This window comes from Eurosta solidaginis, chromosome 3 (assembly GCF_040869045.1).
Source record: "Eurosta solidaginis isolate ZX-2024a chromosome 3, ASM4086904v1, whole genome shotgun sequence".
In the NCBI taxonomy this organism is placed as follows: Eukaryota; Metazoa; Arthropoda; class Insecta; order Diptera; family Tephritidae; genus Eurosta; species Eurosta solidaginis.
The window spans coordinates 67,052,165-67,124,253 of NC_090321.1; the positions used below are offsets into that span (position 1 = coordinate 67,052,165).

A 72,089-nucleotide genomic window follows, 5' to 3' on the forward strand; every position below is an offset into this window, starting at 1 on the left:
GACCACTATTCCCCCAAAATGTTTTACATTTTATTTTTACAATAACACTTTTAACAATAAAAACAATACAAATAACACGTGAAAATTATTTCGGTCTCTAATGGTTCACTTTTTATGCACCAAATTTTCAAACTAAAAACAAAATTTTCATGTGTCAGAAAAAAATAAAAAAAAAAAGGCCGAATGTCAAAAAACCTACCGAAATACATATTGGCTCGTTTGTTTTTAATGAACTAGATTGTATTTTCCTTGTATTTTGTTAGTTTTTTGAAATATAGCTTACACACTTAAACCAGTACTGAAGCCTTATTAGGAGGGAGTGTGACGCTAAGTTCTCAGCCAGGCGCGGATCTACGGGGCAAATAGGGGGCATTCCATCTTACAAATTAGCTCCAAATTACAGCTTCAAAAACTTTTAAATTACCTTCTTTTAAAAGAGGGCGGTGCCACGCCCATTGCCCAAAATTTTACTAATTTTCTATTTTGCGTCATAAGTTCAAGTTTCATCGCGTTATCCGTCTTTGGTAATGAATTGTCGCACTTTTTCGGTTTTTCGAAATTTTCGATATCGAAAAAGTGGGCTTGGTTATAGTCCGATTTCGTTCAATTTAAATGGCGATCTTAGATGAGTGCCCAGGAACCTACATACCAAATTTCATCAAGATACCACAAAATTTACTCAAGTTATCGGACGGAAGGGCATGGCTAAATTAATTTCTTTTTTCGCCCAGATCATTTTGATATATAGAAGTCTGTATCTATCTCGATTAGTTTATGCCGTTACGGATTACCGTTATGCGTACAAAATTTATATACTCTGTGAGCTCTTCTCAGCAGAGTATAAAATTGTAAATGTAAGAATAAAATTGAAAACATAAACAAAGACTTGTCAAACTCACTAGTTTTGGGGGAATAATGGGCTCGCTTTTTCATGGTAGAAATTGTTTTTGTATTTTGAAGTTCCGATAAAGTTTCGTAAGTTTTTCTAGTTTGGAATCCAAGACAAAATAAAATAGTGTCATATAGGTAAAAGAATATTTCGCGGTGTAGAGTAGTGCATATCAGCGTGTCCTTAACTTTACACCGATGGCATTGTTCCAACGCGCGTTATCTCAAAGCTTTGTCAAAGGGCGCTACCAAAGCGTTTATGAAAAATCGCCTTCAAATTTCAAACTTCAGAAATTTTCCACGCTAGATGACGCGCTCTGTTTAGCAAAAGCCATTTCCGCATTATGAATGATGTTGGCAACATTGCTTCTTCATATCTTATTCGAGTTTCTACTTTCCTCTATTCTTCGTAAGTTGGTAAAAAAAATTTCTTCGGGTTATATTTGCAAAGTTCTGTAGTTTTTACCAACGTAAAAGTTGCGTTTGTGCGAAAGTTGTTTAACTAAATAGCTATAGTTTGTGCTTGTTTACAAAATTCTTAGTGAGAATAAAAATTTTTCGCGTATTTAAAACCTACATGGTAGGGAAGTCCTTACATGTTTCGTGGATTTGCTTACGCTGCAAGCAAGCCCTGTGTGGTGCTAAAAAATAGTTCTTGACGTCGGAGAAAACTTAGAAAAGTAATTTTTGTGCATATAAAAGTGAACATAATTGATTTTTAGTAATTTCTAATGTGCGTTTGCTGCGTTTTCGCAAATTTTATTGCTCCGCATGACCAATTTTAATCAATTTTGTCGTCCTACCTTGTACAGAGTTGCCAACTAGTGGTTAGCACTTGTGTTAGTGTTGCAGCGAGGCTAATGGATGTGCGTTCGAATTAGTACCCTTACTCGTTTTATTTAAATGATGCGTTTGTTTATTTTGACAGCAATTGAATCATATTTTTAGTAACGTTTGAATGCCGTCTACGTTTGCACATGTCAAATCAATCTACAACCCTTGCATGTTTTGCGCAAACAAACGACAGCTGGCAATCCTAAAATAACCGCCATTTTATTTTAGTTATGTGTTTTTTCGTATGTTCTTGAAGTGCTGTCATGATTCAATGTAAATATGAGTGACTAATAGCGGCGCACTGATAAGCGGTGTTATTTTACCTCATCATAGATTTGTTTTATATTTAACAAAAGAAGAGAAAAATGCTGTAACTACATACAATAAACATTGCGTAAAGTCGGCTTATAATAAAGTGCATGTTATAAATACACAAATTGAACGAGCATTATATGAATGAAAGTGCCGAGTTGTCTCGCGAACAGCCAACGAACGGCAGCTGATGGCTCGCTCACTGCATGAATGAACCAGGAATGCAACGATTATCGACTGGTTTATTTGGTTGATGTGGTGGCACTGCTTGTTGATTGGGTGTGAATATTTTGAGTGCTTTCGTAATACTATAAATATTTGTATATCTCAAAATTATTTGTCATAACTACAGCTTATTTACTGATAATCAGTTCAATCAAACATTTGTTGTTGTGTCTAGTGGTAGGCACTAGTGCTAGAGAAGCAATTTACATGGAAAAACCACTTCCCAATAAAATTGATTTTCCCTAATGTAAGCTGACACTGCAGTCATGAAAACTATCAACGTACTCCCAGTGCAAGCAAATAAAAACCCCTAATATGTCCAAGACTTGGCGCAGACAGTGAAAAGTACATTTACACAACGTGAATTTGATAGCAAATTAAATATGAAACCTGTATGGTAGCTACAAATATAGCTAATAAATAACGTGTAAAATCAATAATAAGTAAAATATACAGTTTCGATTTCGATCGCAGCTTAAATGACTCGCTTTCTATTATGTTTTACATATACAGCAAATTCTATCGTATCCTGTTAGCAATGCAATAATATCATGGACTTGCAAATATGCATAATTATATGAGTGCATATGTACTCATTGTATTTTGCCTGCGCTAATCAAAATGTCAGTTGTGGTGTTTAGCGAAATCTGCTAAATGGTTTCATAGACAAACAAATTTGCTGTACGGTTTAGCGAAATCAACTATCACCATTCATCTTAAAAACAGCATTGAAATATTTGCACATATTGATGTACTTAGGTTAGGGCCACCACCTGGTATGGATTCGCCTTAGGTGGTAGCTGCCCTGATAAGGATAGCTCACTTGGCCAACACGAAAGTGCTTTGTGAAAGTACATACACCAAAAATAACGGTGACTTAGATCTAGCTACTTAGAGAATCGTTGGGTAGCAACTATGAAGCTCCGAATGATACCGATCTCAACTTTGGATAAATCCTCGGGAGATTCAAGTGAATCGCGACCGAAGTACTTTCGCCTAGTGCTGGCAAAAGCTAGGCAATCAAGCATAAAGTGATTTGGTGATTCCACCTCATCACCCTCCATACAGCTCCAACAGGATGGAGTTTCCAGTATATTGAGACGTACCGCATGGATACCCATGGGACAGTGCCCTGTCAAAACCCCAATGACCATTGATAGGTGAGCCTTAGTGAACCCAATTATTTCAACCATCCTGCCATCCACTTTCGGCCAGAAAGATCTTGTTACCCTGCAAGACGTGGTGTCCGCCCAACGCTTGCTGAGCTGACTCGAGGCCCAGCTATGGAGCAGCAATCCACAGGTGATCACTCCCTAAACCTTCGGGGAGCAACCGTATCGCTACAACAACAACAACAACAACAATCCAAAGGTGGCCAGCGGAATCCCGAAATCCCTACAGTCATCTTCATCCGTTTCAGTTTACCGATGCTGGCTAAGATATCCGCTTGACAGTTACCCGGGATATCACTATGGCCCGGTACTTAGATAATCTTAATTGTAAGATAATTCGATGAAATCGCAAGCGAGGTCAGGCATTCCCAGACCACCCTCGACCGCACTGTAGTTGAGCTCAAAGCCTTGATAGCCGCTTGGCTATCAGATTAGATGTTAAAATCCCTAACCCTAGTAGCACTGCATAGCATTTCACCCATCGCATCCTTAATCGCAGCAACTTCCGCTTGGAATACACTGCAGTGATCAGCCAACTTAAACTTGCGGCTTACATTTAGCTCTTGACAAAAGACCCCCCACCAACCTTTCCGTCCAGCTTCGACCCATCCGTGAACAAGTTAACCGGTCCCATGCCGATAAATAAATGTAAGGCGCGATAACCTCCGCAGAGATCTAAGGCCGAGCTTCTCTTCCCATTTGCGTCGTGCTCCTATTTTTTTTCCTGGCGGGATGGGAACTACTTTTTTAATGCCTACTCCGAACTTCCAGTTTTCACTGAGAGCTTTTCATGGCAGAAATACACCTGGAGTGCTTGCCAAACTTTGCCGAGGGGCGTCCCCGCTTAGAAAAATTTTCTTCTAATTGAAAAACTTGTTTCTAAAGTTTTTGATGTTGCTTTTTCCGGGTCGTGAACCCAGGATCTTCGGTGTGGTAGGCGGAGCACGCTACCATCACACCACGGCGGCCACCACGTACAATATAGGAAATATAATTGTGTCCTTAAACTTACAACAAGCGAATTAAACAAGAAAACCTATATTTTAATGTAATGCCGTAAAGCTACACAGTTTTTCCAAACCAATTGACAATCTTTGTGTAGGTGAGTCTCATTATTTGATCCATAAAGTTCGGCATGGTTTTATCAAATCGTTCACGAGATCGTGCTAGTACTTGTAATGCGCGCACTGAACCTATATGGGACAGCTATTAATGAGTCTCTAGTAGTCTTGAAGCCGTAACTAAATTCATCAACGAACCGGACTTCAAGGAAGGTTGTACTCTAGCAACATATGTGCATATATGTATAGTTGACGGTGGCCCATCCGTAAAAGCAGATGTTTCTTATAATGATGTCCTTGAATAGAACTACGGATGGTTTGCAATATAAGATGTTATTGAAAATATTATAACCTTTCAAAGTTGCAAAAGGAGTCACATATAAAGTTAATGAGCCATAAGAAATAATGAAATGACCTATGTAACGACAAGCACATACTTCGCAGTTGCTTTTCTGTCCTCAACTTCTATACCTATATGGCACTATATGGCATACCTTTCAACCAATTCTTTTTCATTAACTATAAGTTAACACGACTTTTTATAGACTGTGCTATAGACCTTCGATCGGCATTCGAAAATAGTGATAGCGTCACATATGTGGCGACTTGGAAACACTAGACAACCGAAATATCTACCCCTCCAACTTGGTCTTATCAAATTGTTCCTTAGATGTCGGGTTAGTAACTTAATTGAACTAGTTTCCGGAACATATTGCAAAGGCCATCAATTGCGATAATACTCCTCAAAATCTTTTTTGAGTGTCTTAAAAGCTAATCAATTTATAAGTATATATATCTACATACATATACATTACACTTCTTCAACAACCAATAAGAGATAACATGTCTAATTCCCTACTTCTCTGATTTATTGATTACTTAGTTTCACGCTATAGAATAATTCTATTCAACCCATTTTCAATTGTTGCTCATTTTGTTTTATATTGAATGTATTATAACATGCGTATCTATATCTACTAGTGTTTTGTTGCTATTAAAATTTTTCTTTGCTATTTTACAGTTCTATATTCAGGCCGCTTACAAAGCCATGAAGACCTAATTTTAAAGCTGATAATTAAATTAGAGAAGAGAGGAAGTCGTGAAGAACGTTGAACAACAAAAAAAGGCAAACGGTAGAACGGGGAGCACGTGCTGTCTCGCAACTAATACACTACTGCTACCGTTGTAGCTGTCGGTGGTGTTTGTACTTGAGCAGAAGAAGGGTGCTGACCTCTTTTCTTATTGGAATTAAATCTTTGTTAACTTGCTGCCAATATTTTTGGATTGACTTTTTGAGAGAAAGAAAAACTGCTTGCTAAAGACAGGAGTTAACAAGCAAACCGCCAAACGTCTGCTAAACACAAAGATTAGGACGTGAAAAATACGAAAATGTACCAGTAAACTTTCTTGTATGTTAAAAACAAAATGTAGAGCTTAAAAGATTGCAAAACTTTTATAATTAATTTTTTATTTCAATTTAAATTAATGTTAACACAACACGTCCCTACCGACATATTTACGTCAACAAAATATTGTTTATTCAGTAAATAAGCTAACAATGTCGTTTATAAATAATTTGAAGAAGGTGTTTCACCTTGGAGGTGGTGAGGCGAAAAAGAAGCGCCTATATAATAATATCAAAATGGATACTGACCCAGCGGAATTTTGGGAAATGGTTGGTGAACTCGGTGATGGCGCTTTTGGTAAAGTATATAAAGCGCAACACAAAGAGCATAAACGTTTTGCTGCAGCAAAATTGTGTACATTAGAAGATGAAGAGAATTTGAGTGATCATATGGTAGAAATTGATATTTTATCAGAGATAAAGCATCCGAATATTGTGGAATTGTATGAAGCCTTTTCAATAGAGGATAAGTTATGGGTGAGTTTTTATTTATTTATGTATTTATTTACAGTCTTGTAGACTTAATTTCTTAAATTTCTAAAATTACATCTATGAGATCTCTTTATGTTATTGCAATTGATTTTTGTGTTTACATCATTAAATTATCTAAAAGGCATTGTTTTGCAGTAGTTGAACAATAATTTCTTAAATTGATTGCTATTTCGACATTGTTTTATATCATTTGGTAGCTCGTTGTATTCTCTTATTCCATCGTAATATATATTCTTTTTGTCGAATTCCGATCTTACAGCTGGCAAATGAAAATTGTTTCTATTTCTCGTTTGATAAGCATGGACCTCATTATTATATAACACGCGGTCGTTCAAATATGTCGGCAGCTTACCTAGTTTGATATTATGTATAAATTTTAAAGTGTAATAAACAGTGAGTTGTTTTACACTCAGCCAATTTAGGCTATTAAGAATGGCATGTATTGGAGTGTCATATCGTTTTTTGAGGATGAACCGCATAGCTTTATTTTGCTTCACCTGTAGTTTTGTAATGCTCGAGTCAGCTAACGTAAATAAAATTGTAGGGCAATATATGAAGTGCGGTTCTACAATAGACCTATAGACCATTATTTTGTAATATTTGCTCACGTGCTTGCACGTTCGGAACATAAATCCATTTTTTTTTTTTGATATTTTTGCCTTTATATATTTCAGATGCCCATCGAACTTGAGTTTCTCATCAATTATTACTCCTAGGTATTTCATTTCATCAACTCTTTGTATAGTACTATTTGCCATTTTTAGGGTAATATTGCCTTCTGTTATTTTTCTGCTCATGATCATCCATTTTGTTTTTTCAATATTTAGTTTTAACTTATTTTGGCACAACCACTTATATATAGCATCCAAATCCGCTTGCATTTTGGACACAGCTTCTATCTCCGTTGGACAGCTTATTGTCAATAATGCATCATCTGCGCAAAGTCGTATGTTGCAATGGCTAAGACAGTTTTTAATATCGTTTATGTAAATAATGAACAAAATTGCTGCAAGTACAGATCCCTGCGGTAGACCTATTTCATCATCAATTTCGGGCGACTGCATTTCTGATTACTGTTTTTTGTTTTCTTCCAGTAAGGTAGCTTTTAAACCAATCAAGAGGCGTTTTTGATAAAAGTTATTTACATAGTTAATGTTTTGCAGTATATTGCAAGTTTGGACTACGCTCAAACTCTATGGCCAAAAATCGCAAAAATTATATGCGCGATAACCTCCGAAGAGATTTTAGGCCTAGCATCTCTTCCAATTTCCGTCGTACTCCTTTTTAATTTTTCCTACAAATTGGCGGGACGGGACCTACTTTTTTATGCCGACTCCGAACGGTATCTGCAAGGCAGATGTGTTTTCACTGAGAGCTTTTGATGGCAGAAATACACTCGGAGGGCTTGCCAAACTCTGCCGAGGGACGACCCTGTTTAGAAAAATTTTATTCTAATTGAAAAAACTTGTTTCTAAAATTTTGATGTTGCTTTCCCCGTGGCGTGAACCCATTATATTCGGTGTGGTATGCGAAGCACGTTACCATCACACCACGGCGGCCACCTTCTGACAATTTACCTTGCTTAATTATGAAGGATTTACCGAAAAACAAATAAAAAGTTACTTGAATATAATGAATCGTGTAGTTTTTTTTTGGATCCCGACTGCTTCTTCGCTAGTTAATATTTTACTTACAAAAAATTGCGTATTTAAAAAAAAAATTTATGCTGAATTCAAGATCAATTTTCAGTCATTCCGAATATAGAAGAATCTTAAAACAACTTCCCTTAAAAGCATCCAACAATACTTTTCACGTTTCTTTATGTCATTCTGTAGCATTTAGGAAAAAATATTGTATGAGTAATTGCGTTAATGCTGAAGCGGAACCTAAATTCATTCGGGATTAGCATGAACAGCCTTTAACGCGCACCTGTATTGGCATGTAAAAAAAAAAAGTTTTGGCGATGAGGCATTAGTCGTAGCCGAAATTTACGAAAATTACACTTTATGTTTTTTGTAATATTTTTTTTTTTCATTTCGTCGATGCATTTTTTAAACTTTTATTTTGTATTTCCAGATGTTAATTGAGTATTGCGATGGCGGTGCTCTAGACAGCATAATGGTTGAACTTGAAAAACCACTAACAGAGCCACAAATAGCATACGTCTGCCGACACATGACTGAGGGTTTAAGCTTTCTACATAAAAGTAAAGTTATACATCGCGATTTGAAAGCTGGAAACGTCCTACTTACTATGGAAGGCGGTGTTAAATTAGGTTTGTTTAATTTTAAATGTTATTTATTTCAGAATTGTGTGGGGCGTCTAATATTTCGTATTGTAACGAATTTAGGGAAATTCCGCTTATTCCAAACCTTCTGCTAACGTTCGAATCGCTAACTGTCAATATTCAATAATGCAAAATGGTCTTTATTAGACTACTTTGAGAGTACTTCACAATAACACTTATACTTCACATCTAATTTAAATGAAACTGAAACTGACTACTCATATTGCGCTGCTTTTATACTCTCCGTTGCCTCATTCGCATATTTCTACTAAAGTCTAGACGTTTCGCCTTCTGCTGTATCTCCTGCTTGGTAATTGAGCTACACATATGCGTGTGTATGTGTGAGTAACAATTTCGGCTGATGATTACATGTGTTTGGGAGTATCTCTTCGTTGCCTTGTATGTATGTGTGTAAATGATGATTTATGTGTTGTTGTCGTTATTGTAGCGATAAGGTTTCCCCCGATGGGGTTTGGGGAGTGTTATCGATGTGATGCTCATTTGCCGGATACAGATCCGGTACGCTCCGGTACCGGTGTTCATGTACACCAGAGTGGCTCGCTTTAATGTTTTTGTTGCATGATAATTTACTAACATCCTAGTGATGTCAACATTCGCCACAGTATGTATTATGAATCATTTGCTGTAACCCATAAATTGTAGACAAAGGCTTTGACGGTTTTTGGTAACACCGCAGTTATGGGTAACATGTTCGCAAATATACTTTAAAATTTTCTGACAACCATTTTTTTTTTAATGTAGATTTCATTTTTATCAATTAAAATTAATGACAGTTTATAATTTTTTGTCATTTCCCCACAGCGGGTTACGGGGAGGTAGGCCTGTCGTAAGGCGACTAAAACACCAAATTGATTCAAGTTGTTGCCAGCGCAAAATATAGCTTCTCCAACCCAATTGTGAACCTCTCCTACCTGTTACTTTAAAAGCCGAAGCTCTGGCGACCCCAAGTTCGTCATGGATCTAGGAGTGGGAGGGCCGTATGGCCTTGAAGGTTTCATGTGGTCATACAACATCGATAACACTCCCAAAGGCCTTCGGGGAGTGTCCTTATCGCTATAACAACAACAGTTTATAATTATGAAACTGATATTATTTGTCTATATAAGCATTTTTACTTTAATATTTACATTGATATTAGAGAAAAATTACAAAGTTAACAAAGTGTACAAACATGTTTCTACCCCCAGCGGGTTAGGGGGTTAGAATATATCCGCGGTAGGTATGCCTGTTTTAAGAGGCGACTAAAATACCAGATTCAAGGGGTTGTGTAGCGCAACCTTTTCAGGTTGCCAGCGCAATATATAGCTTCTCCAAACCCAATTGTCAACCTCACCTTCGAGCGGCGAATCTCGTTTCACTAACAGACGAGGCTCTGGCGACCCCAAGCTCCTCATGGAACTTGGGGTGGGGAGGGAGGGATAGCCTGAAGGTTTAATGTGGCCATATAAATCGTTCCCGAGATGGTCGAGCTAGCCCTTAATGGAGCTGTGTTACCGGAGCGTACGGGATCTGTATCCGGCAAAGGGCCATGACATCGATAACACTCCCCAAAGCCTTCGGGGAGCAACCTTATCGCTACAATAATAACAACAACAACAAGACATGTTTATGAATTTCACTTTTCATCAGCTTCGGAAGCTGAGTATTGAACTCGAAATCTCCATCATTCATACTTTATAATCATGTTAAGGCAGATGCCATTATCCGCTCAGTCAAATGAATGCGCCGCTGCTCGCTTTGCAATTGGTCTCTTAAGTGTTGCCTTTTTGTTGCTTTTCCTTTATTCAACATTTAGGTACATACTTATTCTATATGCTTTTTAATCGTAATTGTGTGGAATAACTATAGGCGCCTTAACTATAGGCCCCCTACAAGCTTTTAATATTTACATATCTTTCTTACTTCCTTTCCAGCTGATTTTGGCGTGTCGGCCAAAAATAAGCATACACTACAAAAGCACGATACATTTATAGGCACACCTTACTGGATGGCACCCGAGTTGGTGCTATGCGAAACATTTCGTGATAATCCTTATGATTTAAAAGTGGATATCTGGTCACTTGGCATAACATTGATTGAGTTAGCGCAAATGGAACCACCAAATAGTGAAATGTCACCGATGCGTGTTTTATTGAAAATACAAAAAAGCGAACCGCCAACATTGGATCAACCATCCAAATGGAGTAAGGAATTCAATGACTTCCTGAAGAAAACTTTAGTCAAAGTGAGTGCATGAATACTAATAACCTCCTTTACTGTATAAATTATAATTGTATACCTATTTCTATCTAGGACCCACAACAACGTCCAACCACAGATATTTTATTGCAACATAGATTTATCAATTGTGAACTAGACGCTAAACCTATAAAAGACTTATTATTAGAATATAAAGCTGAGGTTGTTGAAGAAGTTGTCGACGATGAAGCTGAGGTAAGTTTGAGCGCATTAACGAATTTAATTGTTATATTTGTAGTATGTACATATGTTTTTATGTACAAATACAAACCAAACAAACACCTGCTTATTACATTATTTGATTATTAATAACTATTTAACATACATTTTTTACACGCTGCTAATTACTTCGTGCAAATGCGTTTTAACGTAAACAAACAAAAAAAAAATGCACACTAACATTTGTCTAAAAAAAATATGTACAAACAAAATTGTATGTGTACGTTTCACGAACTTTGTTGTTGTTGCTTTTAGAAGCTCAAACGTCAAGTGAAGCGGCGCTCTCTTTATCAGAGGGTTGGTAAGTCAGTGGTGGACTTTTAAACGACTCTGCTTGTCGATTATTGTTTATCACAACTATTTTGTTGTTTTTTTTTCACCTTGTGTCAGGGTTTAATTAATGACTGCATGCTATATATGTACTACATTTTCGAAATTGCATCACATTAAATTTAATAAATTTTTAGCTTTGGATTTTTATTGGAATCATTCATTTAAAATGCATGTCATCATTTTTTCACTCATATTTTTTTCTTCAATGCAATACCGCAGACAATTTTTTGTTATTTGTGATATGATAAATAAACTAACGCAGCTGTTGTATCAGTCGCTGGTTCGGAGACGTTTTCCAGTTTGATTAAAGTCCTCTCTCAGAATATCGTTCAAGGAGACCACATCTTAGAATTTCGCTCAAAAAAGCACACTTGCTCATGTATAGCTTCAAAAAAGTTTATATAGTAAACTAAGCGTGGGCGTTTTTAAGGCAAATTCTTGGATCAGGCAGTTTTCAAGAATAATTTGGTGAAGTCCATCAGCCCATTCTAAATATTCCCTCGGAATTTTTTTCTCGGATTTTTTTATTCCCCCCGGAAATATTCCTCCAATTCTTTTCTCGTAGGGAGGACAATAATTGGGGAATCGGAATTTCCAATTTTCGAAGTCAGCTGTTTTGTGAATTGAAATTTCGTTGCGCATTTCTTATTTTTTTTTTTAATAGAAAAGTTTAATTATTGTTGCGAATTTGTTTGAATTAAGAAATAAAATATAAACAATGCACTGAAATGAGTAATGAATTGGTGCCACAGCAACATCAACAGAATAGCGTAAGACGAAGAAGACGGCGGGATAACACAAATTCGCAGGAGTTGCCTGATTCCATTCTGCAAAGCAATTTTCTGGCGGCCAAGTCAACTTTCGCCATGTGCCAAAATCTATTTAAGCCATCTTAGAAAAATCCTTGCCAATAAAGAATATTGTGGTAGAATGTAAATACATATTTTAGAACAAATTTGTACAAATAAGTGTTCTTTCTTCTTTTAACTATTTTGATGCACTCCCTTTAATTTAACAAGTGAAAAAACTCCTATGAAATGGCAGAGAAATCTCCCTCACATTCATAATACCTACTTTTCTCCCATAACCAGTTTCCGCTTTTTCTAGCATCGTTCAGAATAGGAGGAAAGAGAGAAGGGAAAAATTCACAATGAATTTTTATTTAGAATGCGAGGAATGTGAGAAGGTAAAAAATTCGCACGGAATTTTTGTTTATAATTGGGCTGCATATGTTGTCGGCGAATAAACAATAGTCGTCTTAACATTGCGTATTCGTAGCCAATAAAATTGCATTACATTTTTTTTTTTTAAATTTTCTCGAACATGATAATGTCAAAATTTGTCTTTAGGTGGAATTGGAATCCAATCTTTTCAGTTGTGCATTATTCAGACACATATTTATTTGTAGTCATTCTTCATTTGTAGTTAGTCATCAGAGTAGTGCCTGGCTTTCACATTTTATATATGAATACAGTTTAGTGTCCAGCTTTTAAAAAACCAAGATACCAGTTAAAACAAAAGGATAAATCCGGCTAAACCGGATACTGGAATATAAAAGTTGAATATCTGCATATCAGAATGTAACGAAGCAAACATCGAAAAATTATTCACAAAATATGTTTGTAGATTATTTAATTAATGTCAAAAATAAAAAAGCTACAATTTTACAAACATCAACAATTTTACAAAGCGTCAATTTAAACTAATAATGAGTGCTAAAATGGCCAGCAAGATTTGGGATCATTTCCAAAGAAGTGAAAATAACAGTGCCATTTGTTTATATTGGGAAAAAACGCTACAAAGCAAAGGATCGACATCAAGTCTATGGATCCACCATCGGTTCAAGAGAATGGAATGGACGCAGCTTTTTTCTAAAAATAAAATAAATAATAAAAATAATGATATATAAATCCGGATATCCGGATAGTTTCACAAACGAATATTAACCGGATATCCATGCCGTCCGGATTTTATCCGTGTCAACGGATATCCGGATATTCGAATATGCGGATAGTCCCTGTCCTAGTACTTACATATTCTAATTATTTGAGAAATTTGAGAAAATGGAAATATTGTCAAAAAATTAGTGTTGGCCACTAAACTTGTATATAATTGTTGTTGTAATAGCAAAATGATTCGAATTTTTATCCAAACAAATACTGTCACGCCAGCTGCTCTTATCATTGCTGATACTTTTACAACAACAATAATTAAAAAATGCAGCGTTAACTGGAGATGAAGAAAAAAGGCCGTAAAGTGAATAGAGAAACCATTATGAATTCATACAAGTGAAAAATCTTTCTATTCCCCCATTGCCATACCTATGTACCTGTCAAATAATAGCTGACAGGGAGAATAGCCATCATCCGGTGGCAAAGATCCTGAGCCAGATAAATAATTTTGCATGCAAATGCAACAACAACAATTTCAGACAGATAAATCCAGATAGAAGTCTGGTTCAATTTGTGAGCCACATACATTGTTAATTACTTGTCTTTAGTTTGGCAACGCTGCCTTTAATAAACCTACTTTTTCAAAAATGGATGTCGCTGCTTAGCCATTTGCCGTATGAGTTAAATGAGAAACAGCGGCGACATCTGCCTATTACATTTCACGTGTGTGAAAATATCACGACCTCTGCTTCTCAAGGCTCTTAATGATCCAGAGCATTCCCGTGAGAATTGAGCGTGATCCGGAGCTGTAAAACTCACTGGATGACGGCTAATAGCTGTCGCGAATCACCAGAGAATGGAAGACAGCTCTGTTTTTTGCTAGCGGTTATTAAATTGAACTGTCATGATTTGCCCATTTGTATCTCAAATAAGCTTTTCTTTTAAATACTAAAAGTTAGACTACATATTAATATTAATTTCTAAAATCTAAGTTAAAAGATAAAATCTGAGCAGAAAGTTAAGAAAACATTTTAAAATATGTAAATAATGCAATAAACTAGTCGTCTACAAAAATGTTTTAAAAACACTGTTGAGCAAATAATTTAAGTAATCGAATATGTGATTGAGCAGGTGATCGAGGCTGTTTACTATTGTGAACTTTTTTTCAGTCATTCGCCACTTGTATGAATTCACAATGAGAGAAACCTACAACCCAAGAATTTAGAATGAAAGGCGATAACAAATTCAAAACCATATTCACTCAAACGAAAAAAAAAACGAAACTGTCAAACTTTATAAATAACACTTTACATCAATATCAATTATTTCTCTACGTTTTGGATTAGAGACTGATCCATAATAAAATGTAATTTCCCTATTTTCGAAGTTAGTCTCCAAAACATAGATATTGGCTTTCGAAGTTCGAAATATTGTATTCAAAAATTAAAAATGTAGGTATGGTCTGCCTTCGTGACTAATTTAACTACACGCAAGGAAATTTTGTACTCGCTTGTATTTTGATGCGCTGAACTCAAGAAACTGAGAACTATGTTATTGTTGTTGTAGCAATGCTTCGTCCCGTTCAATAAGTCCCATCACTTACAAATTGTCATCAATCCCTGCAATGCGATTAGTCTAGGATGAATCCGGGATGAGTCGCAAAGGAATATGCGACTATAGCCAGTTCTGATCTCTTTATATGGGTTGGAGTGATCCCTTTTGTTTGTTTGAGCATGCCCTATGGAGAGATCAATTGTACCTGTTTATGCCTGAACGGGTAGGGTCGGACTGGTCCTTTTTATACCTCTACGGGTACTGTCGGACAGATCCTTTTTGTACTGCTCGACACTTCTTCTTTGTACCCCTGTGGGTACTGTCGGATAGATTCTCTTTGCTCACCTATGGGTACTGTCGCACAAGTCCTCTTTCTACTCGTACGGGAATTCTTAGAGATTTAAAATTTTTTTAAAATTTAATACAATATTCTAAATTTTTTTTTGTATTGTTTTTTTTACAATAATAAAAACAAAAACAATATTACGTTAGTGGAACATATAGTCCTATTATTTTAGGTTCGGTATAGAGCTCCGTATTTTTCTTAAATAATTCTATTCAATCACATTTAATCCTTTTATTTTATTCATTTCGTTGCTGCTTGTTTTTTGTTTTTTTTTCAATTGGCTACATACATTTCAAACTGACTGATGCCAAATATACCCAAAAGGGACTAGAGGGGATCAATTATACCCCAATGTGGACAAAAGAGATCAATCGCAGACCGCTCTCCTTATGGATTAATCGCACGATTTTTTGCAGGGATATTCTCTAACGGTAGTCCGAGGAAATTTTGTGTTTCAACAGGGTTGGACCAAAGAGATAATTAAAAGATGGTTGGCGTCACATTGCAAGCAAGATAAACATTGGGTATGTCGGGGTTGATTCTGGATACAGTATCTCCCTGGGGAGATTGCTTTGCTACTGGGTTCAGGGTATTTGTCTTTGAGAACGGAGCTCACAGGGCAATTGTTGGCATAGTAATCTGACAACTTTTGTGGATGTCTGTGAGGGCTGTTATGTGCTCCTTTTCTTCATTCGACTGACTTCTTGAGTGCTGAATTTATAAGTTCATAAGTTTCTAGGAGTCGTGGCCTCTTTAATGCGATGTCTGTCCAGGTTTCTGTATATTTATTTATTTATTGACAGCCATATGGCCTATTATCCTTTTGATTTTATATAATTCGTATTAAATATATGTTTTACAATAATTATATAATAGGTTTTTAAATTTCTTCAAATTATTGCACGTTTTAATATCTACAGGTAACTCATTAAACATTTTCAAGCCTTTATAGTACAGATCTAGCTTTGCATTTTCTTTGTGGCAACGTGGTAATGTGAAATTGTGTCTATCTCTAGTAGGATAAGTGTGTGTATCACTGCTGTAGCTTAAGTTCTCTCTCAGGTAGTCCGGAAGTGCTCCTGTCTTAATGTTGTATATATATTTCATTGTTTGAAAGGAGATTAGTTGTTTTACGTTCAGCCATTTAAGTGTTCAGCATTGATGAAATACTTGTGTCGTACCGCGCGTTGAGTATATGTCTCATTGCTCTATTTTGCATTTTTTGCAACTTGTTTATTTGTGAGTCCGATGTGATAAACAAAACACTGGCACAATATATATATTATATATTCAGCAGAAACTTTTTGTTCAGAAATGCTGAATAGATAATCATGTTGCTGTTGTTGTTGTTGTTGTAGCGATAAAGACACTGTTGTTGTTGTTGTTGTGGCGATAAGTATACTCCCCGAAGGCCTTGGTGAGTGTTATCGATGTTGATGGTCCTTTGCCAGATGCAGATCCGGTACGTTCCGCTACCAAGCCCGACCATCTCGGGAACGATTTGTTATGACCGCATGCGACCTTCTAGGCCATACCGCCCTCCCATTCCCTAGATCCATGAGGGGCTCGGGGTCGCCAGAGCCTCGGCTGTTAATGAAACAGAATTCGCCATGGATAGGTGAGGTTGACAATTGGGTTTGAAGAAGTTATATATTGCACTGGCAACATGAAAGGGTTGCGCTACACAACCCCTTGAATATATTTGGTATTTTAGTCGCCTTTTACTACAGGCATACCTACCGCGGGTATAATCTAACCCCCTAACCCGCTGGGGGAATAGATAACTATCAATGGCGATTGCGCGTTTTTTGGGATTAGGGGGGAACTGGGACGTGCTAGGCCAACTCTGAAAGCGGATTCGAACTCAGCTCATCAAAATGCATTGGAATAAATATGTCGCATTATAAGCTCCGCCAACTTTTTTCACGTAGATGTGCGGCCTCTTTGGCTTGCGAAGAACATGATACGGGTTCTGAAATGTTTCTCTATTCGATATAATATTATTTTATTAATCTACATTTATCTTCACAATTCTTTGATTTATATAATTAAGTATGCCAAATGAATTTAATTGACCTTCTTATACGTAGGAACCCCGCAACTCGGCGCTCCGGCTCGACCTGGACGATGACTCTGCCTCTTTGAGGAGCCAAGATATTGACAAACGTATGTTTTACATTCAAGCAACAACAACCTTCACATATCCCAATCCCCGTCCTGTGCTATAAACATAGTCATATGATACAATTTATTTAGTTCCAGGTACCCCAACATCAGTATCTATCGACTCTAAAGAACCAAATCAAACAAATAGTATACCACAAAGTAAACTATCACAACAACAACAAGGAGGAGGAGATGCGACAAAAGCTTCTCCCGTTTTGCAAAAAAGTATTGAAAATAATAAATCCTCTTCTAAAGCGACGAAAGAAGATGAAAAAACACCAATATATAGCGTTAATAATGCGCCAAAAGATATTGACACAACAAGTAAGCCACTGCCAACAACTGGAGTGGCCAATAAGAAATCGGCTTTTGCCACCCCTACGATTGGCGAAGCTGCGGATGCTCTTCCTGAAAAAGGCGTTGACGCTGAAAGGAAGGTAAGTAAAATGCATACATACAATTCATGGGAAAAATAAGATTTTTTTTTTAACACCTATAAGCTCCAAACTAGCCCTAACTTATGCCACAGTAATACTTAATAGAGCAAGTCCATTCAGCCTATCTTCTCCGGTTGAATTCCTTATCCAATTTTTCAAACGCCTCAAAGTTGAAAAACTTCGTTCACTGCTGGCAATGGTTACAGCTAACGTGGCTCCAATCTTCAAAAACTTGAAAACGTGTGGAAAAAATTCTTCATTACAAAGATTTAATGCGTCGATGAATGTCTTTGGTCGATCTTCTGCTCCAACCCAACGTTGTCTCTATAGTAGGACTTCATTTTTCACCATAGATACCGCTGTTCCAGCAAGTGCTGGCCACTGATCCATTATTATTTCGACAGTTTCAGAAACGCTTCCAACTACTTTTCTCACCAATTTATCGGGAATGACATTCAATAATGGATAATGTGTTTTTATGCTATTAGACACTGAAGATATGAAGTGATCGATGAAAGGGGTGAATATTGGTTTGCGAAAATATTCTTCTGCTGGGCTGTTTTCGTAGTTTTCTCCGTTTTTTTGACGACTCACAATCCTAGGAACTTCAATGTTCTCTCCGATAGATTGAGTTATTTCTTTAGCATCAAGAAACATTTCTTTGAACTTTGATTTAGCCTTTTCCCTCATTTCTTTCAACAAAACTGCTGCAGTAAGATCAACACGCTTCCCTTGAAGGTAAGAGGTTAATGGTTGAGCCAAAGAAAAAATTGCGTTAATAACAACCATTGCCACAATGAATCCTCCAGTCCTCAAAATGTGTAGATACCTGAAAGTATTTCTAGAACTTTCAGCGTTTCCACAGTCATGCATTTTTTCTAAACTGAAATAAAAGGGAGGAAACATTTCTTTGAAGCAGATCACAGCATCTAGTCTTTCCGTCTATCTTATTACACACAATCGCTTCAAACTTTCTTTGTTTGTTGGACAATTCAAAGTTTCGACGGCATCCTTGAAAATACCTTCGCGTTTTGCTGAAGGTCGTAAAAAACGAGAAACTTAGAACGTCACATTTTAAGAAATTTATATAATTTGATCAATTTAATATAACTTATCTTATGAGATTGAACACAATAGTTAAGGAAGAAACATTATGTTAGAAATTGAAATGTATATCATGTCAAATCAATTTTTTACGAAACTACTAATATTTCGGGAGGGGTTTTGCCCTTTTTAATTCAATTGACTTTCTTCAAAAATGTATAGCATCAAATAATTTTGTATATGCCTTACCTTCTACACAGATTACCAAAAAAGAGAAAGGCAAAGCACCGCCACCTCCGCCATCTGCTGTAATTGCAAAACCACCGGAAGCACCATCTCTGGTAACGAATGCACGAACAGAAACGGCGGAGAAGCACGCCAATGATGAAGTGACACCAAACGTCGCTATGGTCAAACGAGAACTGACCAAAAATTGTGAAATCGATGTGCAAACGCCTGCCATATCACAGTTTGTTAATGAACCGCAAGAGCAGGCACATCCAATACCATCGCCTCCGTCGCCTACCACATCATCAGCAGCGGTATCGGTTAAATCTACTTCATCATCGTCGACAAAGAGCGGCGCTATGTTAAGTACAAGTACTTCACTTATCACCATAAATAGCGAATCATCGCCATCTAGCACGCCAACACGTTCATTTAATAATAATCAGACACAACAACAAAATATTGTACAACCCAATAGCTTGGAAGCTGGTGTTAGCCAAATAAGAGTTGTAACCAGCACGCATCCACCCGTCATAATTGATAACTCACTTGTTCCAACTGCTGCAGCACAACCTCAAAGTGAAGTAATAATTGTTTCAAACGATATGAATAAGAGTACACATGTGCCGGAGTCTTCGACTGATGATGATTTTACTTCGTTCGATGATAGTCTTGGCGATTCACCGTTATCACCTCGGCAGTCATCAATGATTGTGCCAGTATATGAGAAGGGTAGTGAAGAAACAGATAATAAGGGTGAAATTATTGCCGATAGTAATCAATCTATGATCGGTAAAGGACCACGCGCGCGTAAATTAGATGAAAGTGAGGTGCTTATAGTTAGCCCATCTTTCGTAGATGACGATTCGGCATATAATACAGCTACGGGTAGTCATGATCATAGCGAGCATTTAATGGATACAAGTCATGTGTCTGTTGTTGTAGTAGGCGACGAAATAAAAGTTAAAGATAGCAGTAATTTAAGTATTAATCAATATGAAACAACTATAAGCAAAGATAGTAACAATTTAAATAACCGACTACCATATATACAAAATCACCAAAATGGCCAAATAATCACAGATAGCGCACCGATAGAAGATGTAAATATAATTATAAATCGCACCAACAATCAACAGGACTGTGGCGGTAAACGACCTTCACCAGATAGTAGTGTGGGCTCTGTAGATTCACGCACATTAAGCGAAAGTGGTTCACTGCGTTCGAGTGGTGGTGTTGTTCGCCGAGCTGTTGGTTTGAACATAGCAACAATTGATCAAAGTGACGTTGAAAGTGTTGGCACCACAACTAGTCATGATAGCCGTAATGAGGCGGAGGGCCCTATAATGAGCTCTAAAATACCCGAAGATGAAGAAGTTGTTATACGACGTAAACAAGGCGCACTATCACCGAAAATAGTAGCACCACCCAGTCTAACTAAAGAAGAAATAGAACTACGTAATTTACGTAAGAAGACGCGTAAACGTACGCGTAAATTCGAAATTGATGGTGTACAAGTGACGACAACAACGAGTCGTGTAATATATGGTGATGAGGAGACTGGACGGTTATACGATGATCATGTATTTCGCAAGCAGGAATTACGAGAGTTAAAAATGTTACAAAAACAAGAAAAGAAACAGCAAAACGATTTGCAATTAAAGGAACAAATTGCTAGAGAGCAACAGGATCGTCGTTTCGAACAAGAACGTATTTCGTTGGAGAAGACATATGAAGCTGATATGGATACTTTGGCTAGACAACAAAAGCAGTTAATTGAGAAGACAGAACAAGCGCAAGAGCATGAGGTAAGATCGATTTTTTTTGTTTTGTTTTTTTTAAATGTGCCTTGTTTTTAGGGAGGTAGAAGGACTTAAACTCATTATAAAGGAAATGGCTTTGTAAATTTAATGTATGAAATGTATAATACCATAAAGTTAAATTTATTAGATTTAGTAAAAGATTTTCATTGTTGTGCTAAGAAGTGCCTTTGTTGCTATATAATATTCTAAAACCTCCAAACCTATTTGCTTTACATCAACTAGCTACAATCAATATCGAAGTTAGACAGGATCTTTAGATTTTGTGCAAAATGAAATTCATTTACTATGAGCCCGCTAGAGGATTAAATGTTCTAGGGAATCATTGATTTTTGCTAATTTGCTATTAACTTTTTTGAAATACAGGCCCCGCAGACGTTGTTCTTCCCTAACCTTGTCCAATCTGCATATATCTTAAGACGTTTTTACCTCTTACCTCACCCCCACCCAGTTCCTAGTCCCAGTCCCAGTCCCAATCCCAGTTTCAGTGCCAGTCACAATCCCAGTTACAGTTCTAGTTCCAATCTCAATCCCACTCCCAGTCGGTCCCTGGTCAATTTCCTGAAAAAAAAAGTTTCGTAAATACTCATCTAGGCAAAGGTCTACCAATATACCAAACATTTTAGTCAAATCAAACGATTAATAGAATTTGTTTGAACAGATCGGTCCCTGGTCCACTTCCCGAAAAAAAGAATCGTAATTACTAATCTAGGCAAAGGTCTACCTAAACACTAAATTTCGGGCAAATCGAACCGTGAATAGTAGGTATTCGAATGGATCGATCTCTGGCCCACTTCTTGGAAAGAATTTTTCTCTGCGTAAGAATCATACTCCTACTTCAAGGAATATCCTAAAACAAGAAATAGCTAAATCGGTCCAACCGTTCATTTTTATATTATGGACTAACAGACCCGAAAGACTTTGTTCTACCCTAACTTTGATCTACTCGTATCTGCATAACTTTTAGGAAGTTTTTATTCTTACTCTCCTTCCCCCTCTCTCCCCATTTTATCTATCCTTTTATTTACTCCTCTCTCTTCCTTTCTCTATTTCTGGACCTTTATCTCCCCCTCCGCTTTTCCCACCCTTTTTTCTCTTTACCTGCCTCTCCTTACTCCTCCGCTCCATCTATCTCTATCTGTATATCTTCATCTAACTCGATCTCTTTCTCGGTTTATTTTCTTTCCTTTCCATTCTTTTCCTTTCCTCTTCTATATTTCCCTTTCTTTCCTTTCCTTTCAGAAAAGCTCACTGAACACCTTTGCAACTATTTTGGTAAATATACGCGATAATTTTAAACTTTACTTACGAAAAATATTGATCACTTGTAATCATTTCGTTCGGGCTACATATTCATTTTTGTTCAAAAAATAACACTTTTGTTATGATAAAATTAATTCGCTTATGAGCACAGTTTACACAAATTACGAACAAAGTTTAATAAGAAAATTCGTGAAAAAACACATTTAGGGCTGCCATGAAAAAATATAAAAAATTAATATCAGTCATTTTGTCTTCACGATCAGCATAGAAATGGCAAAAAAATATATATTGGAGAATTAAGTCTTCTTAGTGCACAGACATTGGCATATACATAAAAATATACCAAAAAATTTTTTTTATAATTTGTAACGAAAGAGTATTTTTTAATAGATGTATGCCATTGTTATCCATTTATTTTGCATTAACTTGGCAACACGCATAAATATGTACATATATGTGTCAAGCTGATATGAAATGAAAATACATACATACATACCTATAAACATACGCCCGAAGTTAAATAACGCAGAGAATGCTATGTATGTACGTATATGTCGCATCATGCCTCACTCAAAAGCAATTTGCGCATACAGTTGACAGCGAACAACCACACGCACTACATTTTTTGGTAAAAATGTTACTTTTGTTTAAACAATTTTGCTGATATAAGAAAGTAATCATGTATTTTTTTTATGCAAAACGAAGGTAAATATTTCAAAGTTTTATTGCAAAGCAGAAATATTCCAATCGATACATTCGTTTTGAATTTATAGCTGTGTAAACAAAAATTTTATGATTTTTTACTACAAGAGTGTAGTTTTTAGACTTATTTAGGCAATTTTTAGAATTTTTCTCTCCGTAAGAACAATCTTCGTACCACAAGGAATATTCTAAAAAAAAATTAGCGAAATCGGTCCAACCGTTCTCGAGATTCGCGCTAATTTCACAATTCAGCGACTTATTTTTATACTATAGAAGATACCTATCCCGAAAATGCTTTTGTAAATCGCTTTGTCTTAACGGTCATTTCTTTCTCTTCACAGTTGCGAACGTCTTCTAAACGCATACGATCCGAGCAAGAGCAAGAATTGAAAATTTTCCGCGAAAATCTAAAACAAGAAATTCGTTTGCTTAAACAAGAAGTTGATTTACTACCCAAAGATAAACGTAAAGATGAATTTAAGCAACGACGTTCGGCCATGGAGCTCGATCACGAGGAGAAAGAGCGCGCTTTCTTAGATTCACTTAAAGAACGTCATGAATTGCTATTGCGACGATTAAGCGAAAAACATCGTGATCATCTTGCCACAATCAATCGAAATTTCCTACAACAAAAACAAAACGCCATGCGTACACGTGAAGCGCTACTTTGGGAATTGGAAGAGAAGCAATTGCACGAACGCCATCAATTGGCCAAACGCCATGTAAAAGAGTTATGTTTCATGCAACGACATCAAATGATTGTAAGGCATGAAAAGGAATTGGATCAAGTGAAGAGAATGTTGCAGCGCAAAGAGGAGGATATGATTAAGAAGCAGGCATTAGAGAAGCGTGCGCTACCAAAACGTATACGTGCAGAGCGTAAAGCACGCGATCTAATGTTCCGCGAATCATTGCGAATATCAACAAATCTAGATCCGGAGGTTGAAAGAGAACGACTTAAGAAGGTATGATGACATGTTGATATCGCTTCCCAAGGCAGTCGGTTCTATGTACCGGAGCGACTCGGGATTTTTCCCGACCAAGGACTGTCATTTCAGTGTGACCCCATTTAATTTGTTTCGTCCCTCCCACAAATTGTCATCCTCCCAGCAGCTCCTTGCAGCAGGACTGCTACATATTCTCTTACTCCGGGAAGGTATCGAACCCAATCCGGGTCCGTCTCCTCACCCCGGTCCTGAGAAATGGTTTTGCTGCATTTGCCAGAAAAGAATCTTTTTAGGACGGTCATACTCTGTTCAGTGTGTCTCGTGCAAGGGATGGTTGCATCGGACAGGTTGTTCTGGGCTTGATCCCAAAACCCGACGTCCACGTAACTTTTATAAATCTTTTGTGGCTCCTTGCTGCTCACGCCCAAGGGCGTCCCGTAGTCTACGCCTAAGCGTATCCCCACTACCTTCCAGCAGCTTCGCTGCTCAGCAAGCCACAACAAGTACCCGCTGCTGCTCGCGCCCCACGGCGCCAACAACTCAAACAGCTGATACCACTCATAACTACTACCTTCGTAGTAGAGCTGGTAGCAATGCTGAGCATCAGCCCCTGCCCCCGTCTTCTTCTCCTCCCCTCTTTTCTGGCAGCAATCGTGCAGGTCAGGGAAACAGACTCTTAGTCCCTGCCTCCGTTTGCACCGTCTGCCAGCACAGAATATATAGGTTTGCGACATCCGCTCAATGCAGCTCCTGCCTTGGGTGGTGCCACTTTCCTAGATGTTCTGGTCTCCGCGACGGCAACCCCTCGACGGGTTTCATCGCGCCATGTTGTCAGGTCGCAAACCCAAATCATCCGGGTACCCCAATGCTTGCCCAAGGGCGCCCAGTCCCAAGGCCACAACAGCAATTGCGTCCTGGCCTTCCACAACCTATGCGTAGTCACCCCTCACTTACCCCTAGAGTGGCGGCGTCACCCCTCATGCACTTCAGAATTCTGCAGTTCAACTGTAATGGACTAACTGGGAAGATTACGGAGATAGTCGATTTCATGAAGCGGCACAACATCCGCATTGCTGCGATTCAAGAGACTAAACTCACAGCAAGATCTGCATTGCAGACCTGCTCTGGTTATAATGTCCACAGGAAAAACCGCGAGAGCGGAAATGGAGGCGGCCTCGCGTTTATTATACACCACTCTGTGCAATATCATATATTTGATCCTGGCATCGACCGCAGTGACAATGTCTTAGAACGTCAAGGCCTATCTGTCCGGTCAGGCGATGCAAATCTAAAAATCATCAACATCTACATCCCTCCTGTCACCTGTTGCCCCAGTGGATACCGCCCTAATATCGAGGCCTTACTCACTGGCAACAATCGCATTATCTTAGGCGATTTCAATGCCCATCACGACCTATGGCATTCAAACTTGCGGGCGGACAGTAGGGGTGAGATGTTGGCGGATCAAATAGACGAAACGACGTTCTGCACAATTAACGGAGACGCCCCCACACGTATGGTAGGAAGCTGTCATAGCTCGCCAGATATCTCAATCGTGAGCGCAGAACTCGTAAACTGCGTCAACTGGCAGCCGATGGTAACATTGGCATCCGACCACCTGCCCATACTTATTTCGTTCGAGCGTACCGCCGACTTCATCGTCACCGAAAAACGCACTTTCATAAACTTCAAAAAAGGAAAGTGGGAAGAATATAAATCTGCAACAGACAGCAGCTTTGCTGCCCTTCCTATCCCGACTGATGCCCGCCAAGGGGAGCGTGCCTTCCGTAAGGTCATTGAATCCGCCTCGGCTCATTTCATTCCCGCCGGGAGAATACCCGAAATCCGGCCCACTTCCCGGCGTAGGCCGCGAGCTTAGCGAGGGAACGCGACCTTATAAGACAGCTTGATCCAGGCGACCCCCAAATAAGGGATATAAACCAACGCATCAGCGGGCGAAATGGGAAGAGCACCTAAGAGGTTGTAACCTCTCTACCGGTGTAGGTAAACTTTTGTCCACCGTAAAGTCCCTATCGAATCCGACTAAGCACAAAGACAAAGTTTCCATCGCCTTTGGCGATAAGGTGCTGTCGGATGCGGAAAAATGCGCGAGCGCTTTCTGCCGACAATATATAATGCATCCTACGGTCGACAAAGATAGACGGAGAGCCAATAGACACGCACATAAACACAAATTCAGCGCGTCACCAATCACCATCCCCGCCAGAGAGGTTGAGGACGCCATTGGTCGCGCTAAACCATCCAAAGCAGTGGGCCCAGACGGCATAGCCATGCCGATGCTTAAAAACCTAGGGAAAGAGGGTTTCAAATATTTAGCGCATGTCTTCAACCTGTCTCTTTCCACCTTTGTCATACCCGAGAAATGGAAAATGGCCAAGGTGGTCCCGCTACTAAAGCATGGGAAACCAGCTAATGTAGGTGAGTCATATCGTCCGATATCTCTCCTATCGCCAGTGGCAAAGACGCTTGAAGCCATTTTGCTCCCTCATTTCCAAGCACATTTGCAGCTAGCCCCTCATCAGCATGGCTTCAGAAAACTCCATAGCACTACCTCCGCGCTAAATGTCATTAGCACCCAGATAAATTGCGGTTTGAATCAATATCCCCACCATAGAACAGTACTCGTAGCGTTAGACCTATCAAAAGCTTTTGATACGGTCAACCATGGCTCGTTACTGGAAGACCTGGAAGGGTGTACCCTTCCCCCATGTCTTAAAAGGTGGACCGCAAATTATCTGGGTGGTCGGCAGGCATCGGTGCAATTCAGAAACGAAACATCAAAACAAAGGAGAATTAAACAAGGGGTGCCACAGGGTGGTGTCCTATCCCCGCTTTTGTTTAATTTCCACATATCTAAGCTACCTTCACCACCGGAAGGAGTCACAATCGTTTCCTACGCCGATGACTGCACAATAATGGCCACAGGCCCAGGCCCAAAGATCGATGAGCTATGCAATAAAATAAACGGCTATCTCCCTGATCTCTCCAGTTTTTTCGCCTCGCGAAACCTGTCATTGTCACCGACTAAATCTTCCGCGACCTTATTTACAACATGGACGCCCCAAATGTCGACCATATTGAACATCCACGTCGATGGCACTACGCTACCGACTGTCCTACACCCCAAAATCTTGGGTGTGACGTTTGATCAGGATCTACATTTTGGTGCGCACGCAACCGCAATTGTTCCAAGAATTCAGAGCCGTAATAAAATCCTCAAATCCCTTGCTGGCAGTACCTGGGGAAAAGATAAAGAAACGCTCTTGACCACATACAAAGCAATTAGCGAGCCGATTACGTGCTACGCGTCACCCATATGGTCGCCAAGCCTAAAAACCACCCACTGGAAGAAACTACAGGCCTGCCAAAATACTGCTCTCAGAATCGCCACGGGCTGTCTTCTTATGTCCCCAGAACACCATCTGCATAATGAGGCGAGAATACTCGCCATCAGGGAGAGAAATGAGATGCTGACCAAACAGTTTCTGTTGAATACCCAGAAACCTGGGCATCCCAACAGACATCTGATTGACGAACCAGCACCGCCTAGGGGCCTAAGGAGTCATCTCCGTAAGCATTTTGAGGAAATACGGCACCTGAGAACCCAGCCGTATGAAGCGGAAAAACACAAGCAGGTCCTTGGTGAACTCCATAGACAGGCGTCGGACCTTTATGTCGGGAATTGCCCGGTGAATCCAGTACTTGAAGAAAAATATCCAGAACTCGCAGAAGAGGAACGCATACTCCCCAGGGAAACGCGTGTCACTCTTGCTCAACTTCGTTCTGGATACTGTAACAGGTTAAACTCTTACCTATCCAGAATCAACCCCGACATACAAAATGTATGCCCTGCTTGCAATGTGTCCCCACATGACACCAACCATCTCTTTAATTGTAATGTGGAACCAACGCCTCTAACACCCCTTTCCTTATGGTCCACCCCTGTTGAAACGGCAAGTTTCCTTGGACTCCCGTTAGAGGATATTGATGACAATTTGTGATCGGTCGCGGCTATTAGGTGGGGCGAGCATTGCTACAACAACAACAACATGTTGATATCAACAAATATAATCATAATTTTTTTATTCGGCTTTGATTTAAAACTAACAGTTCCAAGAACAAGAGAAGAAACGTTATACACAAGAGGAGCGACGATTTGAAGTTAAACATCAGAAACAGTTGGAAGAGTTGCGCGCAACCCGTGAAGGAGCTATAAGGTGAGCAAAGTGACTTTAATTTTAAAAAGACTTTACTAGATAAGCTGCACCTGGAATGTGGAACAAGATATGAGTGCTCAATATTTGGAATAAACAGATAAATTCTGCCACTTTGAAATTCTTGACTTGCATAACTTAAAAATGCCCTCTGGTGATCTGTACAAAACACTTTAACCCAGAGAAGTTAAAAAGGACTACTCTTTCTTTAAGCCTATACTCGTGGGCCATCTAATAGGGTTTTTGCAGTAAAAAGATCCTTGAGGTCGTATTTGAGCACCACTCAAAAATTCAAAATAGATCACAGCTACATAGGCAGAGAGAAAGCCTACAAAGCCGATATTCTCCCAAAATGTTTATCTAGGAATGCTGCGACAATAATCAGCGCTAGTAGTAAAACTTAAAACATTTTCTTTTCCCCACCATCCTACAGAGAACTTGAACAGCTGCAGAATGAGAAACGCAAAGCTTTGGTCGAGCACGAACAAGCCAAACTTACAGATATCGATGACCGTTTAAAGGCAGAGCTGCGTGATTGGAAGGAACAATTAATACCTAGAAAGCAGGTAAATTTTTGTTTAATTCAATGTTAATATTAATGCAATACGTAAAACAGACTTAGTACTTTTGGTAGAGTTATATATGCAAAGACAGTTAATTGAGTTGAGCGCAAATTTCGTTTTAAAGCATTCATGCTTTAAAATTGGTATAATTGGTTAATGTTGGTTATTTTTGGATTTAAAATACTTTTTTTTGTTAATTACACATTTATCTTTTATTTAATTAGTTAACACAATTTGGTTTTTAGTATAACACACTTAAACACAAATATGTTATGTATTTAAACTGTTTACTCACCTTTAATGAGGCATTGGCATGAATGCGCTACGAAACTGATTTTTTTGTGTATTGGTTTATCTTATTTTTAATTGTATTCAATAATAAAGCGCAACAACATTTTCGGAAGTGGAATAACTCGACATCACAATGAAACATCTCCACAAATACACTCCTTACCAATTTAATTTGCGCTTCACCGTTTAAACGATTTTGGCCGAAATATACGAATATACTCCTATTAGAAGTTCTGAAATTTTTTTTCAGCTACCATAGGACTCAAATGCCCAATTAGTAGCATAATCTAAAGAGTATTAAATGGACCATAAAATCATTGTAACCTTCCAAATATCCAGTATCTTTATTCGAATTAGTTTTCCAACTGATAGCAAGCGCAATTCGAAGCAGAAATGCGCGGCTGGGCTCACCTACTGCAACTACTAAGTTTTTTTTTTAGAAGAACAATACGTAATTTTCTTGGGTTTTCAATTGTGCTTTTCCTGCCTGTATGTGCAGGTGTTGGCCCTTAAAGAAGGCATATAATTATGCCACCGGGACCGGCTTCAAGCTACTAGAACCGACCTACTTCCAGGAAAGGCCCAGAGTCTAAGAGTTGTTGTAACGGTAAAACACCTCGAAGATTTTGATAACACTATCAGAATGATAGTCTGCGCAGTTCCGGTGCTTAGGCCCGACATAGATTCAATCTTACCTCTTCACCCCTGTTATTACTAGGAGTAGCGGTAAATTGAATTATGCGTTTCGGATGGAAATTACCTTGTCCACCATAATATCGCTCCCATTAAATAGTGTAGCTTTTATCAGGCCATGTATATCCCCAGCTCTCGTAAAAGGATTTGGTACTTAAAATAACAAGCTTTGTTTTGCTAGGACTTACATTGTGTCCGTTCTTTCCGATCATGTACTATTTAAAGGATACCCTCCATGATTTCAAAAAAAAAAATTGTTGATGAAAACAGTCGACGACAGTTATGCCAGCATAAAAATTGAGGGCAATGCAGTGACAGTGGCAGTATTTTGTCTAGTATGAACTCGGTACCACGACGTTGACAACTTAGACCGACTGTTGGTTCATTTAATTTGACGAATCTTGTAGGCGTTGTTCTACCTTACTCTAATCGAGGCTACTTGTTCTACCTAGCTCTCAGTAAACGAAATAGATTAATTTATCTTCGCAGAACTTTATCAAGACTGAATGATTTTAAGCCCTCTTAAAATAATAACTGTTCGTTCTGCAAGTAAGCTTAGTAGCAAAAGACAAACCGGTGTTAGAATATTGAGTAGCGAGACACGATCGTTTGCAGGAACTCCTCGTAGGTTGAAGTTGTGACTTGGATTGGACCAAAGTTATCAGTGACTGAGACTTGACTGAGTAGTCAATTGGGAAATTAAGTCTTCTCCCAAAAAGTAAAGTTTACGCTTTATAAGCCACCAAAATTAGGCGAAGTATTACCACAAAAATAACGGTCATTCGAGTATTTGGTTGTTGTGGCGATAAAGACACTCCCAGAAGGTTTCGGGGTGTGTTATCGATGTTGCTCATCACCATTATGGTTGTAGCGCGACCTTATCGGGAACGATATGATATGACTATGTTAAGCCTTTTTGACCAATGTACCTTTTGAATCCCTTTATTATTCGGTATAAATGTTTTCCTGAAGATTTGTGAGCCTTTGTCTAGATCAAACAAAGTAATATAAATACAAGGCTCCGAGAAGAGCCTTCGTCGTGCTACTTTAAAAATGTTCCTACATATTGACTTTACTGTTGTTGTTGTTGTAGCGATATGGCCACTCCCCGAAGGCCTTGGGGAGTGTTATTGATTTTGATGGTACTTTGCCGGATGCAGATCCGGTACGTTCCGGTAATAAGAACCATTAAGGTACTAGCCCGACCAACTCGGTTACGATTTAGTATGACCACAGGAAACCTTCTAGGCTAGATTCATGAGGAACTTGGGGTCGCCAGAGCCTCGGCTGTTAATGAAACAGGATTCGCCACGGGTAAGTGAGGTTGACAACTGGTTTGGAGAAGTTATATATTGCGCTGGCAACCCTTTGAAAGGGTTGCGCTACACAACCCCTTGAATTAATTCGGTATTTTCGTCGCCTCTTACGACAGGCGCGGGTATATTCTAAGCCCCCCAACCCGCTGGGGGGTATTTGCTGTACTCTAAGTGTTTGCTACACAGGGGCGACCCGCTTAGAAATCTTGCATCTAAAGATCTTCGGTGTGGAGGCGTAGCACGTCGGCCGTCTTGCCTGCATCATGCTACACAAGTTTAGACATTCCGCGCAAAATGCATTCCTTTAGAGACCCATGAAAGGGAGATTTAAAGTGCGTTGAAAAATATTGATAAAGAATACATTGGAGTCTTTTGGTGTATATATGTATATGTAGGTCAGTAATGCTCCCTTTATCTAAATAAGGCCCGGTTTTTCAGTACAAGTTCAACTCAGTTTGTCAGTTAAACTACGCTTAAACTTATTCTGCAGTTTTTCAGTCCACTTTAACTGAAGTTTGAGCTAAGCTTAATCGGCCGATTTGCCAGGGTTAAACTCTAGTTAACCTATCAGTTATTTGCGTTCGTACGAAATGGCGTCGAATATACCAAACAAGCATTTGGGCTTGAGTACCATTAGAGCTCATGTTGATAACATATACTTATAAAATCTCAAGAGTTGTTTCGAAAGAATGGCTCAACTCGAGAATCACAGCGTACTCAGCAAAAGAGGGAATTTTTTATAACGCAAAAAATACTATAACGTAAGTTGAAAAAATGTAATTAACAACATGTGGTTCTCTAACTGGACTCAAATGTAAGATTCCATGATGTTGATATTGGATCTTCGGTGTGATAGGCGGAGCACGCTACCATAACATTACGGCGGCCACCTATATAATTTATTTTCGATAAATTATGCTTCATTACTGCTATCAACCAGGTGTTTATTTCTCACAATTAACAGCTGTTGATTTTGGTGGTACCACCTTGGGGATTTTTTTCAACTCCACCTCAACTCGATATATAATGTAAGATATCAACTGGAGAAATGGGTTGAATATTTATTTGAGAACTGTACATTTCTCAAAATCTCTCGAAATTAGGATAATAATTGGAAAATATTAAAGACGTTGGAAACCAAGTGGAAAACTTTTAATTTTACAAAATTTCTCAAAGGTTGGATAGTGATTGGAGAATGAAGTTGGTTATTAACTCGAGAACTATCTGGTTTAAGAATAATTATATAATGATGTTGGATATTACCTCCGGAACTAGATATATATTTCGCCGGAGAATTTTTTTCCATGTTTGTTGGGTAAACAAAATCCAGCTGTTGCCGTATCTAGAAATTATCTAGATAATAAAAAAACCAATGTTGCCGCACAAAACGCATACCCTAAAGGCGGCCTTAAACTGTGACTGAAAAACTGCTCAGTAGTTTAACTGCAGTTTAAATTTGACTAGAGTTTAAGCAAACTTAGTTTAAGCTTAGCTTAACCAACTACTGAAAAACCGGGCCTCAATCTATTGGATCATTAAATCATGCAAAAATGTTTTTTGCACAGAGTGAAGCTGTTGATTGCTAGGTTTTGCCTTACCCATGTGCGGTTTAGAGTACCAAGAGCTTCACTGAAAGTCGATAAGGGTTCCGAAGTACTAACATTTTTGACATGCGATCGCAACAAATAGATGGGTATATTCAATAGAATGTCTGCTCACACCTTAACGTCGGCAATCAATCCGACAGTGTTCCACAGTGTTTATTACGGATCATTTAATTTTCTTTTTTTATACTCAGCGTGCTTTGCACACAGAGTATATTAACTTTGATTGGATAACGGTTGGTTGTACAGTAGGGCGGGTCGAACTTTTGGGTAGGGGCAATTTCAATTCTACCTGCTGTGTCTTGTGGTGGCTTAAAAAAAACAACACAAGCAATTTTACGATCTGTAATTGTGTCACAGTGATACCTTCATTTTTTAAAACGGTTGAATAAAAAACCCACACAACTATGTTTACGACATGCAAATGCATCACAGTGATGCCTTGGTTTTAAAAGGGGGTTGTAAAAACGCTAATTTCTAATAATTTTTTTTTATTTCTTTTCTATTACTAAGTTAAATTCATTTTTTCGTTTACATATGTTCTGACTAAATAAATTTCTAAAGAGAAAAATAAACTCCAAAAAGAAAAAAAGAGGCATTTCAAAGTGGGATTTTTCAAAATTTGCCCCTACGACCCAAAGGGGGGACATCAGAATTCGTTTTAGATGTATGGTTCCTTCGGCAAAGTTTCTTATTTTGATCCCTAGAATATGATCTTCACAAGGCAATGGGCAATTTTTTTGCCTCCCCACAAATCGACCCGGCCTATTGTACAGGTATAAAGGAATCGAGATAGATATAGACTTCCATATATCAAAATCATCAGTATCGAAAAATGATTTGAATAAGCCATGTCCGTCCGTCCGTCTGTCCGTTAACGCGATAACTTGAGTAGATATTGAGATATCTTCACCAAATTTGGTACACGAGCTTATATGGACCCAGAATAGATTGGTATTGAAAATGAGCGATGATAACCACGCCCACTTTTTATATATATAACATTTTGGAAAACGCAAAAAACCTGATTATTTAGTAAATAATACACCTAGAATGCTGAAATTTGACGTGTGGACTAATATTGAGACTCTTGATAAAAATTTGAAAATTTTTTTTAAAATGGACGTGGAACCGCCCACTTGTGATAAAACCAATTTTACAAATATTATTAATCATAAATCAAAAATCATTAAACCTATCGTAACCAAATCGGCACAGAGGTTGCCTTTACTATAAGGTATGCTTTGAAGAAAAATTAACGAAATCGGTTAGGACCACGCCCACTTTTATATAAAAGATTTTTAAAAGGGTCGTGGAGGAATAAAATAAGATATACTTTGCAAAACAGAGCTTTATATCAATGGTATTTCATTTCCCAAGTGGATTTATAACAATAAATAGGAAAAATTTCAAATTTAAAAAAATGGGCGTGGCACCGCCCCTTTCATGACTAAGCAATTTTCTATGTTTCGGGAGCCATAACTCGAAGAAAAATTAACGGATCGTAATAAAATTGGGTACACAAGCAGGAAATATTTCTAGAAAAATGGACGAGATCGGTTAAAGACCACGCCCACTTTTATATAAAAGATTTTTAACAGGGTCGTAGACTATAATAATAAGCCTTACCTTAGCGAAAAATAGTTTTGAATCAATGATATTTCACTTATCAAGGTTTATTGTAAGAGGAAATGGGGAAACATTTTTTTTTTTGAACGGGCGGTGCCACGTGTTATGTAGAAAAGTAATTTATCTGAAACGAAACGTACAATTAAAGTTTACGTTGAGTATATAATGTTCGGTTACACCCGAACTTAGACACCTTTACTTGTTTTTAACGAATTTCGAGAATTGCGCTCAATTTTTTGCTGTCTTTAGTTTTTTTCTTTATTTAATGGTGGCGTTGTCTGACATTATTCTTTATTTCCCTTTTATTATTTTTAAATTGCTTTGTAATAGTAATATTTAATTAGTTTAAAAAAAATAGTTTGTTTTTTGACAACCTGGCCGATTTTTCAATATGTTAACTACTTACTAAATACTTCTAAGGTTAAGTCTGCGAATTTAAGTCTTTATCTCTCTTATAATAAATATCCTCTTCTCTTTTAACTGCTACATTTATATGGCTTGATTTTTGGATATTAATAATGGTATTGAATGTAATACAAACAATTTATAATCTTCTCTACTAATCACTTTATGCTGAAATTGCATGCAAAATCCTGCCAAATGCCAAATAAATACACTTTAAATAAAACATAATGTTATAATTGGAAATGGTTAATGCTATTTGAACGCTTTGGCGCTGGTTTTGCTTCTTTGCTATGCATGCACAGAAACTTATCGATACTTTGAATGAAATGTGTGACCGTTTCGAAATGAAATATGGTCTTATACCAAATCGCGTGCCATACACAGCCAAAGATATTGAAGTGCCAATGCAGTTGCGTGGATTCTTCAATGATGCGCCACGCACGCTGCCGCGTGGACTCTTCTTAAATGATAATCAAATATTACGTTCGCGCACTTATTTCACAATATCATCAGATCCGCGTCCTAAATATCATGGCTCCACGCCAGATTTGAGTCGTAGTGTACCAACAACACCTATATTCCATAAATTTGAACAAATTAAAGAACGCAGTGATAGTTTAGCGTTGGATAAAGCACCAAACATGCGTGAAGCACGCTTTACAGAGGAGATAGTTGAGTTGCGTCAAACGCATGGCGTTCTAACGCCACGCTTAGCATCTGCAGCAGCTGGAGGAGTTCCAGTACACGCCACAGCTGAACGTACCGTGGAAGATGTGTACGTTGCTGGCCAAGTGAAGGCGATTAATGTGCAAACTCCCACAATGGGAGCGCATCGACAAATGTTAATGGACTCAGAGCGACCTGTGCTCTCCACTTTTCGCAGTACAATGCCTGCGTCGAGTCATAATATTGATTTGACTAAAAATAGTATAAATACAAATGCTATATATTCAACACCACATGCAGTGGAGATTGTGAGTAATCGCTTTAGTAAAAAAGAAAATTTTAATGTTGCTGAGCCAACAACAACAGAGGCAATAACTGCAGTTAATACTAAATCCGAAACGCGTCAACAAGCGCAACGAAATCTTTTATATTCCTCATCATTTGCTATCAAACGTCCATCATATGGCTCGGGCCGCTCATCATTGGGTAGCACGCAATCGCTCTATGATATATATGAGGGTACGACACGTTTCAATGAACCCACTGAAGAAACAGATTTGAGATTGCCGAGCAAAAAAGCATCAGCTCTGCTCGATAGTATTAATCCTGCTTTACGCGCCTCCATCAAATCGGGTAATGTTCAGGATATGAATAATTTGGATGATGAAGAGATTAAATATACGCTACCAAGGATTTCAGCGAAAAAGTCAAATAAAAAAATTCAAAAGGAAGATTCGCTGACTTAAGCAGCAAAGTAAAATGCATAAAAAAACAAATTTTGTGTAGAGTATAGCAGAAAATGCGTAAGAAAAAAGCGCATACATAAAAGCAACTGAAAAATATTGAAGTAAAAGAAACCAAGCATGAAAATCATTATCAAATAATGCAAGCATTTAAAATACTATGTAAAGAGAAAAAAAAAACGTAAAAAGTTGTATATAACAAAGGATGAAGTGTATTCAGTCTAGCAGCTATTAACTGCATATCCATCAAATATGTACATCTCTATGTCTTTTACGTTATTTACAAAACTGTGCATAAGTGTCTACGTACGCTGTTGGTCTAACATTTTTTTTTTTGTTTTTTTTTTCGTTTTTCATAATAACTCGTTTCCATTAACATTTCATTGATAGCATATCTATTGTATATAATATATGTATATATGTATGTTTATGACGGAAAGGATTTGAATAAATTTCCGTAAATTACTCTGTCTCAAGTGGTTTCGAAAACGATTCGACGATTCAGTACCATTTTTGTTTTGTTTTTTACATGAATAACATACAAGAATTATACCGTTTTCACACAGAAACTTTATCGAATCACAACTCTATTTAATGAAATAATTAAGTTTCCCTTTTCATACAGGGCATTTTGCTTCATTAAGCGAACATCTGTCAGCAGCCCCAAAAAAATATTTCGTTTTTACAAAAACTAGTTAAAATAGAAAGCAGCCGTTTCCTTCTTAACTATAAATATAATCAAAATAAAATACATGCTATGGGTAGTTAGATGTTGCACCTAATCAAATATGTGCCTTTTTTCGAAAAAGCCATATTATCTTTTGCAGCAAATGCAGCGAAAATAAAATATAATAATTTATTTTTAATTGTCATTTGTTACATTCAGCCCAATCACGCAATCCATCGTAAATTGTTTTTTCGGGAAAGTTACGAAATTGCTATCAAGCAATTCGACCGTGTTTCCGAACGTCTCCGAAAGTAAATAAGTAAATTCGAAATTCGTACAGTGGCATCAGTGAATTCACTCGGAACGTACTTTTGACGTTTATTTGATATTTTCTATGACAAGTTCTTGCCAACGGAGAAAATTTACGAAACGCGATAAATATTTAAAACAAACAACCCAATCACGCAATTCATCGTAGCAATGTTACGAATTCGAATGTTACGAATCCCGAAAAACAGTCTACGATGGATTGCGTGATTGGGCTGATTGACAATTAAATTCGAAGCACCAAACAAAACCGACTGGATTTTTCACTCGATTAGGCATTCAATAAAGCAATAATGAAATAATTAAGAATTTGTATTTTGTATGGAAGATTGAGTTCAATTAGGGCTTTAATGTGGAAAACTTGACTTATTATTTCATTAAGTCTCTGTGTGAAATTGACATTACACCGACCATTCCATTTATGCAACACTAATAAGGTATTTGTAGCAAACCATACTTGCAAACCACAGAGAGTTTAGGAAGCGACCTACCGGAGTTGCTGTTGTTGTGTTAACATTGTTTCGCCACATTCAAAAGCTGCGACCACTCACAAACTAAGCAGTTCAACAGGATTGGACCATAAGGATGCTGCTGCTAGAGGTGTAAGTTCCATATTACTATTGAAAAGATGGTTGTTGCACTGTGGGGACACATCGCATGCACGGCATACATTTCGTATGGCGGCGTTGATTCTGGACATGGAAGAATGTAACATGTTATAGTATCCAGAACGAAGTTGGGATCGATGAGCTTTGCAACAGAATAAATGGCTACCTCCCTGATCGCCTCGCGAAACCTGGCATTATCACCGACTAAATCATCCGCGACCTTATTTACAACATGGACGTCCCAAATGTCAACCATTTTGAACATCCACGTCGATGGCACTGTGCTACCGACTGTCCTACACCCCAAAATCTTGGGTGTGACGTTTGATCAGGATCTACATTTTGTTGAGCATGCAGGCGCAATTGTACGCCGTAATAAAATCCTCAAATCTCTTGCTAGCAGTACTTGGGGAAAAGACAAAGAAACGCTCATTACCACTTAGAAAGCAATTGGCCAGCCGATTGCATGCTACGCGTCCCCTATATGGTCGCCAAGCCTAAAAGCTACTCACTGGAAGAAGCTACAGGCTTGCCAAAATACTGCTCTCAGAACCGCCACGGGCTATCTTCTTATGTCCCCAGAACACCGCCTACATAATGAAGACAGAATACTCCCAATCAGGGAGAGAAATGAGATGGTAACCAAACAGTTCCTGTTGAATACCCAGATATCTGGGCATCCCAACAAACATCTGATTGATGAGCCAACACCGCCCAGGGGCTTAAGGAGTCATCTCCGTAAGCATTTTGAGGAAATACGGCACCTGAGAACTCAGCCGTATGAAGCCAAAAAACACAAGCAGGTCCTCAGCGAACTCCAAAAACAGGCGTCGGAGCTTTATGCCAGGAATTGGCCGGTAAATCCAGTACTCAAAGAACAGTATCCGTTAGAGGATATTGATGACATTTTGTGATTGGTCGCACCTATTGGATGGGGCCAAGCACTGCTACAACAACAACAAGTTGCGCCAGAGTGACTCGTATCTCCCTTGGTAGTCTGTTCACATCTTCTGCAAGGGTTGGATGTGTGGATACTGACTCAGTATGTATTAGGCTTAGGACCTCCTTATGCTTATCTGGATCAAACTAGTGTAGGTGCCGGAACTCATCAGATAGCTTACGGAGTTGTTTCCTTATTCCTCTTGGAGGCGGAACTAGATCAAGCTGATCATTGCTGAGTTGTCCAGGTGTGTGACAATTTAGCAAAAACTGTTTGGAGTCGTAATCGAAAGCGGTCATTGGAGCGTATTCTACAGACACATATATTATTTAATTCAAAAGCAAATTTGCATAAAATCATTTTAACATAATATGGACGGATTCTTTTGTAACGTGAGTTCCAAAAGTACTCGTGAACTTTAGTACAGAGTTAACCAGAAAATACTCTGGGCTAACCTCTACATAGTTATTAAAATATTTGGCTGGATAGCAAATTGCATCAAGTGCTGTACGCTTGTCTTGTTTTTTGTCCATGTTCTTCTTGTTCTTTCCAGAAGGTTTTCTAATTTTTATCGATGTAGATGGCCCCTATTGATCCGGTACATTCCGAAAAAATAGCACCGTTAAGGTACTAGCCACGTTCAACCTTTTAGATTATCAAACGCCCTGCTTCTGTGAGGAAATCGGAGCGCCAGAGCTTCATCTGCTACATAAACAAGATTTTTCACGGGTAGATGAGGTGGACAATTGGGTTGCAGAAGCTATAAATTGTGCTAGAACCCCTTTGAAAGCGTTGCGCTACACAATTACTCGAATCCCCTTTTCATTGATTATTCTAGATGCTGCAAAGATAGATAATTTCATGTAGGCGCTGTAAGGGGTCTGCACAGTTTTTAAGAGAAACTGCTCGTGTAAAAAATTCGGTGAATGCGCCACAGGGATGTTTTCCACATTATTCCAGATGCTAGTCGGATAAATAAATCCGCCGACTGGATAGAAAATTTCGTTTATTCGGAATACTGGTTATTCTGCGAAAAAATGTCCCCATAGCAGCCGGATCTGAGGAGTATAATTTGAACTTCGCTGTTAGGTATCAGAGAAACTTGGCATAAAATCTCTTCGGAGGCTATCCCGCCTTACATTATTTATTTATTTATAGTCAGGTCTAGGTTTTTATCTTAGGACACTACAACATTACTTTTAGGTGCGGCTGTTACTGACCAATTTGCAATGAGTACAATGATATTAGAGTGGATAGCACCTGAACCTTTAAAGGTCCATCTTTACAACGTTTTCTCACAAAATTTCACAATAAGAATGTATCAGAACCGCAAAACACTCCCCGAAATCGCCTCTTATGACAAGCATGCCTACAATCCGATCAGTAGCTTTCCATATATACCCGTCACATGTAAAATTTTTAGACACGTTCAGTGCTGTGGCACGTTACTGCAAAACTTGGAAAGGTCTATCCTTCTACCTGGTCTCAAAAGGTGGACCGCACATTATCTGTGTGATCGGCAGGCATCAGCCCAATTCAGGAGCGTAACATCGATACCAAGAGGAATAGAACAATGGGCTCCGCATTTTAGCAGGAATGTATACCAACTTGTGTAAAATTTTTAAATATCGAAGCTCCATTCTCCACCCGAAGTAATTACCACTGCTTCCTACGCCGATGACTGTAAGATAATGTCAACAGATCTTGGCTCTTCTATTCATGACCTTTGCTGTAAAATTAGCAATTATCTTCCTAATCCTTCTAGGTTTTTCACCTCGCAAAACTTGGCACTATCACCGACCAAGCCTTCAGCGACATCCTCGTAAAATACCCGTAGTTGAGGATAGCAGACTTCCCCGGGAGACACACGTCACTCTGACACAACTTCAATCTGGCTACTGCAATAGGTTAAACTCTTACTTATACATAATCAACCGCGCAATGTATGTCCTGCATGCAATGCGTCTCCACATGACATTTTTTTAATTGTAACGCTTCGTACACCCTTGTCTCTTTGGTTCAACCCAGTTGAAACTATTAGTTTCCTTGGACTTCCGTTAGAGAATATCGATAAGTTGTGAGTGATTGCAGCTATTGCATGGGGCGAAGCACTGCTACAAGAAGAAGGGCTGTATGTACCATTGGCCACAAAAGGAAAATTCAGAATAATGCGTTATCAGGGAGTTCTCTAAATATAAGTGTCCCTACTTGCAGTATTAAATATTGGTTCATCGCACCTGTAACGGATACGTAAACCCTCGGTTAAAAGAAATGCGAAAAGTGAAATCTCCCGGGCTAGTATCTGAGCTACCCCATGAACGATGGGAGGAATTTGTATTGGTTCTGACGATTCTTACCTTTCTCGTTTTGCTCCGCATTGCTTCAGCTGTTAGTATGCTGAAGACTTCTGGCAGAGCTCTCAATGCTTCTTCGTGGATCATGTATGCATGTCCAGCTCTAACTTTCATCGACCAATCTTCGGGCAGACCATCTTTACGTCGTGATTACTGAAATTACAAAGAAGAAACTATATATATATATATGAAGCTGTGCGTGAAAATAAACATAACGTGAAGAAAATTAATATTGTTAATTTACGATTTATTGCAAATGAAAGTTCGTTCTAGAAATTGGTAAAAACTGGAGATCGATATCTTTATTATATTTTGAGTTAGGAGCAGTTAAAGTCTACAGTATCTGTGCCGTATACGAGCCATCATGAGAAAGCTAGAGCACTCTATAAGTGCTCGCCGTGTGAGCATTCGAGTCTTCTTCTCGCGCAGCGACACATATGATACTCCACTCCCACCACGGATAAACATTCAGCCGTTCTCGGTCCAAAGATTTTTTGCATTAATATTTACTATTTATGTAGGTATTGCTTCAAAATATTCTGTAGAAATCGTCTAATCGTTCAACTAAATTTGGCACTCATTTAAAGCTTAGGCGTTTTTCATCATACGCCGAAAACCGTCGAGGATGCCTTAACAAATTTCCGTCCTCAGCTTCTAGAAATCCTGCACAAGCCAAGTGGGTTGTTGTTTTTCAGATTCATATGCAGAATATCATTCATGAAATGAGAAGCATACTTTAAGGGGCAGACAAAACTTAAAAGAGATAAAAGTTCCAGCAATTTTTATATTTAACATTAGTTGAATTCTCTGTACACTAATGCCCCTATTACCGTTTACAACTCAACTTAGTTGGGTTGTAATTAAAACAACTCAACTTTAAGACAACTCAACTCCTGTTTGGTATTACGAATTACAACTTATTTCAGTTGAAATTGAATTGAGTTGCCAACTTCAGAAAGTGATGACAGATAAATAAACAGCTGATCAATTTGTGGCAGAAATTTAAGCATTTTCAAATGTGATTTTTTTATTAATATTTTATGAAATCTATTTTATAATGGCGAAAATGTTGGTGATTGACATGTCGCGAATACGGAAAACATTCGCGTGATCATTCCAATCCCTTGGAACTACCAAGCACCAAGTAAGAAAATGTTTAAGTGACAAATAATGAGTTTCATATGAAGTTATTTTGCAGATTTGAAAGGAAGCATTTTACTCAGTACTAAACAAAATTAAGGACCATTTCCGCATACGCGTTCGTATTTTAAAATTATGCGCCACACTCCGATTCCTTGCTGACGGCAGCTATCAAATATGATGTGGAAATGATTTTGTTGTTGGACTGGTTTTAGATATTATTGAGGAGCGTATTTGTGCGAAATAGATTAAAACCCAAACAGAAAAAAATGTATTTTAGTCAAATAGGATTCCCAGGAGTAGTGATAAGTATCAATGGGAATCGCATAATTTCACCTATTTTGGCTGCATCCGAACTGCGGCCAGCCTCGTCCAACTATGGAATGTCGCTACATAAAGTCAAAAAGTTATTCAATGTAATTCGTTTAAACGTTGTTTTTTCTAGAAATGTGTACAAAATTGTTGATTATTGTTTGATTAAAAAAGGTTTAACTACCGGCTTTAAACAGAACATCTCTGCGTTGGCGGCCTTTGGCCGCGATTCGTAAAAATAACTCTGGTTGGGTCCAACACCTTTCTGCATTGCTGTGTACAAAAAATCTGGCAAAATACAACCACATGAAATTAGATTTTATTAGAAATAAAATTTTAAAATTTTTTGGTAATTCTTTACGACAGCATGACACTGCTAATACGTGTCCAAAAATATCGAGAGAGTTGTTAAACGACGCGTCTTGACATCAGTATTAATAATCCGAAGGCAAAAAATAAAAATTTTAACTCGTTCAAAAGATATTAAACAAAAACCGAAAAAGACAACAACATTACAACAACCACTTGAAAATCGCCAACTTCAACTGCAAATATCTCCGGACAGAGATAAAATGTTTCTTCTCCGCCTTCGGACTATTGTTCTCGAGATTAATACGCGTCTTTTGACACCTCTCTCGATATTTTTGGACGCGTATTAGCAGTGTCATGCTGTCGCAAAGAATTACAATTTTTGTTTTCGGATTCTTAAATCGGAGGTCGAAACGTGTCTTTTGATACCAACTTTGAACATTTTTGTTAAAAATTAGGTGATGAACCGTCTTCTAAAACGTAACATTTTTTCAAAGCAACTGCAAAATTGCATGAGGCAACTGCTAGTAAGCAGTTGTAAGATTTTGACGTCTTTGACAACTACACCAACACAAGGTTGTAAACGGCAATGCCACAAAAAGTTGTAAGACTAGACAGCTCAACCGAAATTTTTTTTGACAGGTTGAGTTGTAATCTGTAATACCAAATTGCGAAATTTTAACCCAACCAGAGTTGAGTTGTAAACGGTAATAGGGGCATAAGCCTCTCTCACTCGATTGTGTTACCATCACAGACATTTAAAATTTTCAACAGTATACGGAACCCAGCTTTAGCGTGTAAACTTAAAAAGAGGTATATTTTTAGGCGCGTAAATGCGAAAAATTAGATGCAAATAGTTTTTTCCTGCTTGCCAATTAGCACTAAATGAAAACCAAACACAAATTCATTTATTGCACTACATTTTGCGTCTAAAAAGTTTCCTTGTGTAAATCTTTTTGATTTCATATTTAATTTTTAAAAAAGTGATGCATACAAATACTTTCGTTGCCATATATAATCTTGCCAAAGTTTTGTAGCAGCTGTTGAATCACATTAAATGCTGCTTAAAATATATTAAAATTATTAAATAACTGCTTTAAAATATAGTAAATAAAATAAAAATAAAAAAATAAACAAAATTGTACAATTACACACACAAATACGTAGAAATATAAATGAAATTTTTGATGCACATTTATATTTGACACAAAAAGTGTTAATTAATTAAGCTACAATACAAAAAAAAAATATAAAATATTTTCATACATGCACGCATACATATAAAAAATAAGTTACAAAGAAAAATACCAAAAAAATTTTATAAGCTTTTAGCTCCAAATTAAGTTAATAAATTACAAGCAATACATGTATACACTACATACATACATACATACATTCAAATGTATAGATGAAAATTCAATGTGCATTTCACGTGAAAAGTGAGTTTGATGCGAATGTGCGCTTATTTTTCATAATATATGCAATTATTTTTTTTTTATAAACAAAAGAACATGTAATTAATAATTAAATAAATATAATAAAATGAAACTAACAAAAGTGGCTTAAATTTATGTAAATTTTAACATTTTATTAGCATTGCACTTTCATGCCATTACTAATATTTATGTTTATGCGATGTTCATAAACTCATAAAGCAGGAGCAGGAACGATTGACAAGTGTTGACAATTTTATTTTTTTTTACATTCACATATTGAATTTAATTTTGTTGAAATAAATAAGGAAAAACAATAAAAAAACACAAAACGTAAAAACGTGTTACAAAAAAAAAAAAAAAAACAATAATAATGTAAAAAAGTTAAAAAAATATATATATGTATATAATAACTAAAAGAAATTAAAAATTTTGCAAAACTCAAAAAAACGTAATTATATTTATATCAATTAAATCCAATAATATATATATTTTTTCGTCGTTTCTTAAATTTTTGAATAAAAAAATTGTAAATTTTTGGTGGTCCGAAAGCGATGTTTTCTTTGATATTTTTGGCAAACATAAAATTTTTTTTTGTTATTATATATATATTTTTTTTCAGTTTTATAAAATTTTAAAAATTAGATTTTTGTGCTACGCGTAGCTCTTATTACTTTTTTTTCATATCACATTTCCATTATTATTTTTTTTTGCTTTTCATATGTTTTGGTTTGTTTTTTATTTATTTTTTGATTGTTTATTTATTTGTTTTGACTTTTATTTATTTTGTCACATAATTTTTATTTAAATTTATTTGTACTAAATTAGACATTTTCTTTTGTCATATTCAATTTGGATTTAATGTTTCAACTTCGAACACTTTTAATTTTTACTTTTTATTTTTTAGTTAAAAGCAATTTTTTTTTTTTTCAATTAAAACATTTTTTTTTATCTTAAAAACCTATCAACTAAATCGCAATTATTTTGATTAATAATTGTAGCTTATTAAAATATTTTATAAGCTCGAGGCCTTATCCAAATAAAACACAGTGTATATATTTTATATTTGTACTAGAAGACCCGGCAGACGTTGTCCTGCCCTCAATTTGGCCTATCTGCATACATTTTAATAAGCTTTTTCCGTCTGACTCTGCCCTCCGACCCTCTTCACTTTTTCCTAATCCTTTTATTCATTCCTCCCTCCTTCTTTTTCGCTTCATCTATCTCCATCTTCGTCTCATTCTATCTCTTTCTCATTCTCCTTCTCTTTTGTCTCTTCTCTCAATTTCTTCTCATTCTTCTGCATCCCTTATTGCCTGTCCAGAGGGTGGTATGTATTTTATTCCAGTCCCAGTCCTAGTCCTAGTCCCAGTCCCAGTCCGTCTCTGGATAGTATATTACTCTGTACTAAAGCACTTATCAACAGCTTTCATTTGATATCCATATTGTATAAACACTGTCTAGGCATTCACTGGCCCACGTTTTGGCCATATCGAGACCGTAGTCACCCAGGGGTATGAAAATTACCTTCTACACAACTAAAGACTATCCCTCTACACAACTAAAGACTATCCTAAATTAAATGTCATAGTACCTCTAAATCGCGGGCCCCCTCAGAAACCCCCCACCCTCTCGGCGGGCCTGGTGATGTGCTATACTTGATATCATTCTCTATAATATTTTTTATTGATAAGCAGGTTGTTTAATTAAACACCAAGCAATTACACGGAAGTATATCCGCACCACCTGAAAATATGAGTGTCACTGTGTATACGTAACATTTTATTATTACGTATAAACAAATAAAAAAATTTGCAATAAAATAATGTTGCGACTAAAACTGAGATATAACCTATCCTATCTCTCAAGTTAGATCAAACTACACACGGGGTGCAAAACAAATTCAAAATCGGTTCAGTAGTTTAGGAGTCCATCGCGGCGGAAAATGTTGTGACACGTGTTTTTTATATATTAAGATTTTCATTTTTGTATTCGATATTTCGACTTTAATTTGAAGTCATCATCAGGAATGATTGAGTATGTTATACATACAGGCCTCGAGCTCATAAAATATTTTAATAAATTTAAAAATTAAAGGCCAATAATAATTTTTAAAAAATAATTGTAGTTCCACTTTTTTTCGTTTAATATTTTTTTTGCAAAAAACAAATATGTACCAATTTGAATTTAATTTTTTACTTGAATAGGTTTTTTTAACTTATATTTCAAGAGCTAGATTCATCTGAAAATTTGTTTGTTTTCAAAAATTTTTATTAAGCGTTTGTATTTATTTTTGACTTTTTCGTATATTAATTTTTATTTAATTAAGTTGATTTCATTTTGTTCAATTATTTATTTAACTACAGTTATTTTATGCTTTTTTTATTTTTTTATTATTCACTATTAAATTTTATTAATTAATATTTTTTTTAATTTTTTCATTTATATTTGTATTTATTCTTTCTTTGTTATTTGTTTAAAGTTTTTTTAATCAGTAAAAATCATCTGTAATTTATAAAATCTTTTTTCGCACGCATAGTGATTTTTATTGAATTTTTTCAAATGTTGTCCTAATGAAAAGTTAAGTAAAACTAGTTAATTTTTATTTTTAATATTTTTCTCATAAATTTGTTTTGTTTTGAAACAGTTTGTATTATTCAGTATTTAATTTAATTAATACTTTTTTATATATCTGGTTTATTGTTTTTATTTTTTATTTTTTTATGGTATTTCTTTTTGTTTTTAAATATTGTGTACTATATAGTATTTAATTTAATTACAAAAATTTTATTTTTATTTTTTTATATATCTTGTTTATTATTTTAATATTTTATATTTTTCTCATTTATTTTTTATAAATGTTTTTTTACATTTTTTTTAATTAAAGTTTTTTTAATTTTTATAAATTTATTTGTTGGTTATAAAAAAACTAGTTGGTTTTGTTTTTATTACTGACATTTTCATTTCTATAGTAATTTATAATTTGTATAACTAAGAAAAGTTACTCTAGTTTTGTTGAATTAAAATTTTTTTTTCTAAAGAAACTGTAGAAAGTTTATTAAACGTTTTATGTATATTGTTTTTTATGTTGTCGAATATTTTGTTGTATTCAGTATTTAATATAAATTGTGCACACACATAAATATATATATTTAATTTTTTTATATTAAGTTTTTTAAGATCTATTTATTATTTTTTTTTTTAGGATTTTTAAAAGCATTTAGTGTTTCTCTATTTATTATGTGTTCTTTATTTATTTAAAAACATTTTTTTTATATATTTAATAAGAAACTAGTTAACACATTTTTATTGCAATTTGAATGATTTGAGTTATTAGTTATTTTAAATTTTTACATTGTTTTGCCAAGTTTTAGCTACATTATACTATGTACAAACACACACCAAATTGGCAATTTATGCCATTTGGGCTATTTATTATGCAATTTTTCTTATAATAAAATGTAATAATAAATTGCCAATTTAAAAAAATTGCGTAATAAATTGTTTCAAACTGCAAATTCAACCTTGTAAAGTGTGTTTATTGAGTAGATTTAAACGCCATGTACGCATGGTTCAACTATATGGTTGGCTCATCTCATGAGCTGATTTGATTTTTTTAATTTCACTGGAGTACGGATTGTCAAAAGAAGATGGCAAACTCAAAAGGAAACCAAAACATTCACAATATTTTCTTACAACACACAATAATTTCAAAGTTTAATGTTTTCATTCCATTCCATTCGCCTAATACCAACACGCACATTTTGACAGTATGGACATAGGTATGTTGTTGCTGTAGAGATGAGCCAACCAGCTATCAAATTACTATTGTGTAAGCTAAATTTAGTTGTATGAACACCATTCAATTTAAATCGAAATTGCCTCAATTTATTTTTCTGTTTGAACATAGTATTAAATTTAAAAAATTAATTGTCGAATTAGAACAAAATAAAAAAATGTGTTTATCTGGTAGATTAATGAAAAAAATTGTAAGTTTTGTCGATAAAATAGTTCCCTAAAATTCAAACATTTTTAAAGATGAATGCATCTGTATATTAGAACAGTTTTCCGTTCTAATATACATTAATTATTCACTCTGTCGTAAAATCAACAAAACAAAATGAATTGAATTAGTTAGTTATAAAGACTTCATTAAAAAATCTAAAAAAAAGAAAGACCTAAAAAATATTTGTCAACACATTCCCTGCTCCTGATTTTATATTTTACTCACTCTCTCTCTCTATTAATGTGTTGTTCTCTGTCGCTCTCTGTCGGTGCATTTGTGTTTCAACTAACCTAACATTTAAAATCTTCAATCCTTCCACACATCATTGATTGTTTATTTCATTTGTTCAACCATTTGTTGTTGTGGCACGTTTACATATCTACTTTATATTATTTGATTTGAATATTTCATTGAAATTAGCGTTTGGAGGAGACATTCGCACAGCAATTGGAGGAAATGGAATTGTTATATGGCGGTTCACTGGTTTTGCCAATGCCTTCAGATACTTTACAGCGAGATCATTTTACCGGCTCTACGCGCAGTAGTTTATCGTCCTATTCGGAGGGATGAAAATGATGTTAAGCACACACAATGATAATAAAGGAAAAACAACAGGCACACAAAACAAAAAAACTATTATTAAAATGGGCAAACAAAAAAATATATCATAAATATATATTTATAAATACAAAACTAAATATGCATATATTTTTAAATATTAAATACATATATAATACAAATACAAAAAAAAAAAATACCAATAAATTACGAAACTTAAGTAAAATTATATTTAATAAACAATTAAAACACAAACAGTTAAAATTATGCAAAACAAAATAAATTATCAATAAAAACCGCGTCAAAGTAAAAACACGAAACGAATGAAAAAAAAAATTAAACAGTTAGTCTGTCGAACAGAATGGCTAAGTAATTCAAAAGATACATACCCAAACATACATATAAGCGCATATTTTAGTTAACAATTATCGTCTTGTATCCTAGCTCTACTTAAACCATATAAAATACAAAAAACAAGTATTCGGTTGCGTAAAGTCGGTTTTTTTTTTTGCTTTTACGTTTAATAAATATTGCATTACATACAGACCTACCTTTTAGCTACCTATGTATCTACCCAAATACCTACAAATCTCCCCTATACTATAAATATATATTATAATTATACACCTCTACCTTCTTCCATTAATAATGTAAATATATATAAGTCTTAAAGTAATAAACAAAAGTATGATTCTTATTTGTAATAGATCGTTAAATATGCATTTTTAATTAAACATTTTTCATTAACTTTTGGTGGGGGGGGGGGGGGGGGGGTATTTATTTGTTACATTTGAGCGAAAATAAAACTATGCTCAACTAAGGAATCGTACAGAAAGTTCTGCAAATTTAGAATTTCCTGTAAGTTTTTTACTCATGACATAGTAGTACGCTTTGAATAAATTATTTTTGATTTGGTGCTTCATAACATTTTCAAAAATATTGTGACGAATATTCACATCACTAAATAAATGCACAACAACAAAAACCTTAAAGCAAGCTATATAAACAAATTAATCATCATGTACACACATACATACAAGCAGAGATACTCACAAACGCATGTCATCATCAGCGAGGTAGTACTCCCATATACACACGCATATGGTTGCACACTACAAATACACGCGCGTATGGCTGGTGACCAGGTAGAGAATCCTAGATGAAGAAACGTCTAGACATTTGTGCAGAGAGTATAAAAGCAGCACAAGCAGAGTAGTCATGGATCAGTTGGATGTAAGCACGCTATTGGTTGTGAAGTATAATTGTGAAGTACTACTCCCAAGTAATCTAAATAAAGACCAGTCGCAATACTGAATATTGGAGTTATTTATTCAACAATTTAGCGATAAGGACGTTAGTAGAAGGTGTAAAATAAGCGGAGTTTCACTAAATTCGTTACATTTGGTGTCGGAAGAGGAATTGTTGAATAAATTCAAGAATACAACTTGGACATGGCAAAGTTAAGTGAATTAAGGATCCAGTAACTGAAAAAGGAGTTGCAGAACCGTGGATCGAATACAACCGGCAATAAGATCGAACTTCCAGCACGGCTACGAGAGGTATTGGAGTTGGAAGGAATTAGTCGGGGTTGTCATGGAATCCAATTGCTGTCGGAATCGGATTAAAAAACGACAAAAAAATTACTTTAGTGTAATGAAATCCAAAGTTATCGGTTCAATGTTCGAATTGGAATTAGTGTCGGTTTTAGGTGTCACAGAATCCGATAATATCGATTTTGCTATCGGAAACAGTCCAATCAGCTACATGCTGTTGATTTAATTTTTTCCTAGTTGTATTTCTCTTGCAGCTGAGTATTTTCTAAAAATGTAAGTAAGTAAAGGTTTTTTTTATAAAAATAAATGTAAATTTACATAAATTTTCATTCTTAATAGGGGAAAACATAAAAATTCAATACAAAACAGTATTTTGACTGAATTTATGGAGTAACATCCAGATATTGCGAAAGGTGTCACGAAGCACATCATCTAAAATCGTTGGCACCGTGCTTCTACCTACACCATGCTAGAATCCTTGCTAACTGATCCTTGATAGGGTCCTTCAGCTAAAAATCGTCACGTAGCTGCTAGTTGCAGCACTGACAGAACTTTCGAGCGAGTTAAGCGTCCTTCAATGCTGTCCAATACCAATCGGAAAGCCTCTTTGTTTATGCGATAGTATGCAATATAACAGCAAATACACTATAAATATTTAGAAACCCACATTAAGAAATATTTTTAATTACGCTGTCTCTGGAAACTCAAATGAATTGCTGCAATCTTTCCAAATTTTCCTTTTGACCTTCTCGCGACTTTCTTCTTCCAATAATATAAATGCTACAACTGCTAATGCCATTTTGATGTGAATAAATTTGTTTATTTCTGTTTAAATGCACAAAACAACTATTTTATAAAATTTTGCCAAAAAAATTAACATCAAAATTGCCGGCGCACCGCAAAACAGCTGATTCGAACATCGGTTTTATTTACATTCGAAAAGAGCAAAACCAATACGATATTATGACGCCAATTTAAATCAATATTGGTTTGTAATCCCGACAAAACGCAAAACCGACTTGGATTCCATGACAGCCCTGAGTGTGGACGATGTGGAAGAGCAAGCGACTAAAATGGAGGAGAAGATAGAGACTCCGAATCCATTGGCAAGTGTTGACACTAACGCGATACTAGCAGTGTTGAAGCAAATGACGTCACAAATATCAACCGAAATGATAGGAGGAATGACAGGAGACACGTATTGCAGAAATGTGGTCAGAAATAACATCGAAGACTGAAGCACAAGAAACGCGTATTTCAGAAATGTCGACACAGATTGCATCGATGGAAGCACAAGAGGAGCGCTTATCATTGCAGGTGGCACAAATGTCTTCGCAGTTAGAAGCACAGGAAGCAAGGGTAACATCAAAGCTGGAAGCACAAGATACCAAAATTGTACAGCTCGAGGGCAAAATCGATGCCGAGATTGAAGCATTGAGAGGTCGTATACAGGAGTTGCAACTAAATCGCCCAGCAGTTTCAACGAGTAATCCAAAGGTAAAAACACCATCCTTTGACGGTTCTGTTCCTTTCTAGGTCTTTAAGCTACAATTTGAGAAGGCCGCAGTGAAAAACTGGAATGCTGAAGATAAAGTTGCTGCACTCTTCGTAGCATTGACAGGATCAGCTGCCGAAATCTTACAAACTATCCCAGAGTACGAACGAAACAGTTATGACGCATTGATGGCCGCTGTCGAGAGCCGTTACGGAAGCGAGCATAGGAAACAAACGAAAAATCCAAACATTTCTTACAAAAAGTTGTCGCAACTTAAAGGATAATCCTATGACACTGCCCAAAATATGGTTTTGCACTTCAAGGAAGCTGGCTTTGTGAAGGACAAACCATGAAGTGGCCCTCCAAAGGGATCAGCAGCCGCCCAGTTTGGAGAATAATGTTCTATAGCTAATTAGGAAAAGTCGATACAGTGATATTACCAAAATAGTCAAAACCACATATGTGCAATTTGCACGAAAGCAGATAAATGGTATTGTGGCGAAGATTAGCAGTTGATACGTCACTATCCTGCTAGTAAATTAATGCAGAACAACAGCAAAGCAAAGAGCCACACATACATATAAGCTGTAAAGCTAATAGCGAAGAAAAAATATCTCACAAACATGTAGCAGCAGATAAGAGCGTAGAAGAAAGAGAAATAGTCACACATCAGCTAGGAGCGAAGATGACTTTAATCACGCATATATGTATATGTACATATAAAGCTAAATAACCTATTTGAGATGCATACACTATTCGAGAAGTCTAGAACCTAGAAGTAGGCGAACGAGGTATAAAAGCAGCGCAAGCTGAGAAATAGTCAATCAGTTTGATTTTAACACGCTATAAGTGAAGTACGCGAGTAATTTGATTTTGAAAAACTACTACCAAAGTAGTGTTGTCAATAAAGAAAATTTTGCTGCACTGAATATTTGAGTTTTGATATAGTTTGATTCGAACTATAACAAAAAGTACAGAATAACCAAGGATTCATAAAGTTCGTTACAGTAAGAAAAAAGTTACAAAACCAAGTGAAAAACAGAAGTTAAAAAGCATTTTCCTTACACGTAAGCTCTATGAAACCAAATTGGCTAAGATAAGTGTGTGTATGGACGAAGAAACGTTTTTGGAGAACGTTGCCAGGTACCCAGTTCTACTGCTGGTGGTCTGGAGAGAACATTTCTAATTCGAAAAAAAAAACTATACAGATAGAAAAGTTTGGCAGAAATGCTCTGATTAAGCAAGCTACTTTTGAATGCGGGCATAAGTCTACGTCATCATGTTTTTTTTTTTTATGGAAACCATCAACGCAGAAATTGACGTGAAAGATTACGTTCCACTCAACGTACCGAGTTGCAGTCGATTGAGCGATATGAGATGATGAGAGCAAAACTTTTGAAAATAGGGAAACCAATATAAACCGGTAGAAAATTATTCTGAAAATGGACAAAACCGTTGTACAAAACTCGATGTCGGGTGTCTCCAGAAAAGTTCGATCATACATACAGACAGCAACGAATGAATTCATAAAACTTCTTTATCGAACATTAGTATTTTAAATATCTATTTCCATGCCAATTAAAGCAAAAGTATAAATAATAAACTAGCACTTTATGAGCATTTTAAGCTATGTATAGATTTTATCGCGGGCTTGGCGACTAAATCAAAAAAAACCGTAACGGATATTTGTCAAAAAAGGTTCGAAAAGGTTCGGTGTTAGCAACAGGCCAAATACATAAAATTGGTTCTCTATCATAAACAGCGGTGGGCAGAACTACATTTACACGATTACCAAATTGAGAATGTTTTAGTAAACACGAACGCGTAGCGAGCACGAAAGCAAAATCAATTATTTATTTAGCTTGATTTCAATGCTTGAACGGTGAACATGTGTCACACCCACTCTTTGGTACTCTGTTTTAAGCGCGCGTGCGACACTTCCTCACCGTGCGACCATCGAAATCAAACTAAAAGAGCTGTCGTTGATTTTCACGAAGTAGCCATTGTGCTATCGCTTATCGTATACATATATGTTGCTTACAAGCCAACCTAATAAAACCGCACTGCGTTTTTTTAGCGCACGCAAACAACCGGCGTTTTTTGCCCTAACCCAAATAAGCATGCGCTGCGACAATGTAAAGCATGTGTGCAAACGTCAAATCTAAATGTCACGCAGAACAAAAATTGGAAATCGAGTTAGGTTTTCACGCAGAAAATTCAATTTGAGTTGCTCTTATACAAGTTGTATGTGCATGAGACATTTTTGACAGAAAATGACTTGCGTGCGTTTATATTAGGTTGGCTTGTTAGCAAGTGCTAAGCTCACGCCCACCCCGGATCATAAAGTTAAAGTTAAAGTGAATGTTAAAGTTAAAGCGAAAGTTAAAGTTAAAAATAAAGTTAAATTTAAAGTGAAAGTTAAAGTTAAGGTTAAAGTTAAAGTTAAGGTTAAAGTTAAAGTTAAGGTTAAGGTTAAAGTTAAAGTTAAAGTTAACGTTAAAGTTAAAGTGAATGTTAAAGTTAAAGCGAAAGTTAAAGTTAAAGTTAAAAATAAAGTTAAAATTAAACTGAAAGTGAAAGCTAAAGTTAAAGTCAAAGTTAAAGTTAAGGTTAAATTTTTTTTTTTTGTGTTTCGTGGAAGGAGGAAATGCTTTATGCACTGACCGGGATATTTAAGCCTCACTGCGAGACTCTCCGAGTGTAGGACTCCCTTCTTCCATGAAGACCTACCCACTAAAACCTAACCTCCCACGGCCCGCGCAAATCCCCGTACCTGGGACCGCGTTTAGCATTACTTCGGGTACGGGTGCGCGCTACGTGAGCTCTATGGCTACTCTCACGCTAATGGGCTAGGCATCCGTCTTCTCGTTTACTGGTAAGTATATGCCTCACATATGTGCTGACCGTATCCCATCTGTCTCTTCGACAGGTCATGTTGTTAATGACACTGCCCGGGGATAGGTCGCCAAGTACCTCTTCTACCCTCCTTCGCTGATGGGAGAAGTGCCTGCATTCGAAGAAGGTGTGGCGTACATCGTCTATTTCCCCACAGTACAGACAGCTCGGGCTATCAACCTTACCCATTCTGTGTAGGTATTTGCGGAAGTAACCATGTCCCGTTAGAAACTGGGTCAGGTAAAAGTCTACCTCTCCGTGCGGTCGCTTCAACCATGGATCAAGTTCAGGGATTTGTTCCCTAGTCCACTTTCCTACGATGCTGTTGCTCCACTGATCTTGCCAACGTCGGATCGATTCTTCTCGCGCCTGCATGGCAACAGCAGCTCTACTTGCTTGCGATCCGTTGTCATATATTGTTTTTCTTTCCTCAACGAGAAGATATATCGGTATGGTTCCCGCAACGACCAGGACAGCTTCAGCTGATACCGTGCGGTAAGCCGAAGATATTCGCAGCGCCCCTCTGCGTTGGACCGAGGTGAGGGCGACTCGGTTCTTCCGGTATTTCATTGCGTCCGCCCAGATTTCTGCACCATATAAGAGTATAGAATCCGAGGCTGATGCAAGCAACTTCCTTGTGCATGGCTTTGGGCCACCTGTGTTTGCCATTAATCTACTCAACTGCGCTATTATGCGCGCAGCTCTTTCGCAGGTCCCTCGTATGTGATCCGAGAAGTTGAGTTTGCTGTCTAACCTCACTCCCAGATATTTCGTTGAAGCGAGTGTTTCTATTGGCTGGTCCCCAACCATCATGTTCCTGGTAGTGGGAATACGTCTCTTTGTGAGGATGACGATCTCCGTTTTGGCTGTTGCTAACTGGAGACCGTGCTCAGCCATCCACCTATTTACATTACGCATGACCTGGTTTAATTTTAGCTGTGCCAGCTCGCAGCTTGGTGCTGTTATCACAGCTGCCACGTCGTCTGCAAATGCAACGAGGAAGGTGCTTTCTGGCATGTCTAATCGAAGAAGACTGTCGTTATATTCCAGAGATCGGGACCTAGTACCGAACCCTGGGCTGCTCCACGTGTTATTTTTACCTTTTTTTGGCCGTGAGTACTTTCATATATTAGATACCTCTCTCTTAGGTAGTCCCTTAAAATTTCTAACAAATATTGCGGTACTTTGAAAGTGCTTTCTAGTGCCTCAAGCATGTCCTCCCACCTAGCTGAGTTAAAAGCGTTTTTGACGTCCAGCGTGACCAGCAACACTATAGGTCTTGCTCTGTGGCACGCTGTCTCGGCTTTCTTGACTGCGTCTATAACTTCTGCTATGGCATCTATTGTAGAGTGCCCCCTCCGAAAACCATGCTGTCTGGGCGACAGTCCTCCGGCGTCCTGTAACGCTCTGGTGAGGCGTTGCTTCAGGAGACTCCATCAATTTCCCTGCTGTGTCCAACATACATAGGGGACGGTAGGATGATGGAGAGTTGGGATCTCCTTTCCCTTTTGTAATGAGAACCAGTCGTGCTGTCTTCCATATGGTGGGGAAAATTCTTTCTTCGAGACATTTGTTGTACATGTGCAACATAAGTTCTGGGCAGTCATTTGCAGCTAGTCTAATTGCCTCCGCGGGTATTCCGTCGGGCCCAGATGCTTTCCTAGGTTTCATAGTTCGCACGGCAGTTTTAAGCTCTTCTTCTTGGAATGGTTCCACGTTGCGATCTTCATGGGTAACGTACCCGCCCTCCCTAGGCAGTTGGGTGGGAAACAGGCCATCCACAATGTTCCTTATTTGGTTCTCGTCCATCAGCTGGTTTGGCGGACGGAACTTCTTCATTACTATCTTATATCCCTGCCCCCATGGGTCTCGATCCACTTCCTCGCAAAGCGCTTTCCAGCACTTAAGCTTGCTTTGCTTAATGGCAGCACTAAGAGCTTTCTTCGCTCCTTTGTACGCTTCTGACTTTTCTAGAGCCTCAGGCCTGCCGCGCGCGCGAGTTGCTAGCCTTCGCATCCTGTGGCATATTTTCCGCAGCTCCGCGATTTCGCTATTCCACCAGTATACCTGCTTTTTACCCCTCCACGCTCCCCTCCGTGGCATAGAGAGGTTGCAAGCGTGGCGAAGACAGCTCATTGTCTTTTCAACCGTCTCTTCCGTCGGACTGGAGTTGTTGATTATCCGTCGGGCATCCCCCAGTACTTATGCGGAGAACGTGGCAGAGTCGACCTTGGATGCGTCCCATGCTTTTGTTCTGCGTGGCCCGTTCGGAATCTGCCTCTGACCGGGATCGTTTAGGTGGAAAGTGATGTAGTTGTGATCGCTGCCAGTCAGATCCTCTATGACTCTCCATCCAGCAGCGGTCAGCAGCAGGCCTTCTGACACTAGTGTTACATCGGGGATCGAGTATCCAAAGCCCGGCCGTCGGTATGTAGGGGTCGTACCAGTGTTAAGCACGTTCAAACCGAGCCTGGCTGCCATCTCAAGGACTAACCTTCCACGGGTGTTAGTCTGCGGCATTCCCCATTCGACGGCTCTTGCGTTAAAGTCTCCCGCCACAACCAGGTTACTAGTTAAGTCCCTCAGGTCGTCTTCAATAAGTTCAAGCTTTTCCCTGAACGTTTGAATGGGATCATTCGGGGACAAGTAGCAGCTTACTATTGTGGTATTATTCGTAGTTAGGCGGACGTAGCCTTGTCCGGCAACACGGTTCACAATATTGGCGTTTGCATCTGTCATCCAGATTGCGGCGGTGCCGATGTTGTCTATATGCCAATCATTTCGGGCTCTATAGGGTTCGCTGATGATAACGCTGTTAGCTTTATGGTCTAAGACCAACTGTTGTAGTAGCTCATCAGCAAGTCTGCTCCGGTTTAGGTTGCCTTGGATAAAACTAATCACTATTGAATTGAGACTTTGGCCTTTGCAACAGCGAGTGCCGCTCTGAAAATGCTGCATGCTCCAGATCCAGGGACATGATCGAGCTTCTGTGTATTACACAGGTAACATTTTGGAGCTGCGGTACAGGCCGAAGCTTTGTGGCCGCTTTGCCCACACTTCCAGCAGGCGTTACTCCTGTCTGGACCCTTGCATTCTGCCTTCCGGTGTCCGTAGCCGAGACACCTAAAGCAGCGTTGTACTTCTGCTCGCTGTCTGATTCGGCACTGTATCCATCCGATAGGAATTTTACCTTTTTTGAGTAGGGCGTTGCCAATATTCTCGTCCACTTCGACGACCGCCATTTTCTGTTCTCTTTGGTTTGCTGCGAACACAGAGACACGGAAAGGTCTAGTGATTTCTTCTTTTCCGACCTCCCTCCTTATTGCGTCTTGGATTTCTGTTTCAGTTGTGAGACAGTCCATGCCAAGTACTTCCAACTTCATCCGCTTGGAGAGCTGTTGTGCTTCACCGACCTCTCCTACTGCACTACCTATAGCTGCTCTGAAGGCCGTCTGGTCACTGCAGCGCGCCGTTTCAATCAGTACGTTACCAGATTTGGTTTTTCGTACTGACCGTACCACCGTACCTGTGTCATTAGGGCGGAGCTGGCCGCGTATGGCCCCTAGTACCTGGGCATAGCTTTTGCCTTCCACAGGTTTTACCACAAAAGTTGCTGCTTGTCTCCTCTTTCTCGCCCGTTTTTGAGCTTTAGGAGCTTGGACGGGGGTTGCCTGCTTGGCTGGCTGGGCCCGCTGTTTCAGCCTCCGGCGCGCTACATTGGACCAAGACTCACCTTGTGAAAGCGTATTTGTTCTTTCGTCTCGTTTCTTTTTGGCTTCCAAGTCCTCCGAGTGGGAATCTGAGCTCGTTCGTGCCCTCTTGCTTTTTCGGCCCGATTCTCTGCTCTCATCTACCTTTTGGGCCCTTAACGATCCCATGCAGCTTAACGCTTCCTCGAGAAGAGCCATACCGGTTTTTATGTCCTTGGACACGGTCTTCTGCTTGAGAGCGGTTTCCTGCATCTCGCGCAGCACTGATACCGCGTACTCCAGCAGTTCGTCTTGGCTCTTCCCTTCGAGGCTTGTGTATGAGAGTGAGCCTCTTGGCGGAGTCGCACGTTTCTCCTTCCCAACAGCGCGCTGTGCAACGACATTGGGTGAGCTGACCGACGCTTTTTCCCTTGCAGTAGCAGGTGTTGACTGGCTGGGGTTATTGCGCAGCTGTGCTTTCGCTGCCTTTGTCTTTTCCGCCGATTCGGTGCCTTGTGTGGGCATTACCGACAAGGTCGCTTTAGCGGGGGTTGTTAAAACCGGCGATCTCAGCACTTTAGTGCTCTTCTTGAACACCGCTTCATCGCCCCTTTCTTTCTCGCTTTCTCTACTTTTATCTTCCTTTGTTGTTTTTATTTTGTTGCTCATTTGTTCTATTGGGTCTCCGCTTCAAGCCGCTATCTCCGCACGATGTGCAGTCGCCGTCTTCAATTCCCGTGGTTATCTTTGCAGAAGCAGGGAGGCCACGCGTGGGTTGACACAGGTCCTTATGGGAGTCTGTGTTCAGAGCCAGAATACAGCGTTAGTCAGGAGTCGTCTCAACTGAGCCTGCACCACCAACTTAATGGCGACGTGCTTCGAACGTACTTGAAGACCTGCCAAGGTTTTAACGAGACGGAGACCATGCCGATATTAGCCTACCAGCCGTTTCGGCAAGGTGTCACCCTTGCTTATTAAGGTAGTAGCCTATCGTCATCGCCAGCCCGTAGCAATCAGTTCATAATCATATTTCCAGTTTTGGTCAACAGGATCTTACTGGTCTCGATCCTGTGGATGCTTGATGGGGTATTTTAGGGCGGCATACTATCGCCCTTCCACCGGAACTTTGGGATGTGTTGCCCTTAGAGCAACACATTCCCATTTTTCCACTGGATTGCTCGTTTTGGTTCGCCCTGAGTACTTAATTCACTCAGTACCTCCCGTCTTGTGGGAAGCGTTCCTCTATCCACCACCTGAGGAGGCGCCCGGTAGGGGACCGATACCCCCGCGGGAGATAAAGTTAAAGTTTTTTTTTTTTTTTTTTTTTTTTTTTTTTGTGTTTCGTGGAAGGAGGAAATGCTTTATGCACTGACCGGGATATTTAAGCCTCACTGCGAGACTCTCCGAGTGTAGGACTCCCTTCTTCCATGAAGGCCTACCCACTAAAACCTAACCTCCCACGGCCCGCGCAAATCCCCGTACCTGGGACCGCGTTTAGCATTACTTCGGGTACGGGTGCGCGCTACGTGAGCTCTATGGCTACTCTCACGCTAATGGGCTAGGCATCCGTCTTCTCGTTTACTGGTAAGTATATGCCTCACATATGTGCTGACCGTATCCCATCTGTCTCTTCGACAGGTCATGTTATTAATGACACTGCCCGGGGATAGGTCGCCAAGTACCTCTTCTACCCTCCTTCGCTGATGGGAGAAGTGCCTGCATTCGAAGAAGGTGTGGCGTACGTCGTCTATTTCCCCACAGTACAGACAGCTCGGGCTATCAACCTTACCCATTCTGTGTAGGTATTTGCGGAAGTAACCATGTCCCGTTAGAAACTGGGTCAGGTAAAAGTCTACCTCTCCGTGCGGTCGCTTCAACCATGGATCAAGTTCAGGGATTAGTTCCCTAGTCCACTTTCCTACGATGCTGTTGCTCCACTGGTCTTGCCAACGTCGGATCGATTCTTCTCGCGCCTGCATGGCAACAGCAGCTCTACTTGCTTGCGATCCGTTGTCATATATTGTTTTTCTTTCCTCAACGAGAAGATATATCGGTATGGTTCCCGCAACGACCAGGACAGCTTCAGCTGATACCGTGCGGTAAGCCGAAGATATTCGCAGCGCCCCTCTGCGTTGGACCGAGGTGAGGGCGACTCGGTTCTTCCGGTATTTCATTGCGTCCGCCCAGATTTCTGCACCATATAAGAGTATAGAATCCGAGGCTGATGCAAGCAACTTCCTTGTGCATGGCTTTGGGCCACCTGTGTTTGCCATTAATCTACTCAACTGCGCTATTATGCGCGCAGCTCTTTCGCAGGTCCCTCGTATGTGATCCGAGAAGTTGAGTTTGCTGTCTAACCTCACTCCCAGATATTTCGTTGAAGCGAGTGTTTCTATTGGCTGGTCCCCAACCATCATGTTCCTGGTAGTGGGAATACGTCTCTTTGTGAGGATGACGATCTCCGTTTTGGCTGTTGCTAACTGGAGACCGTGCTCAGCCATCCACCTATTTACATTACGCATGACCTGGTTTAATTTTAGCTGTGCCAGCTCGCAGCTTGGTGCTGTTATCACAGCTGCCACGTCGTCTGCAAATGCAACGAGGAAGGTGCTTTCTGGCATGTCTAATCGAAGAAGACTGTCGTAAGTTATATTCCAGAGATCGGGACCTAGTACCGAACCCTGGGCTGCTCCACCTGTTATTTTTACCCTTTTTTGACCGTGAGTACTTTCATATATTAGATACCTCTCTCTTAGGTAGTCCCTTAAAATTTCTAACAAATATTGCGGTACTTTGAAAGTGCTTTCTAGTGCCTCAAGCATGTCCTCCCACCTAGCTGAGTTAAAAGCGTTTTTGACGTCCAGCGTGACCAGCAACACTATAGGTCTTGCTCTGTGGCACGCTGTCTCGGCTTTCTTGACTGCGTCTATAACTTCTGCTATGGCACCTATTGTAGAGTGCCCCCTCCGAAAACCATGCTGTCTGGGCGACAGTCCTCCGGCGTCCTGTAACGCTCTGGTGAGGCGTTGCTTCAGGAGACTCTCCATCAATTTCCCTGCTGTGTCCAACATACATAGGGGACGGTAGGATGATGGAGAGTTGGGATCTCCTTTCCCTTTTGGAATGAGAACCAGTCGTGCTGTCTTCCATATGGTGGGGAATATTCTTTCTTCGAGACATTTGTTGTACATGTGCAACATAAGTTCTGGGCAGTCGTTTGCAGCTAGTCTAATTGCCTCCGCGGGTATTCCGTCGGGCCCAGATGCTTTCCTAGGTTTCATAGTTCGCACGGCAGTTTTAAGCTCTTCTTCTTGAAATGGTTCCACGTTGCGATCTTCATGGGTAACGTACCAGCCCTCCCTAGGCAGTTGGGTGGGAAACAGGCCATCCACAATGTTCCTTATTTGGTTCTCGTCCATCAGCTGGTTTGGCGGACGGAACTTCTTCATTACTATCTTATATCCCTGCCCCCATGGGTCTCGATCCACTTCCTCGCAAAGCGCTTTCCAGCACTTAAGCTTGCTTTGCTTAATGGCAGCACTAAGAGCTTTCTTCGCTCCTTTGTACGCTTCCGACTTTTCTAGAGCCTCAGGCCTGCCGCGCGCGCGAGTTAAATTTGAATTTAAAGTTAAAGTTAAAGTTAAAGTGAATGTTAAAGTTAAAGCGAAAGTTAAAGTTAAAGTATAAATAAAGTTAAAGTTGAAGTTAAAGTTAAAGTGAATGTTAAAGTTAAAGCGAAAGTTAAAGTTAAAAGTAAAGTTAGAGTTAAAGTGAATGTTAAAGTTAAAGCGAAAGTTAAAGTTAAAAGTAAAGTTAAAGTTAAGGTTAAAGTTAAAGTTAAGGTTAAAGTTAAAGTTAAAAGTAAAGTTAAAGTTAAAATTAAAGTCAAAGTTAAAGTTAAGGTTAAAGTTAAAGGTAAAGTCAAAGTTAAAGTTAAAGTTAAGGTTAAAGTTAAAGTGAATGTTAAAGTTAAACCGAAAGTTAAAGTTAACGTTAAAGTTAAGGTTAAAGTTAAAGTTAAAGTCAAAGTTAAAGTTAAAGTTAAATTCAAAGTTAAAGTTAACGTTAAAGTTAAGGTTAAAGTTAAAGTTAAAGTCAAAGTTAAAGTTAACGTTAAAGTTAAGGTTAAAGTTAAAGTTAAAGTTAAAAATAAAGTTAAAGTTAAAGTTAAAAATAAAGTTAAAGTTAAAGTTAAAGTCAAAGTTAAAGTTAAAGTCAAAGTTAAAGTTAAAGTCAAAGTTAAAGTTAAAAATAAAGTTAAAGTTAAAGTCAAAGTTAAAGTTAAGGTTAAAGTTAAAGTTAAAGCTAAAGTTAAAGTTAAAGGTAAAGTTAAAGTTAAAGTGAATGTTAAAGTTAAAGTTAAAAATAAAGTTAAAGATAAAAATAAATTGATGTTGTTTTTATTTTTATTTTCGGCCTTTCAAAAGTTATATCAAGAAGCCCTGAAGATGATTTCTAATTGAAATCGAAATATCGACAAAATAAATAAATACAACATATATGGTATAACCAATTGCATTTTTATTACTAATATATATGTGTGGCCTAGAGCTCGGAAATTCTTCTTATTAAAAATAAAGTTAAAGTTAAAGTCAAAGTTAAAGTTAAAGTTAAGGTTAAAGTTAAAGTTATAGTTAAATTTAAAGTTAAAATTAAAGTTACAGTTAAAGTTAAAGTTAAAGTGAATGTTAAAGTTAAAGTTAAAACTAAAGTTAAAGTTAAAGTGAATGTTAAAGTTAAAGTGAAAGTTAAAGATAAAAATAAAGTTAAAGTTAAAGTGAAATTTAAATATTAACTTCTCAATTATTCAATAAAAGTAAAAAATTTGTTTTCTTATCGGTCACCACGCTTAAAAAGGTTAACTTGAATTAATATCAAAGACAAAACTTGAATTAATATCAATGAAAACAAAATGTTGCATAAATATTATAATTGCATAAGTTAATAATATGCAATAGCTTTACCGCGGTAGTCCCCGAGTGCCACACGTCCTTTTTTTTTAATTTGCGGAGCTTTTTGTACCAGTCCGAAACCCTTGTTGTTGAATTATTCGCAACAAAAGCAACGTCTTAAGAAAGCATTTCATGACAGAAATACAATAGACGGAGCATCACACTACGCGCAAGTTACATATATGTACATGTCTATACTTGTGTTATGTTTACTTTTTTTTGTTAGAGAAAATTGATGGTTTAGTACGAATTCATATTGATCAAAGTGATTCACTGAATAGTATTATTGTTAAATATAGTAGATTAAAATTATTAAATGATAAAAGAGCAATTGACTTTAAACATAGGAAAAGCCATACAAAATCATATCAAAATAACAGTTTACAAAACAAAAACAATAAAATAGTAGAGTCTTATAAAAATTTGGAATGTGAACAAATGACAAATTTATTGCCTAATTCGAAGCCATCTTCTCAAAATATTTATCCATATAAAAACTTTCATTATAATCCGTCACAACATACTAAGAAAAATTATACTAAACAATTTAGCAATGGTAATCATTCAAACCAAACACGTTTTTCACATATGGATGTAGATAATAATCACAACCATCAGAGGATGGAAATAGATAACTTACAAGAATGTATTAGTGGTGAAGAAGTAAATTTTTTAACACAGCCTCAAAATTTAAACTACCCATAGTTATTATTTCAATAGGTAAAGAAAAAATTAGGTGCCTAATTGACACAGGTTCAGATACCAGTATTATAAAACCCAATATTTTACTTGGAAATTATATAACTGAATTAATACATCCACCGTTAAAGTTTAAAACTTTGAATGGTTTTATAGAAGTTGTTGAAAAAATTGTTACTCCAATTCCAAGCGAATTTAATTCAACTGGTACTCTTTCATGGAAAGTAATAAATTTCTGTAATGAAAATTATGATGCTATTATAGGTCAAAATTTTCTCCGAGCATTTAGAGCTAAAGTTGACATGGAAGATAAAAGTCTTAACATTTTTGGTAATAAACTTTTTTTCATTCAAAATTTGTTTCCTTTTGCATATGACAATATATGTAACCTTAATGGTATTAACATTAATAATGACAACATTTTTGATCGGATTAATTTAAGTAATTTAAATGCTGAAGAAACTTCCCTTCTTAAAAATTTGCTACGTGAGTTTGTTGATATTTTTTATAAAGAAGGCGATGTACTAACTGCAACAAAAAAAATTTTTCATGAAATTATGACGAGCGTAGATGCACCATTATACTCCAAAATGTATCGATATCCTCAAATACATGAGGAAGAAATTAATAGACAAATAACGGAAATGTTGCAACAAAATATTCAACCAAGCAATTCTCCATATAATAGTCCTCTTTCGATTGTTCCAAAAAAATTAGATAATTCTGGAAAGAAAAAATGGAGAATTGTCATTGACTATAGGCTGCTTAACAAATACACAATCGATGATAAATATCCGATTCCTAATCTGAATAGCATATTAGATAAGTTGGGTAGAGCTCAGTATTTTACTACTTTAGATTTGGCTAAAGGATTTCATCAAATTGAAGTGAAAGAAGAAGATAGGAAAAAACAGCGTTTTCAACTCCTAGTGGGCATTACGAATTTATTAGAATACCGTTTGGACTGAAAAATGCCCCTTCAACCTTTCAAAGATTAATGAACTCCGTTTTCCGCGAATATATTAATAAAATATGCGTAATATATATGGACGACATTCTAATTTTTAGTACATCATTAAAGGAACATATACAAAATTTAAAAACAATTTTCACTACTTTACGAAAAGCTAACTTAAAAATTCAAGTTGATAAATGTGATTTTTTAAGAAAAGAAACTCAATTTCTTGGACATATACTTACTCCTAAAGGTGATGGCGGCCACCGTGGTGTGATGGTAGCGTGCTCCGCCTATCACACCTTATGCCCTGTGTTCAACTCCCGGGCAAAGCAACATCAAAATTTTAGAAATAAGATTTTTCAATTAGAAAAAAATTTTTCTAAGCGGGGTCGCCCCTCGGCAGTGTCTGGCAAGCGCTCCGATTGTATTTCTGCCATGAAAAGCTCTCAGTGAAAACTCATCTGCCTTGCAGATGCCGTTCGGAGTCGGCATAAAACATGTAGGTCCCGTCCGGCCAATTTGTAGGGAAAAATCAAGAGGAGCACGACGCAAATTGGAAGAGAAGCTCGGCCTTAGATCTCTTCGGAGGTTATCGCGCCTTACATTTATTTTTTTTTTTTATTTTAAAGGTGTAAAGCCGAATCCAGAAAAAATAAAAATTATTCAAAATCTAAAACTTCCAAAAACTTCTAAGCAAATTAAATCTTTTCTCGGAGTAACTGGGTATTATAGGAAGTTTATACGGGATTATGCGAAAATAGCCGGACCAATGTTATACTATTTAAAAAAAGGTAGAAAAGTTAATCAAAACGATCCAAATTTTATTGCTTCATTTCATAAAATGAAAGATATAATAACCAATGCTCCCATATTAAGGTTTCCAAATTTTAGCAAAAGATTTAAAATTGTAACAGATGCTAGTAATTTTGCTATTGGCGCTGCCCTTATCCAAGATGGACATCCAATAGCATATGCTTCAAGAACGCTTAATAATCATGAGATAAATTATGCTACAATTGAAAAGGAATTGCTTGCCGTAGTTTGGGCTGTAAAATATTTTCGTCCATACATTTATGGTCGTGAATTTGATTTACTCTCTGATCATCAACCACTAAAGTGGATCCAAACAAAATTTACTGGCAAAGATTTAAATCCTAGATTACAAAGGTGGTTAGTGGAGTTAGGAGAATATGATGCTAAAATTGAATATATAAAAGGTAGTGAAAATAAGCTTGCAGACTTTTTAAGTCGTGTGAATAGCAATACTAATGAAATAAATATAGGCTCAATTCATGCATTTGATCAAGTAAGTGTCAATGATTCTTTGGAGGTTCAAACAATACACTCTCAGGAGGAAGAATTTAATGATAATTTTAAAATTTTAGACACTGTTGTAAATCGATTCAAAACACAAATTATTTTACAAAGGAATAAGCAAACAGAAGTTGAGAATGTTTTTGGAAATAAGAGAGTTTTTGTTGATAAAAATGATATTAAGAAGAGACACATTATAGACATTGTTAGAAGAAATATTTCAAAAGGCAAGGTAGGCATTTATTCGGAACTTCCTGATAATGAATTTAATAAAATGCAAAATCAATTGAAAGAATATTTTACCACTGATGCACTAAAATTTTTTAAATGCTCGTATTTTGCTAAAGACATAGAAAGTGAAGATGAACTCAATAAACAAATTTCGCTATTTCACAAATTTGAAACCGGTCATGTTGGTATAATACCAACTTATGAAGGAATAAAACATAGAATTTATAATCCACGATTGAAAATTTATATACATAGAATAATTAATAATTGCGCAATTTGTACCTCAGGAAAATATGATCGCAATCCAATTAAAAATAAATTTAAATTTACTGAAACACCTTCTAATATCAATGAAATTGTACATGTTGATACATATGTTAATTCAAAGCATTCTTTTATAATTTTTATAGACAAGTTTTCCAAACATGCGGTTGCATTTTATTTATCTGATAGAAACAGCCAAACAATCGTAGATAAATTAAGAGAAAGGTAAAGGGACAAGTAAAGAAATTTGTTTTTGACAATGAGTTCAATTCGTCAAATGTTAAAGAATTTTTAAAATCAGAAAATATAGACTTTCATTTTTCAAAACCCCATAGTCATACAGGGAATTCAGATGTAGAAAGACTCAATAACACTATAACTGAGAAAATAAGAGTCTTAAATTTGGAACAAAGACTACCAATAACAGCACAAATGAGTAAAGCAATTCAAATGTATAATAATACTTTTCATAGTACCATAAAATGTACTCCATTTGAGGTACAAAATCACAGAGTGAATTATGGTTTGATAAGAAATTGCAGTCAAAAAGCAAAAGATAGGTATATTAAACACAGAAACCAAAATAGGGAGGATTATATAGAAAATCGAGAAGAGGGTTTTGTTAAAAATTAACTTTAATTTATATAAAATGTTATTAAATTGTTAAAACCCTATAATTTTTGAATTCAGGAGTATTCAAAATACTATGAGAGGAGGAGTTACATATATGTACATGTCTATACTTGTGTTATGTTTACTTTGAACAGAATCATACTTATAATTATAATTAGTTGTATATGTCTACCTAAGATTTTCATGTTTAAATAAAAATGTAAAAAAGTATTTTTTAAAAAATATATCATATAATTGATATTCAGACAACTCATACAAAATATATAAAATTTGAATTTTTACAAGAAATCCTGAAGGATAATTAAAATTATTAGAACCTATAACTTATTTAAATTAATAAGTTGTTTCGCACGCCTTCTCATATATAAATAACACAACAGAAGATTTCTCTCAACCGACCTTCCGTACGATTTCTCTAAATACATCAATCCGTTCATCCTCTAGCTGAACTCTTTTTGATCGGTATTGTACTGCCTTTGTTCACGCCGCCAAAGCACGATGTACCGTCACGGCATATTGTTTTAGTTTGACAAGGCAGCTCTACCATCTTTCGCACTCAAAATCGCCGATAGAGACCTTGAATCGACGTATTGGCAGCTTCGCAGGCCTAACAGTATATTCCCCAAATGTACGCAGATCATCCACTATTAATGGCACAGAGTTGTTCGCTCCATTTATGCAAATTTCAAAACTTACTGGCCATCTCACCAACAGTTCCGTTCACTTCGATGGAGAAAACTTAAAATATTGAGGACGCCAGCGAGTCTTAATACTTTCTTGCAGTTTTCGCTAATAATACTAAGACTTAATAAAGATTTATTTAGAACTATACTAATCGGAAGCAATCTAGCTGCTGTTTCTGTGGCATAGGCCTCCCCTTCAAAGACACTGTAAGAGTAGAAAACCTATACCTAGTCACTTGCTTCGAGATGCTTCGATTATATAAAAGCTTACAGTTCCTGCCTCATAGGGTAATGTGAACTGGAAGTCAGCAACTGACACGATATAGTAGCCGTTTGATTTCCATATTGTAACGAATTCTGGAAATTCCGCTTATTTGAAACTTTCTAACGTTCGTATCGCTAAACTGTTGAATAAATCACTCCAATATTCAGTATTGCAACTGCTCTTTATTTAGAATACTTTGGGAGTAGTACTTCACAATTATACTTCACAACCAATAGCGTGCTTAAATCAAAACTAAATCGTTATTACTCAGCTTGCGCTGCTTTTATACTCTATCCTCGTTCACCCATTTCTCCGAAGGTCTAGTAATTTCGCGAACAGTTGTAGCTCATGCTTGGTTAGTTACCAGATATATACATGTATATGTATGTATATCTGTAATCCACGCCTCTCATAGCCATGTGCGTGTGCATGTGTGAGTAACTAATTCGGCTTATGACTACATATTTGTGTGTGTGAGATATCTCTTCGCCGCCTTCTGTCAGTTGTATTCAATCCACGGCTCTCCAACTCCTTCAGTTGCTGGATATTTAATTCACTTAACTTTGCCATGTCCAAGTTATATTCGAAATCTTCGGAATTTATCCAACAATTCCTCTTCTGACACCAATTGCGACGAATTTTGGGAAATTCCGCTTATTTGAAGCCTTCTTCTAACGTTCGTATCGCTAAACTGTTGAATAAATCACTCCAATATTCAGTATTGCAACTGCTCTTTATTTAGATTACCTCGGGAGTAGTACTTCACAATTATACTTCACAACCAATAGCGTGTTTTATATCAAAACTGAATCGTTATTACTTACAGCCCTATTCTGCATTTCGACTTGGATTGCAATTTTTTCGATTTGGCAATTTTGGTATTCTGTGTTCCAATCCCTTTCGACCCAACTTCGAATCGTTCGATTTTGTGTATTCTGCATTTCGATCGTAATTCCGGTTTTCTAAGTTGCAAATTTGTTGATGGAAAAATATTTTCTTTTTATCATTTACTAATGCTTACTTAGGCTCTTTTGACCATTAGCGTTTGGTGCAAATAAAAACAAACTTATTTCACCATTCCAACCCGACGTTTCGCTAGTCTCTCTAGCTTTTTCAAGGGCGATCTGTGTATTTTAATAACAAAAAGCAATACATTAATATAAAAACAGAAAAGGCATAAGTGCGTAACATTTCAATATTAGTAATCACAGTAGTACATACAAACAAATATCACAAAACAAGAGGCAAAAAACACTTTGAATAATATAAAACGATTTATATAGAAAACTCACATAATTGGACTATTTAAACAAATTTGTTAGAACTAAAAATATTTTCGGTACCATTCCATAGTGGTATCATTGTCATACTAAAACGAATTAATGTTAGAGACAGAGGGTGTAGGCAGCAGCAACGTCATCTGTATCTTCCTTTTTGTTTATTGTCTTGTCTCTTCTTTGCAATATTCGCAGGCTTTCTAATGTGTACCTGGCTTTTCCTTGTTTATTTTTGTCTATGATTCTTGTGTTTTGTAGATCAGCTGCATGCCCAGTTTGCGTTGTGTGTTGACATAATGCTGTGCTTTGTTTTTTCTTTCGTATATCTGCTTCATGTTCTGCGAGCCGAACTCCTAGTGGCCGTTTTGTTGTTCCTATGTATATTTTCTTGCATTCTTCATTTTCATTGCCTTCACATGTTATTTCATATATAACGTTGTTTTGTTGGAGCTTCTCAATAGGGCTTTTTGTTTTTGTGAATATCGTCGATAATGTATGATTGGATTTGTAGGCAAATGCAATTTTGTGTTTGTTGTTGGTTAGCGTTTTGCTGAAGTTCTCCGTAAGTTTAGGTATGTATGTTACGCTAAAGTATTGTTTCGTTTCGAAGTTTAGGTATGTATGTTACGCTAAAGTATTGTTTCGTTTCGAAACAATAAACAAAAGGAAGATACAGATGACGTTGCTGCTGCCTACACCCTCTGTCTCTAACATTAATTCGTTTTAGTATGACAATGATACCACTATGGAATGGTACCGAAAATATTTTTAGTTCTAACAAATTTGTTTAAATAGTCCAATTATGTGAGTTTTCTATATAAATCGTGTTATATTATTCAAAGTGTTTTTGCCTCTTGTTTTGTGATATTTGTTTGTATGTACTACTGTGATTACTAATATTGAAATGTTACGCACTTATGCCTTTTCTGTTTTTATATTAATGTATTGCTTTTTGTTATTAAAATACACAGATCGCCCTTGAAAAAGCTAGAGAGACTAGCGAAACGTCGGGTTGGAATGGTGAAATAAGTTTGTTTTTATTTGCACCAAACGCTAATGGTCAAAAGAGCCTAAGTAAGCATTAGTAAATGTTATAAATAAATTGACCGGAAAATTACAAAATTTTCTTTTTATTTTTTTATTAATTTATAACAGAATTTTAACAAAAATGTAAGTAAAACTTGTTAAGAAACGTAAAAGGCTTGATGATAATTGTTTTTTATATGTTTCCAGGTCAAAACCAACATGTCGATGTCGAAGTCCTTCGACGTATTTGCCCCGCAAAAGTATCTAACACATACTTGAAAACATCCTTATTAAGTCGAAAGTTTTTTTTTTGAACCTAAGTAAGAAAATAAGTCATTAAACTTTACCACTTTTTTAGTTCAATTTCTTACAATTCGTCACTCATCTCAAATGTATTACACAAATCTCGCAATATTTGCCTTTCCGTTCTCGCCTGTCCATTTTCATATGCGTTGCTTACCAACTCCACAAATAATGCCGCGGCTATTGATTCCAATATAATAGACAGCTATAATTTGTGTCTGTTCGTTGGGTCCAGTTATATGCCAAAGCAAGCTGCCGGAGTAGAGGAAGTTGAAGCGAAAACGTAAGCAATCCTTGCGGAAAGAATAAATAAATCTTCATAAAGTATTTTAGGCCACTGCAATGAATTTAGCATCCATAAAATTCAGAAAATGTTAACTATATTCGTGCAGGAATCCGTTTTAACAAAACTTGGTGGCCATGGCAGGGAATTGGCCAAAAGAACGACAAAAACACACATACGATTTTGAAAGAGCTTCCCTCGAAAAAATATAACACTGCGGCAATATATTCTATTGCTTTTTTTGTACAAAATGGCGTGGATAATAAAATATAAACGTTTTTCAGTGTTTTTTACAAATTTTCTTTAATTTATTTTGTTCCAATGTTCACACATTCCGTACAAACAGCTGATTTCGAAAATTCATTTGCTCTTCCTCTTCTCATTACGATTCCGTCGTAATGCAGAATACCCAACTTCGATTAACACGGAGCGTAGAACGGGAACGTAATCGAAATGCAGAATAGGGGTGTTAGTTTGCGCTGCTTTTATACTCTCGGTTTCCTCGTTCACCCATTTCTCCTAGGTCTAGTAATTTCGCGAACAGTTGTAGCTCATGCTTGGTTAGTTACCAGATATATACATGTATATCTGTAGTCCACGCCTCTCCCATAGCCATATGCGTGTGAATGTGTGAGTAACTACTTCGGCTGATGACTACATATTTGTGTGTGTGAGGTATCTCTTCGTCGCCTTCTACATAAGAGTGTCTGCTTTATTGTTGTTGTGCATTAGAGATATATGCCGCCGCCGCCGCCGCCGCCGATTTTGGTCGTTTTTCGCACGCCGCCGCCGAATGTTAAAAATATCGGCGCGGCGGCGGCGGCAGCGTCCGGCGTGTTACTATATTTTCTCGTTTAAGACTGTTTAGGCCATTTATTGTTCAT

At 37.3% G+C, this 72,089-nt stretch overlaps 1 protein-coding gene across 8 annotated transcripts; it reads left to right on the forward strand.

The window, feature by feature from the left end:
• Nucleotides 1–1,224: 1,224 nt before the first annotated feature.
• Nucleotides 1,225–49,401, forward strand: Slik (Sterile20-like kinase). 8 transcript variants are annotated; one of them, XM_067772128.1, is made up of 14 exons: nucleotides 1,304–1,568; nucleotides 5,514–5,901; nucleotides 6,037–6,374; nucleotides 8,466–8,664; nucleotides 10,611–10,921; nucleotides 10,990–11,130; nucleotides 17,370–17,445; nucleotides 17,536–17,882; nucleotides 19,187–20,962; nucleotides 23,281–23,904; nucleotides 28,018–28,124; nucleotides 28,555–28,687; nucleotides 34,925–36,135; nucleotides 48,548–48,684. In XM_067772128.1, exons 3-13 carry the CDS (start codon nucleotides 6,051–6,053, stop codon nucleotides 36,032–36,034), a joined length of 5,148 nt encoding a protein of 1,715 aa, XP_067628229.1. In that variant the 5' UTR covers nucleotides 1,304–1,568; nucleotides 5,514–5,901; nucleotides 6,037–6,050; the 3' UTR covers nucleotides 36,035–36,135; nucleotides 48,548–48,684. The 8 variants fall into 8 exon arrangements, with proteins under 8 accessions (XP_067628232.1, XP_067628229.1, XP_067628228.1 ...); XM_067772131.1 differs by lacking the exon at nucleotides 1,304–1,568 and adding an exon at nucleotides 1,225–1,297 and having other exon boundaries at nucleotides 5,514–6,374; XM_067772127.1 differs by having other exon boundaries at nucleotides 5,514–6,374; nucleotides 34,925–36,091; nucleotides 48,548–48,686.
• The last annotated feature ends 22,688 nt before the right edge of the window (nucleotides 49,402–72,089 follow it).

Coding starts and splice junctions, on each gene's coding strand:
- Slik (XM_067772131.1), top strand. CDS start 6,051: ATGTCGTTTATAAATAATTTGAAGAAGGTGTTTCACCTTGGAGGTGGT. Junction 11,131..17,369: donor TTGTCGACGATGAAGCTGAG/GTAAGTTTGAGC, acceptor TCTTATACGTAG/GAACCCCGCAACTCGGCGCT. Junction 17,883..19,186: donor GCGTTGACGCTGAAAGGAAG/GTAAGTAAAATG, acceptor CCTTCTACACAG/ATTACCAAAAAAGAGAAAGG.